Here is a 72,089-nt window from a genome sequence, read left to right as displayed (position 1 = left end):
GGCATGTGACAGCTGCTCATTTACATTTATTAAATGAAGGATGAGAATGTCTCACCTTCTCATACTCTCAGTTTACTATATCAGTAAAATATTCATACTAGTAATATCAGATAGGTTGCTGAATGGGTCAAATATTAGCTGAAAAAAATGTCTGCAAAATGCCCAACCAAATGCCCGGCATTTAATGGAACATACATGTTAATTCCTGTCCTTTTTGGATTACTCTTACTTACAAAGTGTCTTCTATCTAGCAGGAATGCATTAAATGAATGAATCAACAGGTGAATAATTGAATGAAATCAATGTGGAACATCAGTTTCAAATAGGAAAGGGCTATTTTTGTCTTTATTATTGTGTAATGGATGGAAATATCTGGCAGCATTTATGCTTTTGTGACTTCACCATAACTTTAAAGACCCGTCTTGCCTTAGCACAGAGGGAGATGAACTCAAATGCCAGCAGAGGCCAAACTGTTAATGAAAATGATTAAAATACTCAATGTGAAGACAGTCGGGAGTGGTTAGGATTAAGGCGAACTGGAGATCACACACCCACCACACAGGCACACAAATTTAAACATTTTTAGACTTCTGTGTGAGCCAAAGAAAACATGTCTTGGGCTGGGTTTGGCTCATGAGCCTGCAGCATTCAACCTTTGCTTTCGTAGTGGTAAAAAGCCTGGACTCTGGGGCCAACACCAGCCTGATTTGGAATCTGGTTCTGCCACTTCCCAGCTAGTGGCCTTAGGCAAGTTACTTACGCTCTCTGCTGCCATATCTAAGGGGTTGCAGTGACCCCCAGAGGAAGGGGCCCTAGCAGTGATCAAGAGCAAGCCTAGGCATGCATACGATGAACGGTACAACTTCAGATAAATAATAGGGCAAGAGGTAGAAAGGTAGGGACCATTTTACTTGACACTTTGTCTTCTGCATATACTAGGACAGGAGGGTCTCCATGCTATTATTGGAGACACTCTAGTTCAATCACTGATCCTCAAACTTATTTGCCTGTTAGAATCACCTGGAGAATTTAAAAATAGTGATTCCTAGATTCCAAGACCTGTACGTTGACATAATTGATGTGCGGGTAGGTGTGGTCTGGGCATTAGGTGATTCTAATGTGTAGCCAGGGTTAAGAAACACAGTCCTAAAAGACGCAATGAGGAAACAAATTATATGATTTTCGGAGACATTATGTGAATTGCTTTTATGTACCTTTGCAGCATGCTATTTTCTTTAACAAATGAACGCACAAAGGCTATTTCCACTGGACTTCAAATATTTTTAAAAAAAACAACATCCATAAAAAAGCCCAACTCTCTGGTCTCATGCATACTTGCATTTATTCCAACTGCTTTCTGTTTAAAAAATGAATTCTGCCTTCATAGGACATATAGGATAACATGTGATTGTTGCTTTCAAACATGAATATTCCATCAGTCATCTCTCTCTCTATTTGAATTTTGCCTTGCCCTCTATATGTACTCTCAAGAAAAAGCTTAAGTGTCTCACCTAATTTGCCACAAGTCGGCTTACCTATTTAGGTTAGGCTACCAGAGTTGATGAGAAATTCTTTGGGAAGCCAAGCACAAGTTTCTGCTTTCAACTATTTATAGCAATCAGCTGGCTTTTCCAGCCCCTCATTAGATCAATCATGGCCATTGTCTTACAGTTGAGTGGGAAATCGTTACAGGTGGAAGAAGGCACGATGCCTCTAATTCAGCAGAAGCCCCCCTAACAGGAAAGCTGCAAGGAATTACAGTCAAATAGGAAACTCGTCAGGGGTATGGGGTTGCTTCCAAGGCAAGATTTCTGAAGACTTTCTGGATTCTGGGTTGCACATCAAATAAAATGTAGAGAGACACTACAACAAACCCACATATACACAAGGGAAGACCACCCTTTCTTTCCAGCATATTATAAGTCTGCTGTTGGGCTTTCAGCTTTAGCTGAAATGCCACTTGGTAGTGACACACTTAGATTTGGCGAGGGCTTATCTTTTTTACAGGCCATTTATTTGGGAATGTGTTTTACAGGTGGCCCTTGGTGTTGGGTCCAAACCCCGGGCTTATGTAGCGTAGTATGCTACACATCTTTGGGGCTGAATCAAGTGTCACATAATATGGGCTGCTGGGAGCCAATAATTTGCAAAGTTCTCCTTTTTTCCTCTCTTTGCTTTTTCCCTGGCCTGTTGGGCAATGACAGTCAAAAGCCAGCTGGATCCATCACGATGGGTGGGAAAATTGCTGGAGTCCAGATTTCTGCTTGGGCCCATACATAGGGTCTGGGGTGACCCTAGGAGCAGGTGGGTCTTATTTGGCACCCCTTCCATTAAAACCTGCCTCAGAAATCAGTTTATTTGAAGGAGTTAACGAATGTGCTAGATATTTTCTACCCACTGGCAGAGGGAAAAGTAGTGCACACGTCTGAATAAATAACTGAAAATGGCTTCTCACTGTTCAGGAAGTACAATCAATTTGAAATTAGGATTATGGAAACATCTGCGAAAATTCAAGTGTCATCTCAATTTGGGCTCATTCAGATCCTGTATTTTTCAACTTCCCAAGCAGTGCATTTAAAATCTAATCCTAATTAACACACATAGTTTAATTATAGCCAACAAAATATTCTACAAAAATTGTGTGTGCTGGTTGGGGGATGGGTGGGGAGGGAGGAGGCGAGGGGGAAACCAGACAAATGTTCCCTGATTGTAAAAATTCTTGTTTGGTTAATAATATAAATCCTCAAGATTTTATACACACACTGAAGTTTGCTTACCAGGAATTGAAGTAACAGAGAGCATGGAGTCTCCTTTTGACCAAGTCCTACTTTTTTTTCTGTCTTCCTATTTCTCCTTAACTTGGAAAGAACAAAGACCTTGTTAATTTGGCTCATACACTCTCTTTTGTGAAGACCTTTGTTGCTTTGTTTATTTTCTTTCTCTGATCAGAAGATAAACCTTTATGGTTGTGTTTGAGTACAAATAAAGAAATAAATCTACTTGCATAAAGCAAACTTTATGGTCTGTTGTTTTAGTGATGAGAAACACCTCTAAGGATTTCAAGCTTTAACTGAGAGGCACACCAACACGTTTGGAGGCTTTATTGGAACCTCATCCTAACCAACCAAAACACTGCAATCAGCCATCTTGCAGAACTATCGGTGCTTTCCCCTCCCAAACCTGGCATAAGTGGAATTTGCAAAGGGAACATAAATGTAAAGAAAACGAAACAAAAATGAAGCAAACAAGGGGAAACATTCCATCCTGAAGCTCAAACATAATTTTAACTAAAATTAACTCTGGGTGACAGCTTAAAAATTCAAGCTGACTTAGTCTTGGTCATTTTGTATCGTTATTTTGGTCAATAATAAATCTTAGGGAAAAAAGTAAGATTTTTCTTATTCTCTTACTTAAGTACTCTCTTCTATTTGTTATTCATGTTAAAATACAGAGGACTAACTTCTACTCTAGATTCTGTGAGCAGAATTTAATTGTATTTCTATTGTTGAAAAAAGAAAAACATCCAAATACTTTGCGTTGTTCTGAAATTTTTACTGTGGTATTTGTTGTACTAAAATTGGAACCTCTGTTAGTATTAAACTAGTCTAGGTTTTTGAGGAAAAAGTGGTGATATTTTTTATTAGATTAGTACCACTGTAATTTCCCACATCTAAACCCGATCTTGAAGACAAATTCATTTTCTTTGGCACTTAAAAGTCCAAATACCTGCTTTGTTTATAAATCAATTCCATTCCTTTGTCCACCATGATTTTAAAGGATTTATAACAATGGGGCAGTTTCAATTGGTTAACAGTAATAAACGAATTAAAGAAGGTGTGCTACGACATTTTGTTGAAAAGAATCTTATATTTCTCTGCAGAACCCAGTGGCTCAGAAAAGCCTATATAGTAAAAACATAAGGTGTTTCTTTACTTATAGGATACAATTTATAGACTAGAATCAGCCTTCAAAATCATCTGCAGAGTAAATTTTGATTACATTTTATTGAACAGTAAAACTAACAATTTGTAATTTTATTTTATTTTACCAATTCTAGTTCTGTCTCATTTTCCTTCTTTCTTTTTCTTCTTCTCCTCTCTTTTCTAGTGTCATGCCCTGCTGACTCCACAAAGGAAGAGACTGTTTGTTCATTCCTATCATTGTTATAGAGCCTAGCACAGGACCTGGCACACATAAGAAAGCAATAAATATGGATTGAATGAAAGAATGAATTCTACTTACTCATTGATTTTAGGGTGAAATTAGAGAGAGGATTTTGGATGGATGTAGGAAAGTGGCTATAGAATCATGCATAAGAATCTCATGCTGAAAAAGGTAGCAAACAATTACTTGTCATTTTTCAAAACTGACATTCTGTAATGGTAATGGTAAATAAAGAAAATGCTAATGGTCAAAGCAAAGCAAAAATAAAAATCTGCAAAGGATTTGGAACTCAGGGATTAGGGTAAAACATGGATTCACATCTCTTGTCTCCTTCTTATCAGCTGTGTAGCATAGCAAGTTGTTTAACCTCTATCAACCTTGATTTCTTCATCTATAACATGGACCTAGGTTTTCAGTAAAAACAAAATGAGATAATGCTTACAAACTACTCAGCAAAGTGCCTGAAGATTAAGATCAGATCATAAACTGAAGTAATTGTTATTGCTAAGTAATATTTTCCTTTTTGGCATAATAACTTAAAGGTCTAAAGGAAAAGTACACCAACAGCTGAACTGTACAGAATAAATGGATTGAAATGTCCCCAGACTCTCAAAATCCTTCCAGTTCTGTGTCAAAGAGCTCTATGCTCTCTTTAGAGTCCAGGCCCTGTTTCCTAGTATAATGTCGAAGCTCTTGGCTTATACAAAGAAACAGGTTATTCTGTGTTGATGAGTGGAAGTACAGAGGGACAGAAATGCAACTACAAATTAAGGAAAAGGGAAAAGAGGCAATTAAAACAGAGTTTCCAACCTTCCATGGTTCCCATTGATCTAAATGCTGTCCCAAAGACTCTGATTCCCAGTGTGATGGAAACAGAAAACACACTTCACACAGAAAGGATGTGCATCTTTTAAACAGGCATTCCGTTAGTGTGAGAATCAGAAATCAGTGCTCAGTTCCTAAAAATTATTATAGGAATAAGGTTGAGAATACATTTGTAAAACAAAAACTAATAATAACAATGATTTCATGTTGTATGAAAATATATTGTCATAACACTAAGATTATAGTTTTAGCCATAGAAATTGTACAACACAGAGATGCATACAAAATGGGAGCCTTCGGAATGAATTTTATTGCTATGGCTAAGCCACAAGCAAGCAAGCTTGATAATTTTGCTAACATGTTTATATATGTGATACAGATGAGGTGAGCAAGGCTGATCAAAGATATGGGTATCGCAGATCATGTGATCAAAAGATTAAAGACGAGTGGTAAGAGACAGTGTGTGGAGGATACAGGCAGGGGTGGAAGGTTGAATATGGGAGGGTAGAAAAATTTGGAACTTTTGACACACCTTTGTGTGTTTGGGGGCATATAACAGAGGATTTGAAGAAAAACTAAATGTCTAATGTTCTTATATTCAAGGCAAAATGTCACAACAGGGCAATATATAGTGGGTAGAGTCAGCTGGAAACAGAACATGGTATGGGAATTTGACATTCCACTTAGGGTAGATCCACTGATGTGGCTGCCTGCTGTCTGGTTCCATTCCATCGATGGTTGTAACATTGCCACCCGTTTTGTTCCTGGCCAGAGCTGATTAATATAGGGTAGAAATGCTTGATGTCGCTGGACAAAAGAGACTCTCTTTCCAGAGGATTTGAAACATGAGCAGGAGGTGGTTTCAAACTGTTATTTCATTATCCACGTCCTCAAGTTCTTGTTGCATAGGTCCTTTTTCATACCAAGGCCTTGTTCAGCTCTTCCTTAGTTCTAGGAGCTGTCTAATATTTTTGTAATCAACATTACCTCTCCCCTTTGCGTTAGTTCACCAGCATTTGCTTGCCACCAACAGGACCTTACATGATGTATCACCTATGCCTTTCTATTCTCCAAAGATGGTGACTGAACAATCATACAAGGTCAAGAGGATCAGAGAGCTAAGTACAAAAAGTTGGTCTTACTGAGCCAGTTTCATAATTTGTTAAAAACAAAAAACACAACTCTTTGTAATAGCTCCTTTCAGTTTCCAAACTTAGGGAAAATAAAGCAATGGGCAGTGATTAACTGGGCAGGCTGTGGAGTTTGAAACTCAGTTCTAAAATTTACTATGTGACCTTAAACTACTTAAACTCTATGTGTTTGTTTTCCTTATCTGACAAAAATGAAGATAACATAGGGCTGTTAATGAAGATTGAATGTGGACATACACATAAAACACAACCTTATTTGGTACTTTTAAAGAGGTCAATAACTGTTGGCAATTTTTTTTTCTTTTGGTTGACTTACATTATTATGAGATATCTCATCCCAGAAAACAGGCAGGATCAACATTACTTTTCCCATTGTACATTTTTAAAAAACTGAGGCTCTAAAAAGAAGAAATGACTTGTCCAAGGTCGTGCAATTGTAGAGATAGGGCCATAATTCCAATTTTTAAAATGTCACTTACTAATATTTATTGAGTGGTCACAATGTACCAGATCTTGGAGATACAGTCCTTGTCTTCATAAAACTGTTACAGTCTTACGCAGGGGTCAGCTAACTACCACCTGTGGGACAAATCTAGCATCTTGTCTGCTTTTGTAAATAAAGTTTAGTTGGAACACAGCGATGCTCCTTTGCTAAGTGTACTGTCTGTTTTTTTTCCTGCTACAATGGGAGAACTGAGTAGTTGTTATAGAGTCCGCATGGCCCTTCAAGCCTAAAATATTTAGTATCTGACTCTTTACAGAAAAAGTTTGCTAAACCCCAGGTTAGTAGATTTATGACATTGGTCTAGAAATGTTTTCTTTAATTTTAAAAGGCTAATTAAAGCAAGAAACAGAATTCCTTAAGCGTGCGAACAAGGTTTAGTCTTTATAGCTTTCACTATATCCAATGCAGTCCCCACCCTCCGCCCCAATACACACACTTCCTAAGAGAAGGATTCTCTGTTTGCAACTACTGAAAGTTGGAAAATGGTTTCTGGTGGACCCACATTTCCTCTGCACTGTTCTCAACATTTAATCCCAGATTATCCTTCAGATCTATGGCCTCTTATGTCGTCCTTGCTTTTCTACTAGAGAGGAAACGAAGTGTTATGTTACTCAACTTGTTTAAGTTACAAAACTTCTTGAGAAACACACCCTTTAGCCATGCAGCCTAGAAACTGCTTCTGCATCCATTCCTTAATAATAATAAGTCACACACCCACAATTCTTTGAAATATTAAATAACTAAATCATTTCACCTTTCAAGTTTCAGATTTGGAGTGTGTTTGTACATACTCGCATATTTTAACATAATCTGATTGACTGCTTTAACTTTTCTCATCTAAAATGTCCACGGTGAGAGATGTGACAGAATTGTCTGTAAAAGAAGTAGAAATTCTTCCACAAAGGATGGTTGAGCACAGCAAAGCCATTGTCTGATAAAGTCTCCAAGACTGGCTGGTGGGGGGCAACGAGTGGCCCTTGTAGCACAAAATCCTGACCCAAGCACCTGGCTTCCTGACTAAACTCTATGGCATGTGCTCTGGAATAGCTTTGCTTAAGGAAGGGATGCAGAGCAAAAATCATTGCAGACGGGCTGTCTTGTTGGGATGCATGGAGCATTGGCATCTGATTTTGAAGGTCCAAATGATGAGTAGTGGCTTGGGCAAATGTTGTGGGGGAGGGTTCTAAACCTTGCTGCTGAGGAAGAGACAGGCTGGAATAACCACAGAAATTACCACAAGCAGGAAATTCTGAAGGCTGTGGAGTGCACAGCACACATCTTTGAAACCTCATCCCTGTTAGGTTCCCACTGACTGGCTCATGTAAGCTACTTGGAAGAGGAGGCACACACCATCTGACAAAAATCAGAGGAATAATTTAGAAAATAGATGTTCAGGCTTCTCACTGCGTTGTAGGAAAGGACAAATCTGAATATCGGGCTGCTGCAAAAGTAGCATTCAGGGATACTGAGTATTGATATCGCAGGAGGAGAAACTTGGCTCTGTCCATTACGTGTGAACCAAGCCTAGCTTGTCAGCAGAAAAGGGGGTTTAAATGCTCCTACATGTGTGAATTACCACCAGAAACATCCAATTTAACGTGCTATCATGACTTGACTAGGTTTATAGAAAGAAAAAAAAGATGAAAAGTAGAAAAAGATGTAGTGATTTAAGAAATTCTACAGCAACTGGAATTAAAACATAAATCAGAACTTGTATGCCACATTGTGGGGTGTCAGGCCAATTAGAAGATTGTTACACAGACTCCTTAGCATTTTAAAAACTTTTAATTTTGAAATCTCCTTAGCATTTCAATCTTGAAAAGTGATTTTATTTCCTTAGTTTTCCCCAGGCTTGTTCCCCACTGGTCTTGCTACTGATCGTAAAAGCATTTTATCAGAGAGGAGGAACTGGCCCAGGGTTTATTGAGTACCAGCCTTGAAGTGCACAGCTTTGGGAGATGAAAAGGGATCTGGGTCCACACTGGACACCACAAAGCACAAGAAAGAAGGCTGGGGCCACACAGATGGGAAGGGAAGCCAGTTGTGACTGATCCAATAGGAAGAAATTAGGAGCCACGTTGAGCGATTTATCTCACATGATATTTCTGTGTCCATCGCATGGTGTACTTTAAATATCCTATTTAGACTTCTGGTTCACCTTTTACCTAAATGTTCAACTAGATTAATTTAGGCTCTAACCTGCTTTGAGTAGAGGATTTTAATCATTTCTCCAATGTATCTGAGGACTCCTAGGTGGGGGCAGATGCTTACAGAGGTAGTTGCTTTCTATTACCTCTTACTTCTGATCCTGACTGCAGACTCCCTTTTGGTCCCCTCTGTCTTCCCAACAACACCTTCCAAAGGAGCTCCAGCTTTGTGTGTTGTGCTTTGCTCTTTAAATGTGGACCTGGCCTTTATTTCATTCACCAAGGAAGCATGCTCCAAGGCTGGGACTTCTCTCTACTATTTATTGCCCTTCACTAAAAGACCTTGGGAATGGGGGATGGGTGCAGAGAGATGAGGGCGTCACAGAGGGTCACTGCAGCACAAAACCGGAGGCCATTTCAAATTAGGACGCAGCATCCCTTCCCAAGAGTCCATCACAGGTAGTTCTCTCCTGGTGGTTTCTCTCCCTGGAGCCTATTCTTCAGATACATTGCTGGGGTCCCACAGTCTTCTCCCACTTTCTCCTTCCTCTGTCTCAAGTCCCACCTCCAATTCAATCATTCAGCTTCTCAGAAGAAATCTAAAAATCCCTTAAAGTGCACACACAGACTTCAATGGTCTGGATAGATGATCTTTTGCCTTATTAAGCTGAATATGTTTAGCCCCTCCTTGTCTCCATTTTCCCTACCCCAGACCAGTGTGGTAGGTACCCTATGAATAAGAAAATCCTATGTAATTCTATGCATAAAAGAACCCATAGTAACATTATGAATTAAAAAAAAAAAAGGAAAAAGTTTTCTGTTTAAGATGGATCCTAGAGCTATCTCTTAGATCAACCCTCAATCAATTGCCAGTTTATAAAAGAGGAAATTTGATCTTCTTCCATTAGTTAGTAGATTGGAAAGAAAATGTTGGTTTGAAGGCTATGGAGCCAGGGTTCTTGTCCTGACTCTGCCTCTAATAATTGTTGTGACCATGGGAAGGCCCCCTTTCCTCTCTGATACTCAGGCTGCTCATCTGTAAATAGAATAGGTAGACCAGCATTTGCCAAACTACGTTCTTCGTATACTTCGTATAATAGGTGGACCAGCATTTTACAAACTGTGTTCTTCATATGCTAGTTTGGCAAGACGTTCATGGATGTCCCAGGGAACATGTGCTCTGAGCTTGATGACTACACACCACAACAAGATTGGAAAGGTTCCTTTGCTGCAGGACTTCTCAGACAGATCTCTTAGTAAGGGGCTGTGCATGGTGACAGTGCAGGAGCGAGATGCGATACATAGCATTTCCCAAATACATTGGAAAGAGCTCCCCAACCCCTCTTTTAAGTAAGAAACCCATGAATTTCATGCAGAAATGCTGCTTATTGAACACTGTCATTCTAGAGAATAACTAAGATGCATCATTTCATCCTCTTCATGTTCACCTTCCGTCATGATTGTTTCTACCTGCTCAGCCCAAGTAAAGAAATACCAAGTCATCATAGAGGGAGGATTGGCTATTTCCTAATGGCTTTCTCTCTCTCTTTTCGGTCAGTTAAAAAAAAAAAAAATGCTGAAGATCTTCTCACCTTCTGAAAACTTGCAAAGCAGAACTCTGGGAAGGTTGATAATTGCAGAGCTGTTTATTCAGATGGTTCTGTGTTCTAATATGGCCTGCTATACGTCTGCGTCTACCTTGTTGAGCTGCTCTTGCTACCTAATACCTGAAGCTCAGGGTTTCCATTTGAGGTATGACTTTAATTAAGAGATTAAAGAGTGAAAGAGCTAGAAAGTTGGTTACTCCCCCTGGCTCGGTGCCATTTTCCCACCGGTTAATTCAAAGTATACAATTTTATTTTTCAAAATGATTCAACACTGTTATTCATGTTAAAATGAAAACAGTTTCTTTCTAGATTTCCTGATTGTAAAATTCTGAGTAAGTTGATCAAAATGGACTTTTTGGAGGGTGGGTGGATGAGGGGTGCATAGTTTCTCCTGTGGGGCTGGTCCTCTAAGCACATACTTGTTTTCCTAGTTGGGTAATTTGGTAGTAATTAAGTGGATTCTGGAAACATCTTGAAGCTGTAGAGAAGCAGGTGCACTGCATAGCTTTGACTTAATACCCATGGCCAGCAAATGTTCTCTTTCCAACTCTCTCCATACCAAGTTGCTTTTCTCATCCTCTTATCAGCACACTCATACTTAATCTTCTTTTGCCACTAGGTCTCTCCAGGTTCAAGAAGACATCAGATGTTCTCAGTCAGTCTAAGGTGTGAGGGACTTTGGTGGATACTGTGATGTACCACCTGGATTTCCCTTCAAGAATGAGAATGTGTGCCCCATCTGCTGGAAGTACTGCTAGCGGACACCTCCCAAATGTCAGCCTACTAAGGGAACTGCTTTAGCTGAAGAGCGCTGTCTTGCCTAAGGTCAACTGCATTGGATGACTGGTGGAGGAGGGGATAAAGGCCTCTGTACTGCAACTTAGAATAGCTCTGAAGGGCTATTAGAACTTCAGAACCTGGTGGCATCGGCTGAGGCTTCCTTTGAGACTGCATCACAGCTCAGCTTCTCCCTGTCCCAATCCTGCTTCCTTCCCTTCCCCTACAATTGCTGATCCTAAGAGCCCTCCTTAATAAAATTCCTGCATGTTAAGCTTCGTCTTAGAGTCTGTGTTCTAGAAAACCCAACATATAGCAGGGACTTAATACATTACCTATCCCTGGAGGACCTTGTGTTTTAAAGGGATTCCACAACGTTAGGGTTATGCTTAACGCAAAGGAAGAGTCACTAATTGTTCAATTGCTTGGCAGTGTGACACCTGGAAAGGAGTGGAAGGGTGATTTAAGCATATAGAGGGAAAAGGTCTTTTTTTTTAAAAAAATCATTAGTGTTTTTGTGTCTTGTTTAAAACATTGTTTCCTAACTTAGAGTCATAGAGATATTGCTCTATATTTTCTTCTAAATATTTAAATATGCTGACATTGGCAATTCCATTTGGAATTGATTTTCCATTTTTATGAAGTACAAAAAGTCAGGTAAAATTAAATATATGTTGTTTAGGGTTATAAGCATTTGTGACAAAACTGTACAAAAGAAAGGGAATGATAAATACAAAATTCAGGTTTAATATTGCCTGGTTAGTGCAGGCAGGAGTGGAATAATATACAAATCACTTCAATGAAATTGATAAGGTTCTAACAGTTGAATTGGAACACTCTTGGGTGTCCATGTTTATCATTAAGCTTTATAATCTATGCATACATTTCATATATTCTTTAGTGTATCAATATTATGTGTTTTATTTTTAAGAGAGAAAATGAGAAAAGAGGAAGTGGAGACAACAAAAACCAACATCTCAATGTTTTGCTGTAAAGGGTACTAGAGAAATGGGCAGTAAGTGGAATGGAATGTGGACGTCTCACAAGGTTATTTTTAAAGACATGAAATATTACAGTAAGTTTCTATGTGGATAAGAAGATCCAGCAGAACATGAAAAATTGTAAATGCAGGAGAGAGAAGGGGCATTTGGAAGAACGATACTCTGCATTCTTTTGCAAGGTATTTTTCCTGGGTTATAATTTTCACCTCTATTATAGCATCAGTTCCTCTGAATTGCATGTCTCACCCATTTATTCATTTTTGCTTAATCACAAATATTATCCAGCCCCTCCTAGGTGCCAGGAGCTCATGGATGGATATAGTTAGTAGTGAGATTTGTTTTAGCTACTTGTGTTCATGAGCTTGTTGTGGTGGTGTCTTGCTGTGTTCTCCCTAAATTACAGAACAACCAATTGCCTGGGAGCCCAGCTCTGGCTCCACCCACCTCCCCAGTTTCTCAAGGTATTGGCCCTTATACTGACTGAGGTCCAGTCACACCCACGTTCTTTTTGGTTCCTTGACTTCTCAAAGAACTTGCTGGCTCAGGTCCATTGCACATGCTGTTGCTTATGCCTGGGGTTCTCTTTCTCCTGATTAACTCAGATTCTTCCTTTTCAAGTCTCAGCTTGCATGTCATTCTTTCTAAGAGGCCATCTCTCCAGCTTCGCTCCCCTAACCCCACCTCCACCATCTAAATTCTATTATCCATTTATTCTTGTTCATGTGGCGCTTATTCACTATACATCACAATACTTATTGCAATTTCAATTGCTATTTTATATTTATTTTTTGATCTCCTCAGTTAAATAAGCAAACTCCATGAGGGGAGGGCCATGACCGTTTTGTTTCCCCTTGTGTGAGTATCTGAGCTTTTATATTGAAAGTGCTCAGCAGACATGTTGTCTCTGTCCTTCATCCACTGCTGCCATTCTACATTGAAGAAAAGAAACCAAAATCTGCAAGAGAAGAAAGTTGGACGTAGAAGAGGAACTAATTCTTAATCCAGTTTTGTTTCTATTGCAGTTTGGTTTAGTGGCTCCTTAGTAGTTCTAAGAAAAAAAAAATGAACTAATTGTCAGATCAGGGCATGTTAAATCTGGAAGGGACCCAGGAAGGCCTCATGGAAATATCTCTAGGGTAGAGAATGACAGACAAGGGGCAAAGGAACAAACAGTGAAAGCTAAAAAACAACTATTTACTAAGTGCTTAATATGCATTAGCCTTGTGGTAAGAGCTTTACCTACAGGACCTAATTTAATCCCTTTAAATTTCCTGAGAAAAGGATCTATTAGTTTTATTTCACTGAAACTCTAATAAGAGTTATGTACTAAAATATACATACTAAAATCATACACCTTGTCAATGGTGGTGCAAAGACTGAAACCCAGGGCTGCTCGACCCTGAAATAGTGCTTCCCCAACCTTAATGTGGGTGCAGATCACTTAGGGATTTATTAAGATGGAAATTCCGGTTCAGCAGAACTGAGATTCTGCATTTATAACAAGTTACTGGTGACACTGGTGTTGCTGGTCCTCGGGAGACACTTGGAAAACCATTGCTCTATTTTGCCATTTTTCCACCACATACAAATCATCTGGGGATCTTGTCAAAAAAAAAGAAAAAGAAGAAAGAAAAAAAAGATTCTGATCTACTAGAGTTGGGATGGAACTCGGGATTCTCTATTTTTTGCAAGCTCCCAGTTGAGACCTCTTCTGCTCATGCATGGACCATTCTTTGAGCAGCTAAGCTCTTAGTACCCCAAATTCAAATTGCTTATTGGAGATAGAGGCTGGCACAGGTCTCAGCTTCCTTTTGACTGTTGACAGCTTCCAACTGCTGACATTCACTGACAATGGTTATGCTACCATGTGGTATCTGAAGCTGCCTTTAAAAATAACAAAAAATCCACTCTTTGGTTGCTAACACCTCTGAAGGGAAAGAAGGGCAAGAATGGCCTAGACAGCTAATGAAGCCTGAGTTTTGTGTGATGTCAGTGGGGAGGTCTGCAAGACATGCCAAGTTCACGTGTCCATGCAGCATAGATGCCAACCCCCCTCCCTTCCCAACGTTTCAAAGCAATGTGATGTCACCAGCTCTAAAAAACCCGAGGTTCATAATGAAACTTGTAATCAGGTGAGTCTTGTTTTGTTTTGAGTCCATTCACACTGTTTCTCACAGTCCCTCACTCGGTGACTTCAGGGGCACACTCTGGGGGTGAATTCTGGGAACTCTAACTGATCTTTCAGGTTTACATAAAGTGGGTTTACTCCCCTCAGAGAACATCACTTGCTTTCTTGTAAATCTTGTCCCTTGCTCAGAGGGGGGAGCCTGGCTTTCGTTACTTATTAATACGTTTGGTGACTGCAGGTGTTACACATGCTAGTATCTCATCTCAGGCTCTCATCTAATGTGAACATAGGGAAGATGCTGCTGAGGCAGTTGCCATGGCAGATGACTGGGAGGCTGGTCTTGCTCTTGAACTTCATATTCAGTGTCCTGGGCCTACTGTCCACAAAACTGAATTAGAGCAATGAGCTGTTGGGTGGCTGTCCAATTGAACCCAGCCTAGCTTTTTGCAGTTTACTTTTTGAGTAAGAAGGATTCTCTCTGCTGCACATGAGGCAGACAAGATGAAGGGCATCTTGCCTGTTTAGAAGACACCAGATGAGGAGTGCATGTAAGATTGAGGTGGAAGGAAGTGTTTTCCCCTGATTTCCACCACTGTGTGGAAATAAAGGAAGTGGGAGGGTCTGAACTTTACTGGCTCTATCACTTACTAGGTTATTTTACCTCCCAAGATTTGGTTTTCCCATCTGTCAATAGGGATAATACACCTAGCATCATACTGTGAGGATGAGGATTAGATCCCACAGTATATGCAAAGCCCTTTGTGCCTGGAGCATAGGGTGCGCTCCATAAATAGGAACCTTTCTCCTCTCTTCTTCCTTACTCTTCCCTTTCTAGATTCCAAGTGCAAGAAACATTTATCAGGCTCTGCAAGATGGGTTTCAAAATGTTTTGTGTCCAGGTCCACTTAGATTCCAAAATACTCCTATTCCACTGCTTAGTGCTGTGTTCTTGCCCTCTGACGTGCTTCTTTGATTACACACCGCTGTCACTCAGAGCGCCGGCAGACACCGACCGATTCTATTATAACAGCTGATTGTATAGGCCTGCCTCAGCATTGGATCAACGGAGATTCCTCTCAGACCCTAAAGGAACCACTCTCCTGGCCAACTTTATTTTAAGATAGTGGTTGCTTTATTTACAAACCCTTCCAAAAGGTTTCCCAGCAGAAACTAAATTGGTGTTTTTTGTGCAAAAGAATTAGAAACGAGGTTCCAACTGTTTTGTTAATGGAGGTCTGCCACATTTGCAACATAGACAACGCAGGCCCTTAATGTTTTATTAGATTGGAATCATTTCTGGCATTTAAACGTTTTGATGAAATTTGTTCAATTTTCTGGGTGTGTTTTATATGAAAAAATTAAATGTTTTTTGGCAGGTCTATTAAAAAGACACCGGCAACATCTCTGGATAGTTTAGTACTCAGAAATCAATGATACAACATTTTATTTAAACCACCAGTCGAGAGCTGTATTGTAGTGATTTTCTTTTCTTCTGGGCCGCACAAGTGCATCATGACTGTACCTGAAGAGTAAACCTGAAGCAGGGATTTTGTTGTTGTTGTTGTTGTTGTTTTAGCTAAGAAAACAAGACTACGCTAAAGTACACTGTCTTTGTGTGAATTTGTAAAAGATGTCACATCCGGGCAGATATGGCCCACTGGCTCTCTGTTTGGCAAGTGGAGGGAGCTGAATTCTGGCACCCATTCACGTTTGGCCAGTCATTTGTGCAGTGCATGGACTGAGCAACAGTACACAGTGTTCCTTAGGCAAGCCCGGGGTTCACGCGCCTCATCCAAATAAGAAAGGTGCCTCTGCTTTGGGCGTCCTGTTCTTTCTTTCTTAAACCGTTAGCCTCTGAATTCATGGTGTTTTCCCCACAAATTGGCCATGCACACCTTGCTCCTAAGAACAAGATGTTTCTTCCTTTGCCCCTCAGTGCCTTAATTCATAAGTATTTCTTGAGCATCTCATGTATGCCAGCACATAGAAGATCTTTGGTAAATGTTTGTTGAATGATTAGATGTGTGTTTATCTTGCTCAGATGGATCATAGGAAAAATGAATCCACTCCACTCTCGGTTCTAGAGATGGTATTTGTCATGCTGTGGGCTGACGAAAGAGACCCTTTCTTTTCTCCATCCTTTTCACATTTCCCTTGTATCTGGGACGGTAGACATTTGTTTCACAATGTACGACCATAGGGTAACAATTCTCTGTTGCAGGTAAAGATGCGATTGGCATACACAGAAGAGGAGGAGGAGGAATTTTCTGCAAATGTATTGTAGGGCTATTAATAGAGTGTATGGAATTGAAAAGTCCTCAAAGGCCACTTTTGTCCCTCGGGGTCTCTCCCTTTCCACCCATGAATTCCTTTATTAGCCATGACTTTGGAATGCTCTAATGCTGCCTTGACCCTGAAAAGGGTTTGTCCTTATGTTTTCACACTCATCCTTTTTAATTGGAAAAAGAAGAAAAGGGAAAATCAGACATCAAGGTAGACAAAGAAAAGGAGGGAAAGAATGTAGAAACATGTGCAATTTCTGAAAGCTTGCGTAAGAAGAATTTCAGATAGAGACATATCTAACCCCAAATGGCCAAGGACTGAGTGAACTATCCTTCTTCATTTTCATTTGGGAAGATGTACCAAAGGTCAGAGGAACTGAAGAAAGCAGAAGACAGGACTTTACCATAATGTGACACCTGAAAAGTACTTATGAAAAATTAATACTTGATTCTCCTCTTTGGAATGGGACGGTGGAAAAAAAAACCCTGTTGCATTTTTGAGTAGCTAAGAGAAGAGGCTGTTAGTTGAACATCGTCTTCCAGTGGTTCCTAGTCACATTCTATGAATTCTAGAACCACCAACCTTGCCCTTCTTGTCCTATCCTATTCTGTTTCCCACTCACTCCCAGCTGCTTGTCTTCACCTTCCTCTCCACCCTCCTTCTTGCCCCATCTACTTTTCATGAGTCATATCTGTGGGAGGAGGAACTAGGGGACCAAAGAACACAAGAGACTCTTTCATCACAGGATCACAATATGCTTTTAAACAAGAATTAATCCTCACAGCTTCCCTGTGAGGATAGGAAGCTTATTAACGCCTTTGACATCCTATAGGATGCAGAGGTTAAGTGCCTTTCTGTCAGGCATCCTGGCAGGGCCAGAGAATGGGGTTTCCTAGCGTTTCTTACCATCAGGAGCCTCTTCCTGGTTTTCCTTTTTTCCCTCTTTCCTCCAACAGAGCTCCTTTGAGGAGAGAATCTGACCCTTTGTCTTCAGGGGCTGGAACTCGATAGGATCACAAGGGAGAATAAAACAACCCCAAGCTTCCTATTTTTCCCACTGGCAAAAGCCCTGATTTGCAAGCAGAGATCCTGCCACTGTCCTTTATTATGACAAAGTACTTCTGCTCTCTGAGCCTCATTTTCCTCATTTGTAAAATGGAAATGATAGATCCAGTTGTCATACACACAAGAGGAAGAATTTTCAACAGATTTAGTGAAGGGCTATCTATAGATACAATGTGTGTATTTGAAAAACTCTTAAAAGGCCACACTTGTCCCCAAGTGTCTTTCCAAGGTTCACTTCCTTGGATTGTTCTGAGAATTGAAAGAAACACTATACATATAAAGGCCAAGCAGAGGCTTAGTACACAGTAGATGCTCAATTAAAAGTCGTTGAAAAAAAAAATGAAGCATGAACAAAATCTCAGAAGTGAGACCAGGGAAACCTTTTTTTGTACACACACGGTAGAAAATTACTTACGAATAACATTTTTATATAAGGGAACACCCTTGTAATACCCAAATATCTCCTCTCTTCCTTGTGATTAAAATCCTTTTAACCTGTGACAAAGCTTACCCTCCCTCTACCCCCCAATTTTAAGGAAGTATCACAAGAGCAATGAATCGTAACAAAAGCACTGCGAAGGGGAGAGAGGAAAGATACAAAGAATTAGATATGGATAGGAACGCAGAGAAACCGAACACAGAGAAGGGAAGTGAAGGGAGGGACTGGGCAATCTAATAAAATCTACTCACTCCTCACAGTACTGTCTAGGGCTGGTCCCAAGGAGAAGAGTGCAGTGGGTAAGTCCTGCTATTACAATTGGCCTTGACGCTAGTTTGGTAGAAACAAAGATATTCATTATGTGGTAAAACTTTCTAATGGGATCTAGTTATGTGCATTAGGTTTAGTGAGTGTGGCTCCAAGCATAGACAAACAGGCAAAGAGTAGTTTATATGAGTAGGTGCTTTATTTGACCCATGCGGCAGAAAGCCATAGGTTGGTAGTCCAAGACTAGTGCAATGGTTCAAGGAAGTTTTCCCAGCCCCTTTCCAACTTCCTGCTGTGCCAACCTTGATGAATGGTATTTGCTCTTAAGATGGTTGCTGTGTGCGCAGGTATCATGTACATACCCCGGGCGGAAGAAAAACAAAAGGGTCAAATAGGAAATTGGATTCCATACAGGAAAGGAAAGAAACGTGTTCAGTAACCCGCAGCTCTCCTCTTATTGGCCACAACTGTGGCCACCCCTACCTGCAAAGGAGTCTGGGGAAGAGAGTTTTGTGGTACGTGCAATGCAAACTTCTCCATCTACGTTAACATATCTTTGGTAAAATCTACATTGTTCTCTATAGAGCTACACTGCCCAGTATGGCGGTCAATAGGCATACGTGGCTATTTAAATTTAAATTGATTAAAATTAAATAAATAGGCATACGTGGCTATTTAAATTTAAATTGATTAAAATTAAATAAAATAAAACATTTTTTTTTCCTCAATTGCACTGCTGGCAACCATATTGGACAGTGCAGATATAGAACATTTCCACTATGTCAGAAAGTTCTACTTCAGGATTTTAGATGCATGTGGAAAACTGTAGAATGTTGTATAAGAGTTGGCAGAAGTGGAAAACAGCATAAAAGACAACTGATGTTCTTTGTGATGACCAAGACTCTGACTGTTAATGGTGGAGGGAGGAGGGAGGCTGAGGTGACTGGACAGGGACAGGATTCCAGAATATGTGTGATCAGTTGGCGGCAGAAGCATAGCTACTATAATAACACCTGTATACAATAATTCTGGGGTCTCTAGCCTGCCTCAAAAATATCTGAGGTTACCTATAGTTACGTTTTGTCCCTTTTCTCACATATGGATGGACAGGGAGCATCTCCCTTCTTTGAAATGATTGTGATGAACAAATTTTGGATTTAATTTGCCCCACAAGTAGCTCAGTCCAGTCTTTAGACGCTCCTGAATGCAGAAGGGTGGAGATGTGGTTTAATTCCCGAGAATTTAGGAGCATTATTTGTCTAAGCATTAGAGGGAATTATTCAGCTAAGTCCTGATGACTTGAATGCAAGTTTACCTCTGAGAGTGTATTTCCCTTTCCTTAAGCACTCAGCCTCATTACTTGTACTATATCTTGGGTTGAATCGTACAAGATGCCCATCTGTCCAAAGGCTTATTCTGTGGGCTCATTCTGAATGGCTTGAATTTTAACTTTGCTTTGAACTTGTTGGCTTAGTTCCTCCTGCTTTTCCTGGGCCATGCACACCATTTTAAATCTCATGTTTATTTCTCTCACAGATATTCTAAAGTGAAAAAGCCATGTTATGTTTATATTCCTCTCCTCGTTTGTTTTGAAATGGCCGCCTATTTTACATGGGTGAATCAGTGGGTCTGGTTCTGCTAGGTGAGAAGCTCTCCTGATAAATGCTGTGTAGGGTACTACAGCTGAAAGTTTCCCTCTTCCAGCTCTGGTTGAAATTAATTATACTTATCGCTTCCCTTCTCATTTGTCTTTCTGTCTGGAAAAGTGATAGAAAGTTCTGATCTTCCTTTTGTGGTTCCATGGCAGTTACAGTTACCGGTAATTACAGACGCAGAGCCCATTGTAGCCAGGCAATCAGAACTGGATGGTGAACCCACTGAACAGGGACCGTCTGCTTCCGCATGATGCTTTCGTAACTCCCTTTCTACAGCGGGGACTCAGTTGGCACCCAATAAGTAATAAATAATAATGATAAGTAGTCTCAGCTTGTGCTTTCCAGAATGGTGCCTTGCTTTTTCTAATTTTGTAAAATGGCTTTCTGATGAAGTGAAGTGTCCATGTCACCGTCACAGAAAATATGGATTGGTTTTCAATGAAATATTAATGATTATCAACTCACTGGGCTTTTCCTTTGTGAGGACTGAAACAAAAAGTGGCTGAATTTCTTGATAATGGCTTAAAATATGATCGCTTCAGTATTAACTGTGTCTGATCCAAGCTTTTTAAAGAGCTTGTTTAAAAAAAAAATTAACCTCATCCCATCTGTCTTCTGACTACCCTTATTTTGGGTATTATCATTCTTCAGTAGAAGCTTCAGACAAATAAGGACATGGTTTAGATGGGTGGGGTTTGTGGTGCTAAAATGAAGCAGAAATAAGTCTTACCTCCATCACATGCCAGTTTTCTTTTATTAACTCTGAAAGAGCTACCTATCTGTAAAGTGTACATATCTGTAAAATGAGAGTAATACTACTAATAATACCTACTTCATAGATTCATGGTGAGCACTAATGAAAAAGTGGGTGTAGAATGCCTTAGCATAGTGTCTGGCACACAGTAAGACCTCAAGAAACATTAATTTTTATTATTTAGTTGGAAAGGGGCAGCCAGAAAGGAGGTAAAAATCCAAATCTACCATTTGGCTCACGTTGGCCACTTGGGTGGGAAAGGTGGCAGAGGACTTTGTCATAAGGAGCGGCTGTCATGAGATTTGGGGATTATCTGTGGGTTTCTGCTTCCTGCCCTCTTCTGTTTCCTGATACCATTTGAGAGTTTGCTCTGCTGACTCTGGACATGCTCTGCAGCTTTCTCCTCTACCTTTGCTAACTGTTAGGATTAGCAAGAAAGCAAGTCATTCAGTCCTGAATGGTGGAATCCAGGCAGGAAGGACTCTCTAGAAGAGAAGGTGCCTCTGAGTTCTGGAAGGAATGGGCGTTGGTTCTGGAAGGGGTTCAGACTCTGGGAATTCAATGCACTGTGCTTTTCTCCCCGGGGCAACTGCCACCTGCAGCCACCAGCACTGCTCCGCCCCGCACCGCCCTCACCCGCCCAGCCCCCACCCTTAGATTGTCTATAACCTTATCTGGAAACTCACAGAGGGCTGAGGTGAGATGGAGAGATAAGCAGGAAGTGCAGTGGAATTTCATTCCTGGAAAAAAAAAAAAAAGGACCTTGGCATGAGTTACAGAATAGAGGGTTCGGGATGTTAATCACTGCTCCTTTTATCAGACAGCTTTATTAAGATCAATGTTTTTTGTTGCCAAATTAGAGTGGACCTAGAGCGAACTTCCCAGCAGTTATTAACACAAGTCCACATTTGCTGGAAGGATTGGGTACCTCCACGTGCTCAGCCATAGCTGGAAGTTACACAATATCTATATCATTTTTCACAGCTTTGTCATTAGCTGGTAATGATTTGATTATTTTGCAGATGAATCACAGTATAAATCTCTTTCACAAACACTACCTCCAAGTATTAATCAAAACCATTAAGGCAAAGCAGTCGGTGCAAATTAAAAAATTTGCATGTCTAAATTAAAAATTACAGTAATACATCATAAATAAATCTTTGAAATTCTCTATGGCCTCTGTGCACATCCTTTCTTTGGTGTGTGTATTCTATAATGAGACCACAAATACCAAGCTTTTCTCTTTCAAAAAAAAATATATATATGTATTTTTTATATATATATATTTATTGTGTGTATGAACATTATCTAATTTTAAAATTGGAGTTCAGGTCCTTACATGGAACCTGATATTAGAACAGGGAAGGGAAGGGGGAGGTGTTTTTTCTTTTTCCCATTCATTTCCTTTTTCCCAACAGAAGATTCAAAGATGGCACAAAAAAAGGAGAATGGAAGCTACTGTAGATAATTTGCAGCATCTTCCGTTGTGGCAAAGTAAATATTTGTGAAAGGTGATGCTTCATTTTCAAATAACTTTGAACTGTGAGGAAAATTACCAAGTTGTGTTTTAGGTAATATTTCATTTTGGAACTATTAACACATTACTTGCAATATGGGAGGAAATTAGAGGGCTTTGAGTGATGAAAGCCACCTTTGGCATTAAAAAACTATTATTATTCCCTTGAAACGCTGAAGCAAATTAAAACAGGAAAATGAAACTTTCAAGTGCCCTGGATTTGAAAAGGCATTTTTTTTCTCCTTTCATTTGTCAAAAAAAAAAAAAAATTCTTTTTTTAAATGACTTGTTTCACTGGAAACCTGAAAGAAATCATTTATAAGGCAGAGAGTATGTTTTTCAAAATGCCTTTGCCAAAGAGTTTAGGGGAATGACAGTGCCCTGTGTGTATGTCCCCACCATGCACCTTGTTTAAATATGCCTCTGAGAAGAACAGAGAGTAGTGTATGCTAAAGATCCATCTCAGCTCCAGGTAATGCCATGGCAGCAGCAATTAGAAAGCACTTTCAGTCTGCCCAGGATTTAACCTAATTAACCTATCTGTAACCTATTAACCTAATTAAACAGAAGAGGTTCTCTGTGAGGGAAGTATACAGGACTCTCTCCATTCGGGGGTACAGGTTGGGAAGGAAGTCATAGGGTAGGGAATATTGTAATTTGGAGTCAGATTTTTTTTTTAATAACAGAATTGGGACATCAAAACAATTCCAAGGTGCATGGTGTTTCCCTAACAGGAGGCCGTGGAATTAACTAGCAGATTAGCTTTATACTTACTTATGTCCCTGCCTTGTGGGAATTTTACCTTATTTCTTACTGATATAGAGAGATTTAGTAAGAGTCAAGGAGAGCCCATTCTGCCTAATACTGTTTACCACTTGTTCCTTACCTCATGTAGACTTCACAAAGAGTACAAAGAAAATCATTTTCCCCTAGTTTAACTCAATTCTGTGCAGTTGTTTTAACACCATGACTAGGCTTAACGTTCATTAAAAGGTGGGATTTATATCTGGTTTCTTACTAGACTGTGTGACCTTAGAGAAATGCTTAATGTCTCTGGGTCACACTTTACTCATCTGTGGAAAATAAATGAATTTGATTAGAGAGTCTCAAAGGTTTTTCCAACTCTAAGCATTTTGTGATTTCATATCATTACTTCTCCCTCTATTTCCTCTCCTTTTGATTCCATTTACCAATAGATGTTTCTTGGATGACTTTGGCTAGAACTGCGGTATCCAATATGGTAACCTCGTGTCTGTTTAAATTTAAATGAACTAAAGTAGATAAAATTAAAAATTCAGGTCCTCCATCACAGTAGCCACATACCAAGTGATCAGTAGTAGCTAATGGCTGCATGTCGGGACAACACTGGATGTAAAAGGTTTCATCAGTGCAGAAAGTTTTAAGTGCCGAATGAAACTTCAGCTGAGTCCTTTTCATAGATTTTCACATTCACTTGACTGTGTAGAAACCAGTGCTTTCTTTAGAATGATAATAAGAGAATAAGGAAGGATGATGATGAATACACAAACTCTTCTGGAAAATTCATTTTTATTATGTTTAACTCTGGTGACATTCTACAGCATCCATTCTACAGCATCCATTTCACTAGGCTTGACCTGACTGAGAACAGAATATAATAAGGTCTGCTGGTGACCTATACTAGCTTCTGGGAGGACACTGTTCTTCCTATAGGTTTCTAGAAGATCCTCACTGGGTAGGTGGAGAAGGTCTCTACTTCTAGATCTAACTTCAACCTACCCCAGCCATGCATCTTTTCTGAAGGATGCAGCAAGTCAAAGCACTGATATTTTGGTCTCATGTAAAACTAGCTTTCATGCTACAAGAGAATGATATCAGGGAATGAAATCAGAGAATGATCTCCTTAGGAAGAGTGGCCTCTCCTATTTCCCAAGAGCCAGGAATGAAAATGGGATTCTTTTTTAAATATGTTGACATCCATGGTAGACATATTCTCTGCTCCCACAACCCCTTGTATATATTTCTTTCACTCTTACTTGAGGGCCAGGAAAGACGTCCTTTGTAACTTCAATATTGTAATAAGCATTTGGATGAATGGAGGGCTCAAATGCTAAATATTTTGCAAAGGAAGACATTCATGTTTGAAATTCTTTCATAGTTAATAGAGGTGGTATGATTTTGCAAGTTTGGAATATCTCTTAACTAGGGCTTCCTGTTTTGTTTTCCCCACACATTTATAATATTTATTTTGATAACGCAACCACACAGATAACCTCTGTCGGCATTTTAAACATGCATAATGGGAGCACGTGAACATATTTAGAAAATTAAAATAAGGCAGAAAGATACAAAATAGAGAGTAAAAGACACGCCTACCCCCACTTCTTCACCCAGTCCCTCTAATAAACACAACAATTTGTCATGGTCTCTGGTGTGATCCTAAAAAACCCACACATACATAACACCTATAAGTAACCTTTTAACAACGAACGGAATAAAAGCCATATTATATAGTGTTCTGACCCTGTTTTTTTTTGTTGTTTGCCTTAACGACCTGCCTTTGAGATTTTTCTTAATTAGAACATACAAAACTACTACTTTTATTTGATTGGCTGCACAGCCTTCTATCATCTAGGTATCCTAATCCATAAATCTATTTAATCCCATCCTAAATGATAGACATTTAGGTTGTTTCCATTTTTCTTCTTGCTATGACAGACTGTGGTTCATGTTACTTATATATATGCTAGCTTTTGTAAACATCAAGTCAATTTTTACCTGTGTAATTGTCAGTTCAAAGACAATATGTGCTTTCATTTTAATAGCTATTGTCTACAACGTTTTAACTTGTTAATATGTTTATCATCAGTGTTAAGTATGACTGCTTTCCTGTAGGCTAACTAATATAAGGAATCCTCAGGCTAACATTTGCTTCCTTGTTTTATTTTATTTTATCTTTTTTTGGTTTTGATTTATATTCTTCTGATTGTGAATGAAAGCATTATTTTGTATTTTTCTTGATGATTGCCATTTATATATTACCCCCTATAAGCTGCCTATGCAGCTATTCTTTGCTCATTGTGGGGAGGTTCATCTTTTCCTCATTGTTTTGTTCAAGCACTTTCTAAATTGACCAAATTAGCCCACTGTCTGTGTTTTGCAAATATATTTTTGTCCAGTTTAGTGTTTGGCTCTGGACTTCCGTTAGAGTATCTTTTCCCCCCATGTCCCATATTGGAGTTTCCATTTTATGTAGCCAGTTCCCAATCATCTTCTTTACTGCTTCTGGGCAATTTGAACTTGTGATGTTAAAGCAGAAAGAAATGATCTGTAAAATACATTGCCCCATTGCAATTATTAGTAGTGTCTCCTTTCATTCCTAAGAATGTCCCAGTTTGCTCGATAAATTGTGTGGTCACTCTCAGCTTTAGTCCTTCCCCATATCCACTTTAATCAGACCAGCTCCTCTTGAACTTATTTAAAATATTGAGGTGCAGCATAAGATGTAATTTAAACAATGCTTCTTGAGGCCAAAAAAAAAAAAAAAGATGGAAACTCACTGATATAGGGTCTTCTTTCTTTTATTTGTTTGGCAGGATGTATTGAAATACACCAACTCAAAATCTTCTAGGCAATAAATATGAACAATTCAAAGACGAGCTTATAATCTGTTAAGAAAGGCATGACAAACACTACAGTAAAAAGGAAAGTGTATTTAACTGAAATAAGATTCTCAGCTCAATGGCACTTTGTGAGAATATAAATGCAAATTTTCCTTTTATATGGATAAGCTTTAACTAATGAGAGGGTGTCTTCCAGTACAAGTCAGTCCATGAAGTAAAGGACTTGTTTAACAAAATAGTTATGGAAGATCTTTTTTATCCAAGAGGCTAACATAAATTGGCAATCACCTTTTTTCAACGGAGAACAGGCAGACGAATATGAGGGGCAATTCTAGTTGGTGGTTCTTAAATGTAGCCAGATATAAAAGCTATTTGAGTGATAAAGAGCTGGTTGAGTAATAATAAATACTGAGTCTTGTGTGTACCTGTTTATGAAAAAGAAGCCTTCTTCAGTGTTGTACATTGTGTTATGTGTCAGTGCTCTCATGGTCAGCTTCAGATATTTCCTGTCCCCTGATCACCAAGGGAAATCCCAATCTTTGTAGAAAAAGTAGAAAGAAGTACAGAAAAGTGTGATGAGTAAAAACAAATTTCTTTTGTTCTTAAAACTTCTTATGAACAATTATTGATGGCTACAGAATATTCCTTTTCTGTGGATGCACCGTAATCAATTTAACCACCCACTTCTTGTTGAATATGTTGCTGTGTTCTTTTATTTTACATTCACTTTTTCTCTGAGTTATAAATAAAACTGGGATGAACATCTTTGCACTTAAATCTTACTTTGTATTGCCAAACAGTCCATTAGAAGAGATTCCTAGAAGAGCAATTATGGAGTGAAAGAGTATGAACTTTTCCAAGGCTCTTACATTCAGAAGCCAATTCTGGGTAGAAAGTTGCCAATTCTTGCTGCTGGAGCCACAATGCTGCCTTTTGCTGCAGTCCCATTGTCCAAAGATCCTAGCACCAAAGAGGAGGGAACATAGGCAAACCAATTCAGTGGCTTTTAAAAAGCAAAATGATGCTTCTGTGACAAGGAAAGGAACGGCTTTCAGTTCTTTGTTCCAAATTTAAAAGTACTTGTCCACGTGAAGGAATTTCAATTTTGTCATCCAGATTGTAAATCTTCATCGTGTCATAAAAACCAGAAAATTTTAAACTATGCTTTTTGACCTATTATTTGCACATTGCTTGTTTGGATAATGCCTGCTTTCCTGGTGTAGGTTCCGGTGAACAAGGATAAAAAGTCATTCAACTATACCCTTAAAATTAAGCTGGAGAATCCCTATATGCTGTCTCAGTGGTTTGCCCTCCATTTACTTTCTACTTTTCCCAACTCTGGAGGAAAATCTGGCCACTTTCTTTGTAGTATTTAGAGAAATGAGAAGAATCCATTACAGTTCACCACTTTATGCATTGTGGCACGTTAAGCACATGTGGAGTTTTTAAGAGTGAGCTAGGACTTACAGAGGTAAGTAAGATTTGTATTTAAACAGGAAGAAATGACTGAGTCACTTGGGATGAAAACCTGTTTGGCAATCCTCATGAAGGGGCAGATTACTTCTGACAGGTCTAAACAGCCCAGGCAGATAGGATCATTTAACTATATTTAACTAACACTGACAAAGGAATGCTTGATTAATGTCTCCCACCCAAATATCCAGGGACTGGCAGGTCACCTTCTCAAACCAATAGGCAGTTGAAGCTACTTCAGAATTCTCCTTCATTATGCATGATTACCACATACTTTAAAAGGTCTGATGAGGACACGCTCCACCAAGGTCTCAGGTTTCCCTTGGCTTTTCTGGAGTGGGGTGGGATGCTTTCTTCAATTTTGGGGAGGTATTTGGAGGATCTGTTTAGTAGAACACATACCTGTGCTACACCAGTATTACTTTTATGATTTGAAAATAAAACAAATAAGTACAAATCAAAACAAATTCTCCCCTCCAAATTATTAGAAACTGCATTGAATTTTTTTGCTACAAAATAGGTTTTAATTTTTGCGTAGTATGTAATGGTTTATGCGGAACCATTTTGTTTGGTGCCACTTGTTTTTGGTATCTATGAGCTTCTCATTTTTCAGATCTAAAATAAAATCTATTCTTAAGTCTTATCACTAGGATTTGAGGAGAGACCTACTCTATTCTTAAGTCCAGAGGTCCAATGTGTGTCTAGAATTGGATATTCCTAGAGCAAGAGTTGTGACTCTATCTCTTGCTGCCGTTAACATTGCTCCAATATTGTAACAAGGAACAGGAGATAGCCAAGTCAATTGATTCTTTTGACCATATAGACAGGAGTTTAAAATGCTTTTATGGGGTCTCTCTTGGACCAAGCTTCTTGTTTCTTAGCACTTTTTAAGATGACATCAATTTGTTAGTGTCTGCTTTTCAAAACAATTATGATCAAATAGAGTCAATCTGTTGCATAAAGATGAGCCACTGTTATACTCTTCCAATAAGAACATTGACTCTTTTGTTTGCTGCTACATACTCAGCACCTAGAAAGGTCCCTGGCGCATAGTAGGTGCTCAATAAGTACTTGTTGAAAGACTGCACTATGGATGCATGGTGGCAAGAGGTCCTACTCTGAGCTACCTGGACTCATGGAGCCTGTCAGAAATGGAACCGTCTGGACCAGCTGTCTCAGGAAAATACAGCATCTACCAGAGGAAGCCATAGGCACAAGTGCCAGGTGGAGGGGTATGACGTGAGGAGAAAGGGGCAGAAATTATTGGGCCAGGCACTCTAACTCCAACTTCCCTGTCGAGTCTCAGTTAAACTACTCAAAAAGGCTTTCTCTGATCCCCCTCTCCCCTTATTAACTTTAGGACTGTGTTAGTTTTCTATGGCTGCTGTAACAAATTACCACAAACTGAGTGTCTTAAAAATAACAGACAGTAATTTATTATCTTACAGTTCTGTAGGTCAAAAGTCTGACGCAAATCTCGCTGAGCTAAAATCCAGGTGTCAGTAGTCTTCTTTCATTTCCGCAGGCTCTAAGCGTGTTTTCTCGCCTGTTTTAGCTTCCAGAAGCTACCCTGATTTCTTAGCTCATGGCCCTCCCCCACGTCTTCAAAGCCAGTGATGGCAAGTTGAGTCATTCTTATATCACTCCAGCCACCTCTTCTGCAGTCAAACATCCCTCTGTTCTTTCATTTTTAAGGCTTTTGTGATTACATTGGGCCCACCTAGATAATCCAGGATAACCTGTCCATCTCAAGATCCTTAACTTCATCATATGTGCAAAGGCCTTTTGGCCATGTACAGTAACACAGTCACAGGTTCTGGGGATGAAGACATGGACATCTTTGGGAGGGGGGCATTATTCAGCCTTCCTCAGGGTGCTTTCATTATATACTCCTATAGCTCTCTGCACTTTATAGCACGCTTTATAACATTTGACAAATGTTAATTGCTTAGCTCATTCTATGACTAGTCATTTAATGTCTATTTGCCCCACTACACATAAAGACCTATGAGAGTATGGGTAGAGTTTGTTTTGTTTACTCTTCTATCCCCAGTGCCTGGCACAGTACTTGGTTTGTAGTAAGTGTCTGATAAATTTTTGTTAAATGAATAAACACTATACCAACCTTATTTTGTTTATGTTCCAATCCCCTTCTAAGACAGGGGTACCATTCCCATTTAATAGAAGAAGATACAACTTCCTAATTTCTTCCTAGTCAGTATCCCTACTTCGTATCTAAATTATTTCATATTCTGGTATGTTGTAGGTGTTACTAGCTGCCACACCCATGAAGTACGTCAGTAGATAGAAAGAAAGCTTCCAAGAAGGGCAGCGGAGATATCATCAAGTGCTGATGTCACTGCCAGGGTCAGCTTGACTCTTTTGACTGGAAATGTTGAGTGTTTGTGATTTGGCAAGCGTGAGCATTCACTACCAAACAGGATTTCTTAGTTAGGCAGGTTTGGTGTCAGCTGCTCTGAATAAAGGGCAAATTATCTGTGCAGTTCACAGAGTTTTAATCACATACTGGTGCTTGGCTGCTGTTTCTACACATAAAAATACAAACAAAACCAAAAAAAACCAAAAACAAAACAAAACAAAAAACAACTCAGTGATTAAAAAGAAAATGTATCTTTTTCAAAATCTTCAAAACCCTGTCTGGTTCATCCCCATATTGGGCTCCTTAGCCATTGTGTAGCTAGTGTGTTTGGCCATTAGGTCCATCTACTCAAGAATCTTTCATAAAACTCAGCACCAGTGGTTGGCCCATGGTAGGTGCTCGACGAATATCTGGGGCATTATTTGAATGGACATTGATTGTAACTGACGTTGGTTGGTGACTATTCAGAAGTTAGGATTGTGGGAAGATAATGGAAATGTTCATTTATTTATGTTGTTGATCTCCACCTCATTCCAGAAAGTATTTGACATGACTGTGGATGTGATGGTAAATTTATGAACCCTAAAAACAAAACTAAATTCTAAACCAAGTACTTTTCATGATAATGTGTCAGTGGCTTCAAGAGCGACCAATCCTACGAGCTTACTAAAGTTAGAGGAAGGAGGCAACACAGTGTGATGAAACGAGATCAGACCATGGAGGAAGGGAGATTTGAGTTTGTGTTCCTGGATTCACCACTTACTGGCAGAGAGAACTTGATCAAAATACTTAACATATCTAAGCCTAAACTTTCATCTAGAAATAGGTATGTGCTTTCAGGTTTAAAATACATACTTTATGTGGAAAGTACATAACACAATATCTGGCTTTTAAAATGTTACTGCTCTTTCTTCCATCTTTCAAAGGGTTTAAAAGGATTAACCTTTTTGCCTTGCAAACATTTCTTCAAAGAGCACCATTAGCTTAAACTGCCCCAGGTCAACATAATAAAAAGCAGTAGGCCACTAATAAATGATCAGTTCAGTGTTACACTAAGTTATTAACCACATGGACAAGGAAATGACTGAGAACTCCCAATAACCCTGGTGCAATATGCCTTACAAAGTAGAATGGATGTGGTCACCAGGGCTGAGAGCTTGGCCACAAGCGCGCAAGTGCTCCAGTCCAAAAGGTGTTAGAAAGAGAGCTGTATATTCCAAATCAGAGTCAGTCAGGAAAGACACGTTCAGTTTTATTTAGTGACTGTCACTATCCAGCAGGATTTTGATGTGTTTATTGATGTGGTTACCTGTATAAATCAGGATTTGATAAGGTTTTAGGGCCTCTGAATGAGCTCTTTGTCTACATTCCTGAATAGGTGAACACATGCTTGTGGCACCAAATGAGTTCCTGAGGAAGTAATTACTCACATGGTGAGGTGCATGACAATGAGGAGAGCAGAATCTACTCTGAGCTGGTGTGAATAAAAAAGCCAAAAAAAAAAAAAATATGTATACCGTCAACTCCTCTGAATTGAACTTGAAGACTGCAGAGAGATGCCCTTGAAAATTAAGAAAGAAAAGCAATGGATGAGAACAAATCTTGACCTAAAGAAAGAGAATAAATGGGAGACTAGGCTTGCAAAACTTGACCACAGCCTTACTGAATAGATTCAGATTTCCAATGAAAGAAAGTATCGTAAGAAGGAAGGCTGGCAAAAGAGTAAAAGGAAGATTAGAGAGCAAACACTATCAGCGCCTGTCCTATCCATGCCCTGTGAAGGAGCCCCTGAGCGCTGAAATTCTCGCTTCATTAACGAGGCTACCCCTGTATAAGGCTACCCCTGTTTAAGTTCTCTCCATCTGCTGCCATTATAATTCCCTTCAGCTCCTCCCTCTGATTCTGTTTATCAAGCAACATTCTGATCATCAATTGGATTATGATTGTCTCTGTAGGGATGGAATGGAGATGGGATGGTCGTGTGGCCAGTGGTCTGATAAATGTGACATAATTGGCATACACATCAACTTCATCATCTTGAGTCAATTTCCAGTCCAGCCTTGGGGGATCTGGTCTCAAGAGGTAGACTAGATAGGGACGCTGTGTCCATAAAGGTAGACTAAGTAAGTAACTAACTGATTGTCCTTCTGGAAAGTTTCTTAGGAGATTGTCAGCCTATTTTCCCAGGTAAGTGCATACCCTCTGTACACCTTTCTTGCATTTTCTATATCTGTGCTGGATTACTCTGTAGATGAAGAGCTGAGAAACTTTTTCTATATACGTAAGTCCAGATGGTGAATATTTTAGGCTTTGCAGGCCATCAGTCTCTGGTGCATCTACTCAGCTCTGCCACTGTGGTCAGAAGGCAGTCATAGATGATGCACAAATGAACACGTGTGGCTGTGTGCCAATAAAACTGTATGCATCCTGGTGTAGCTAGACCAAGAATGAATTTAGTGAACTAGCACAACAGGAACACTTCCCAAAAATGGCTTTTGTAATTCAAGAAAAACAGTAAAGGGATTCTCATGGGGAAACAATCAGAACTGTACTGGATTTCTTTTAATTTTTTAAAAAAATTAAGTACCATTTAAAAAAAAATTATAAATGGTAGTGATGAAGGGCACCACACATAATCTCCTTGGGGATTAGGGCCTTTAACGATCTTAACCTGGCCCTGATTTGGGGCTATCCATCTTCCGTCTGTAGGCATCATTGCTTCTTAGGATTCCAGAGAACTTTATTATGGCTCATCTATAGGCATTCTCGTCAACTCCCTCTCTTCCACATGAATGAGACCTCACAATTTCTCTCTTGTGTTACAGTTATTTTCATACTTCTCTTACTTATGTGATAGGAGCACCACATTTCTGATCGTTCTTAAATTTAGTTTCTCATGAATAAACTGGGACCAGAATACATCCTTCAAATCTCTTGAGGGCATAGGCTATATACCACGGCTCCCATGACACAAAGTATAGACGTGTGTGTGTGTGTGTGTGTGTGTGTGTGTGTGTGTGTGTGTGTTGTGTTTGACGGAATGAATGAATTTGATTTAAGGTCTCTGGTCTCTTTAGTTTTGCACTTTGGCTTTTCCCTTTCTTCAAGTGAAGAGCACTTTATATTTTCTGTTTGGATCCTGGAGTTCTCAGCTTATGCACTAGACTCACTTGCCCCAGATTTTTTTGAGTACCTGCCTACCTGTCTCTGAAACCTAAAGAAAATTTAGGAATTCTGCCAAAGCCCTGGGGTTATTTGAATATATGATACAAGAACAGCCTGCCTGGGATTCCCCATTCTTAAAGTTTCATTTTGAGTAGAAAATAGTGCTAGATAGATAATTTACAGAAATCGTACTTAAAAAGAGAGAAATGAGGACTGTTACTTACAAAAGAGGAGTGATGCTGATATTGAAAAAATGTGCAACTCTTTGTAAATCATTTTAACTCCATGTGAGTCCTTAAGCAATATAGTAATAGAACAATATAAGTCTGTATTTATCAAGTGTATGTAAGTATGTAATCAAAATGGACTGTCTCACCAGCTGGGGGTACACACTTAGTCATATATTTTGCTTTTATCCAAATAATCATTCAAGCATTCATCTGCCCGGGTTTATCAGTCAAGGTTCTCTTGAGAAACAAAACAAAACAAAACAAAACAAAACAAACAAACAAAAAAATAGATATATATAGAGAGAGATTGGTATGATTATGGGGACTGGCATTTCTGAAGTTCACAGGGTAGGCCAGCTGCTGGAAACTCAGGCAGGATTTTTGTATTACAGTCCTGAGGCAGAAGCACTTCTCCAGCAAACCTCAGTTTTTGCTCTTAAGGTCTTCAACTAATACCTGAGGCCCACTCGTGTTGTGGGGTAATCTCCTTTATTTAAAGTCAACTGACTGTAAATGTTTATCACATCTACAAAATACCTTCATAGCAACAGTCAGACTCATGTTTGAGCAAACAGCTGAGCACCACAGCCTAGACAACTAACATGTAAAATTAACTCTCACAGGAGGTTAGAAGAAAATCTAGCTATGGTTCTCCAGGCTAACTGCACTCCCAAATTGTCAAGATTTCCTGGGACTTAAACTCTTGAAAGAGTTCATCTCGCTTCCAAACCAAACCTTGGAGAGCACTGGAGGAGACTTTTGGACCTCTATCTGGTCCCTTTTTTACCAGATATTTTACTTATGCTGCAGCCACGTTGTCTGCTCCTTGAAACCTTCTCACTCGCTTGCCTCCCACTGCAATGCAATACTGTCCCGTGCTTTCATATTAGGGTTACAGCTCATTAGTTCACACTCGCATACTGGATCACAGCCCCGAAACCACTTCCATACCTAAGGAATCTCTAGCTGTGGAAAGATGCTACAGGAAACCGTATGAGTTACCTAGTTCCAGACGTTGTGTCTGCCCTCAATCCATCTTCCCATACCCATCACTTTTGTTTTTACAGACCTCAGTGGCTAAGCTAATTATTTGTAGAGGTTCTTATAATATTTAACCTTTAAAATAAACTATTTTCTTCCGGAAAGCTTCATGCTCTTTAAGCCAGTGTACCAGCCTCCTTTCCAGTTCTGAGCTTAGTGTTCTGTGTTGTACTGGGGAGGAAGCTATAAAAGCTGGGGTGACTCCCAGCTTTATGTTTGAATAAGTAACCACAGCCACTTTTGTATTTAGGGAAGAGTCAAGATCTGCTTCCAATTAATTTCTGGGTATAAAACTTGTCCGGTCACTTCTTCTGCAAAGGTTTAAATTTCTTCTCAACAGGAACTTTACTACACTCAGAACTATTGTGTGTGTGTGTGTGTGTGTGTGTGTGTGTGTGTGTGTGTGTGTGTAGTAAGTGTTGTTGATCTATTTTTTGTATTTTGTATTCTCTAATAGCATGGATCCTGTGCTGTAGTCTCAGCATATAGCACCCCTGGTAGAAAGGGTGGTGTTTTGATGCCATCTCATTATAAGACATTTTACTATTCCAAGTTTCAATGTGGAACTATGTATATAAATAATATATACAAGGATTTCCTGCTTCTAAATTCCACCAACATAATCTATAAATTTGATTCACCTCAGTTAATGGAGTCTCTTTCCTAGCCAGATTGTTCTTTGTGTGACATTATTCTGAAGTTTGCTGAAATCCTTGTGGCTCATGAAAGAGCCATGACATTTATAAGTTAGGTGGTTCGTCCTATTGTCCTTGGCTAAATTTTCTTTGTAGCCTAGTTAAACCTGGACACCTGGGAGCTTAAATTATCCCTGTAGGATATTAGTATATTAGCTACCTATAAAAATGAAATTTATATGAGGCATCTGTTTACATTGAGCATCCCATAAAACTGTGGCAGGGAATTCAAAGGAAAAGACTTTCAAATGAAGGTTTCATAGCCAAGAGCAAAAGGCTCTTGAGAGTAGCATCTTGATAACTAATTTCCATTTTATATATTAAAAAGAATTTTTTAATAGACAAAGGATCTTTATTTTCTGCCAAATGCCTGTCTAGAATATACAAAAGATTTTAAGAATCTTTCTATGTTCGTTTTAAGTGTCTCAGTGCTATTTATTTTATAATTATTGTTGGTTCCAAGAAAAAATAAGGGAACAGAGTTTTAAGCATGAATGTGTTGACATGTCATTGAGGACTTGGTGAGCAGGAGGAGAAGCTCCTGATTATTCACAAATAATTTCAATTGTGATCCAACAGTGAGAGATTATATCAAGTCAAGTCAGTGCGTAAAAGGAGTAGAAGGATCTAAAGATTGCATACAAGGGTAGATCCCAACCTACTAATAGGTGTATTAAAGGAAGTCATTTTGAAAGTCTACAGTAGCAATTAGGTTTCCAGAATACTCTCTTTCTAGCCTTCTTCAGTCGTAAATACAGGGCAAGCAGTTGTGCTTAAGTTAATTCAAAAAGAAAAAAAAAAAGGAAGAAAGGAGAATTGATTTTTAAGATATATGATAACTCACAGATATAAAGGAAGAGTTAAAAAACCGTACTTTGGAATAGACAGGGACCAGGAAAACCTAGAAGTTATACTCAAAACCCTTCACAACAGGTGCAACATGGATACAGGCCAAATGGAACTGGTAACTGTGAACAATGGGTACAGTCATAGTAGAGCATACTATCTGAAGATGAGGCCTGAGTCTGGGAAGCAGAACCCAACAGACTATCTCTCAAGGGAATTTGTATGGCAAGCAGACGATAGCAGCCCTTTCCCGTCCTGGTGCCACTTCCTTCAAGAGGAAGAGTTGATTAGTCCACGCTGGTTTCTTTGCCTACAGATTGCCAAAAGGGAGCACAACAACTAAATTTAGATTCCATCAAGCCTGTGGGCAATAGTGGAGCATTAGTTCCCAAGAGAAAAATCAAGGTGCACCTCCCAGAAAATGGAGATTCGACACTGGGTAGACAAAAGTAACATGCTTTTTACATCTACCATATCCCATATAAACTTCAATAATTGCAATGGAGTTAACATATTCCTTTCCATTCAGGTGGATCGCCTACTGTCACTCATATAGAACTCTTCTTACTTAGTCCAATTCCTTTCTCTCTAGTTCTAGGATTTCTTCTAGTCTCTCTCCTTTTCTCCTTTCCATAATATTCCAACTGTAGTGTCAGTTAAATAGATTTGAAGATTGTGGGAAGTCCTAAGCTAAGGATATATGCGTAAGCATCACCATGACGTTGTTTCTCCGGGAAAAGGTGTTTGTGTTGTATCAAGGAGAGAGTGAGGCATTTCAGGGAGAGTATGTGTCTCTTGGTGCAGGTACAATGGCTCCAAAGTGGTTAGAGGGGAACATTGGTAACTCTCTTTAGTATTTTTTCTTGAAATATGTGGCTGTCTTGAATGTAGTAAAAAAGCTGGTTCCCCCAAATTTCTAATTGAGCTCCCCCATCTCTCTCAGACATAGGCCAACTTTGTTACTTATATTCACAGGCACTTATATGTTGGGAAGTATCAGTACATAAATACTTTTTGACAGTCAAGATTTCCCAGTGTAAGAATGGGTTCATAGGGAACACAGATAATACTAGTTACCAAGTGACAAGCAGTGTTCCAGGCGTTTGACACATATAATATCAACACTCAATCATACTCTACTTTCTTCTACATCAAAAACCCTTCATGGAACTCCACTTCTCAGAGCAGCTACCACTTCATTTCTTTTCTTTCCTTTATAGCAAGACTTCCTGAAAAAACATCTATTCTTACTTTTTCAAAGTTTTCTCCTATTATTTCTTAAACTCAGCACAGTTAGGCTTCTTCCACTACCCCACCCAAACAGCTCTTGTCAAGTTGGCAATAATCTTTATATTGCCAAATCACTTCTCAATCCTCATCTTGCGTGACCTATTGGCAATGTTTGTAATCATCGATCACTCCCTTCTTTTAGATATACTTTCTTGTCCTGGCTTCCAGATGTGTTCCATTGGTTTTCCCCTTACATCACTGGTCACTGGTCTGTTTTCCTGGTCCTTAGTTCTCGGCCCATCTCCAGCTTCAGTCACTTGCCTATTGATCTCATCCAGTCTCATGGCTTTAGATAGCTAGCTGATGCGTCTGAATTGAAATACCCAACCCAGACCTTTTCTCTGAGCTCTACATTTATAGTAAATCCACCTGCCCAATGGACGTCTTTACTTGTATGGTTAATAGGCATCTGAAGCTCATTTTACAGTCTAAACTGAATTCCTGATCATTCTGCCCCCAAAGTTGCTCAATTTATAATCCTTCTCATCTCAGCTGATGGCAGTTTTACTATCTCAGTTGCCCAGCTCTAAAATCAGGAGCTCTTCTTCAGCTCCTCTCTATCTCTCATATTTAACATCCAATTCATCAGGAAATCTTGTGGGTTTTCCTTTAACTTAGATCCACACTTATAAATCACCATTCCATTGTTAACACTGCTTTATTCCTTTCTCATATGCTGCCGCATAACTGGTTGTCATGCCATTACCCTGGGTCTCCAGAGCTGAGAAATCTTAACACAGCAGCCAGAAGATCCTTTTAAAACATTAATTGGATCATGTCACTGCCTTGATCAAAATCCTGCAAAAAGGAGCCATTTCTTTCAGAGTAAGAGACAAAGTCTTCACAATGTCCTGTAAGGTCCTATGTGACCTCATTGTCCCTCTTGCCTCTCCCCTTCTAATGTCACCATTGCTTACTTCTTTCCAACCACACTAGCCTCCTTGTGGTTAGCGCCTATGCCTCAGATGTTCTCGCTGCCTGGAATGCTCTCCCCGGTCACGTTACCACTTATTGACACTCTTCAAGTTTTTGCTCAAATTCCACCTTTTCATGTGCCATGATCAGCATATTTAACGTTGCAACATGCCTTTCCCTCCCTTTACCCCATAAAAGTTCCTGCCATACGCCCAATCCCCTTTACTTCTTCATTTTCCTGTAGCGTTTATAACCTGCAGCATACCATATACATCACTTACTATTTTTATTATTTAATGTCTATCTTCTCCCACCACAACTAAAACCTCCGCGGAACAGAGATTTTTGTTTTGTTCACTGATGTATTTCCAAGTGTCCAGAACAGCACCTGGAATAGTAGTGGTTCAAAAAGAATCTTGTTGCATGAGTGAAACAATATATTATGAATAAATGATTTACCTAATAACTCAAAAAAAAAAAAATCCCAGTGGATGTGAATTACTGTCTTCTTTTTTCAGAAGAAGAGACGGAGGCTCAAAGAGATTGAGGATCAAAGTTCACAGAGGTCGTAAGTGTGGAGCTGGCATTCTAAACAGGTTTATTTACCTCCTAAGTCCTTGCTTTTATTTAAACGTATAATGAATGTGTGTCTTTTATCTTTATGTTTTTCTTCTTAAAACTCAGAATAATTTTACTCCATGGCTTTTATAGTTCTTCACGTGGATGTGTTAAGGGGTAGTCAGTAGGGGTAAAGAGAACTGATATTTAGCCTAAAATCTTTTCTGAAATTTAATTGTAACATCTCAGTTAGTTCCCAAAATGACCCTTAAAATTACAAGTCTATCCCTATTTGCAGGTGAGGGAGGGATCTGAAGTTCAAAGAACTTAAAAAGTTAAGTGACTTACATAATGCCACTATTAATGGCAGAGGGTTTGAGTTCAGGGTTTTGATTCCAGCACTCCATAAAAGGGGACTGAAATCACCTTTTAGATCATTCCAGCCTTACGAATCTGTAAAACCTAATTGTGGGACAGGGTATCTGAATGTGAGGAGTAAAAATGTAATGCCTTCCTCTTGAGAGTTCCTCTCATGAGCCCTGGTTTGAAAGTGGGCACGTGTTTAATCTATACAAAAGTCAGAAAAGTTATGTTGGAATGCATTGTTTGAGGACCAAAATACAACATTGCAGGCAAAGCAGTCTGGAATAAGGAATTTTCATTAAAATTGTACTGCAACAGAGTTTTCTGCAGGAAAGAAGAATCCATGAATTTTGGAGGTTTTTATCCCTTTCCACTATTGCTTTATCTCTAGTGAGAGCATTAAAGGACGTGGGAGAAAAAAGATCAGATCTCATTCAGAACTCAAGTAGTAAAGTGGATGGCTGAGAATTTGCTTCACATTTGCATTCTCTCTGTCTCTGTCTCTCTCTGTCTCTGTCTCTCTCTCTCTCTCTCTGGGATTCTCAGCTGTAGGTAACATTGTGGTGACTACACTGCAAATCTTCACCTGCTCGGTCATCTCTGAATTTAGGTTGCACTTTTTGGTATCAGCCCCAGTAATCTTCTCTCTTTCTCTTTCTTGCTTTTGCACCTCTTTGCTCACTCACTTCCTGACAAAATAAAACTAATTTTCATTCTGAAACTGTATTTAACCCTCTTCACTATTGCCAGTAATTCAAAACCAATAATTCCCCAGACTGCTTATATTCTAGGAACTTTATTAAATTTCCAGGTTACTATAATGATTTTCTTTGAGAAAGCTAAAAGAAACTTTCTCACCGTGTTTCTGCATATGGAACTGGCACTTGAGAGGATCTTCCACCATCTTTGCCAGCTCTTAATCTCTCCATAGATCTATGGCAATCACTACACTCAGTGTATTTCCTGGCAGTGAACTTGATAACCAAAAACTCCCTTCATTGTGAAGTCCCAGAGAACCTTAAAAAATAGTCACTACTGAATGAAAAGATTTAAGTTTTGGACAGATTGGGTGGAAGGTTATATTTGAAAATTTGCTCTCTCTTTAAATTATTGCCATCACAGTTATAGTAGTGGTGACTGAGTGAGAGTTTAGTTATATAAAGACATTTCCATATTGTACATTTAAATCAAACCACCAGTTGTTTGCTGTACACTGTAGCTATCTACCGATATGCTACCTGAACCAGTGGAAATATTTCTTCACATTTTATGTTAATACTGCTTCTGGATTAGCTACACATGTTTTGCGTTTTTAAGAATTTAACTATATATATATATATATATATATATATATATATATATATATATGCAGAACTGAACAAAGCAAACTCCAAAAGTACACAAACATTTTAAAATTAATAGTAAATCCCACTTGGAAATAAGTATAGAATTTCAATACTGCTTAGAGTACAGAAGCACTTAAAACAAAATAAGTAGGGAAATAATTAGTATAAATTAGTTGTATCATGCTCTTCACTTTTTAAAATGGTTTTACGTAATTATTTTACATTATTTTTACAATAACTTTGGGAAGTACACTTGACTGATTTTGCTAGTTTACTCATTTTACAAGTGTGGTAATTAAGGCTAAATGATATAAATGACAAGCCTAAGGTCACACAGCAAAGATGGACACAAATATATATGTTCTTAAATCAAACTTCAGTGCTCTCACTGCTACATAAAATTGGCGTTTCTAGGAACCAAAATAAAACTGGACATTAAATACACAATAGTATTAATAATTTACAATAAATAAGAATGATTATTATAATAAATATCATTACTCCAAGGCCAGAAAATTGAAACATGAACATTAATCTTTTGAAAAGACTGATTTCAAAATGGACTTGAACCATTTTAATCCTATGGATTAAGCATGAAACTTTACAAAATAGTAAAGAATGATCACAGCCTTTTTATTTTTTTATAGATTGGAGAAAAGACGCAATCATATTCCTTTGACCTTTGGAGGAAGGAGAGAAAAAAATGTGTTTTTCCCATGGCTAGCAAAACTGCTGAAAATGGATGAGTCGCCAATTTTGATAAGATCCACGACTGGTATCATAATTTGCAGTGATTCATCTGTGATTTTTTTTTTTTCCCTTTCCAAAATAGGGTCTGAATAAAAACCAAAGTCTTAGGAAGAAGATAACAACTGGCATTTTTATCTCGTGTGTGTGTGTGTGTGTGTGTGTGTGTGAGTGTGAGTGTGTGTGTGTGTGTGTGTGTGTGTGAGAGAGAGAGAGAGAGAGAGAGAGAGAGAGATTGAGAAATGGGACTTAGATTTAGAATGCATATGATTCTAACACAGTAAGTGATCTTAAAGATAATCTGGTCCACCCCCTCACTGCTCTTCCTCCAGATTCTAGGATTGAAGAAAATGAGGACTCAAGGAGCATCCTTCAATTAGTTCATGGTAACTCTAGGACCAAAATCCAATTCCTGTTCTGCTACATTAATTGTCCTTGTGATACAATATTCCTTCTTCCTGGTTTATTTTTAAAAATAAGAAACAGTAGAAGCTGTTTCCATTGTGTGATGGGTCTTTCTTATTGCTAAATAAATGTTAGACATACTTCTAACTGGTAGGTAATTTGACATTATGGTTTATAGATAAATGTATCATTCCCAGACACTATAAATTGTTCCATATCATGATGCTTTATTCTCTTTTTATCTTGTGCCCGCGTTTCTTAGTAAAGCTAAAATTAACATCCTTATGTGAACCTAGAATCATCAAGCATTTAATTCTATAGCACATAAATTTAAAGCTATATTTTAAAGGGCTCCCTCTTTATCAAAATAACAACTAAAAATAAGTTCTGAATTCTTGCGAATTTAAAAGAATAAATCCCAAAGATTAGAATGAGAAAAACAATAGTAGTATGTTGTTTTTCTTGATACTTTTTGGAAACAATTTAGCCAGAGATCTAGAGGAATCTCACCACTGGTAATCTTTGCTATAGCAAAATTTCTCAAATAAACTTTTCTGTTGAGATTTCAAGTTACCTGCTTCAATTGCATTTTTGAGCAGAATATTATGTTTTCATCATGTTTGGGGATTTTGTTTTACATAGTGGTAAATTTTAATCAATGCTGAGGAATTATAGACATTCCAGATCTGTGTGTGCTCATGTCACTTATTTGCTCTCTGCCTACCACCTCTGGTCTTCATAATAAGAAAAGATAAACGGAAATAAGAAAATTAACAGTGAAAATATTATTTTTTCCCTTTTCATTTGGTTTGTGATTTTTTGGAATGAAAGTTTTTTTGTCATCATCTATCTTGCCTTTCTAGAAATTTCTTTCAACACCAAGAACCCTTTTGATGTCCAAACGCCAACAATGGCAGTAATACTACTAATTACTTCTACGTAACTTTGCAACAAAGCAATTCCCAAACTCCAGATTTCTAAAGTTTTGGACCCATGTTTGGAGCTATTAATATTTATTGACTCACTCAATTTTATTGACTCATTCAAGTTCTAAAATTCTTTCTATTCTGGCTCATGTGGAGAAGAATAGGAAACTTCTCGTCAGTGTTTATTCATAACTACCATATGTGGTGCTAAATTATAAGAAATTGAGCTGAGTAAGGGCAGTATATATTAATTTTCTGCTTAAAATCTCTTCATTTTTGGATATCAGTGTTACCTTTACTTTTGGTGAGGGGCTGACAAGGTGATGAAAGCAGAGAAAATGGAGATTGGGCAGTGGAATGCTTTTTGGGCACCAAACACCGTAAGAGAAAGTTGCAATCATGAAATATAGGTTCATAAATGAAATTCAGGAGGTTTGTGGTGATTTGCTCACAGTCATGATCTGTAGCCAGCCATGGTCTTCAGCACTTCTAGAAATATATCTTTCTAAAATGATAACATGAAAAGTATATCATTTGTACTACAAAGCCCAGGGAGCAGGTGGGAGGAAGACATTGTATAACGGATGATGATAGTAAAACACCTGTATTGGACTTCCTGGCCTGCCCAGAATTGGACCAAAGGTAAGTCCTCAATCTCTGAGTGATGGAAATAGCAGTGTTTGAGTCAGGGTCTGGCAAGAAAGAAATAGAACACCCAATGAGGGTAATTGAGAAGCGTTTAATACAGGAGCTCTTTACTGCAGTAAGGGCAAGGTTAAAAGAAACCAATGAGGGGTACACTGCCCAAAGGCAAGCAGTACTAGGGAGCCACCCTTAGACCTTAAGGGACAAGTGGATGAAGTGGTTAGTGAAACCCAGGGAGAACAACGGTAGCTGTGGAAGAGGTCTACATGAGAGGAACTGTGGCTTTTCAAAGAGGATGCAACAAAATTGTGGTGACTCAACAAGGATGGAGCCAAGGGACTCCAACCTCCTCTTCTCCTGTCTCCTAATGATGTCTCCTGTTGGTCAAACTCAACTGGAAGCCAGAGGACAAGGGCACCAGTTGATGCGGTCTGCACAGGCCAGCCCTCTAGGACACAGAATAGGATCTGTGGTTCTGAGGGGAGCGAGAGTATGTCCAGACTAGCTCAAGACTGCTCTGAAGGAGGTGATGAGTTCCAGGCAGGCAAAGTGCTTTAACACCTCAGATCCTTCGAAGCTCCAAGCAATGGCCAGGCAGTAGGCTTGCATTTCTTGTAATGTAACTGAAAGGAATGGATCAATTCATCTTTAAAGCCTTCAGTGACTCCTTTGCAGGTAAGATTTATGTAGGCTAAGGATAGTATTGGGTGGACAGAGTTGCTTTATAGGAGAGTAGTCCTCAAATTTTAGAATTACATATTTTATGTATTTCTCTCCTACAGATCCTGGATCTTATATGACAAAGACAAAAAAAAAGCTCATTTGTGCAAGAACATTTTCATATTCACCAATATGCTGCTTATGCTGCTTTATATTGATCATGAATGGATGGTAAATATTAAATAAAAAAGCATACAGCACTGTTAAGTCCATTTTACTAGTGTGCCTTAAAAACACAAACAAAATTAATAAATTAATAGTTACAAATTGTTATAATGCTGCTGAGTAATTTTTACTGCTCTGATACTAAAACTTAAAGATGTTAATTAAACATATAAGTTGTATTATTGGCAATGGATTTTTTTTGCTGGACTAAAATTTAACAAACAAAAATAGTAACTACATGATACACAGACTATAGTCATTAAGGTGGACTTCATATGAAAAAAAGTGATGTAATGACTTCTAAAAATACCCTTATTCCAATATTAAAATACTTTTGATAGATTCACCCAACATTTATAGTAATAATTACCTGTTATTCATAACAATGAAATGAAATTTAAATTATTAGATTTCTTGGTTAACATTAATATTTACTCCCAGATGCCCAAGTGAATTTGTTGCTGCTGGAAGATAGAAGTCACATGTCCCTAAGTTAATGAGAAATGTATGTCTGTTTTATCAACTAAAATATGTACTAGAGGACCCAGTTCGGAACAATCATTAATACATGGATGATTAAATCAGTGCTGTGATAATACCTCAAATAATCTTATATATACTAAGACTAGAATGTTGTACCTCTTATCTTTTAGGCTATATTGTATAATTTTTTGAGGAGTCATTTGAGATTCTGTAAGATGTTAAAGTTTGTCATTTGCAAAGAGTAACCACATTCCTGCCTCTGGTTTTAGAAACTTCCAGCCCTGTTTAAGGAGAAAGCAAGGTAAGCTTAAGTTTGGGATACTGCAAAGAGTTTCCATTTTTATCTGAGCTTATCATAGGTCAAGTAACTAAGCCTGATTAAAGATGGCCAGTGAAATAACGATTATGGCTGTGCTGGTGGAAGATAGGACGTCGGTGACACTAGAAGGGAGGGCGAATGGTAGAGGAGCAGAAACTCAAAGGATTGTCTCGGGCAAGTAGAGGAAGGGCCATTTCAAAGATGCACATGGGTTGGAAAGAAAGGCAGTCATTGGGAAAGATACTGAGTGTCTATTTTCTGCTGGTCTGCTAATTCTTTGCAGTGAGGCTCAGAAGATTTTTAGGTTATCATAGAAACTGAGGAAGAGGAATTTTTCATGATTCTTCTTAAAAACAAACAACAAACAAAACCAAAACTATGTTATACTGACGCCATTTCCCTAAATTAAAGCCCTATTCCTGTCCCACAGGCTGGGGAGAGAAAGTAGAAGTTGCCCTTTGCCTAATTCTCATTTTCTCCTTCCATTTGCTTAATGAATTCCTACTTATTCTTATCTCTCTCCTCAAACTTTTTTTTTTTTTCTGCTTTCCTTGATTCCTGAAGAGGCCACTACCTGTAATACATTCTCTTAGTATCTCACTCTATTTAGCACCCATCTTAAGCAATTATTTATTTCCTTCTTTCTTATCATTTTACTTGGTATCTGGAAGGAGCAGAGAGATAAACACTGTGATGGTTAATTTTAACTGTCAACTTGGCTAGGCCATGGTACCCAGATAGTTTGTCAAACTTGTCTGGATGTTTCTGTGAAGGTATTTTTAGGTGGGATTAACATTTAAATCAGTAGACTTTAAGTAAAAAAGATTACCTTCCACAATGTGTGTGGGTCTCATCCAATCAGTTGAAGGCCTTAAGAAAACAGACAGACCTCTCCCAAAGAACAAGGAATTCTATCAGCAAACTGCCTTTGGACTTAGTGACAACATTGATTTTTCCCTGCATCTCTGGTCTGCCAGCCTGCAGATTCTCTCTCTATATATCTATACCTATATCACCTATATTTATATCTATCTAGCTATCTACCGATCATCTATCTACTTTTGATTCTGTTTCTCTAGAGAACTCTAATACAAACATACATGTTCATTCTTCCAGGTTTAACAGAAATTCAGTTTCCTTTAGCATGATAAAGACATCAATTCTCCCTCTCTTTATTATATTTTCATATAGTCATATATCCTTTATTTTTACATAAAAGGTCTCATATTTAATGTTTTGTGCTTTTTTTAACCTAAAAATATACCTCAGCATAGAGTGATTTTTCTTTCTTTTTTGTGACTGCCTTGTACTCTATTGTATGGATATCTCCTAATGATGGAAATTTGGGCTTTTTATAATCTTTTGTTATTATAAAAATTTCTGCAAGGAATGACATTATACATAAATAAGTTAATTTTCTGCCAGCTTAACTTAAGAATAGATTTTAGAAGTGTAATACAGGTTTGGAAAAGATAATGCATATGTAATTTTTCTTGTTATTAACAAAATTCCCTCCATTGATTGGCCTTTTACCATTTTATATTTCCTTCAGTAAGGTAAGAAACTGCCTGTTTCCACAAAGTTTTGTCAGCAGAGTAATTGTCAAACTTTGTTTTTTGTGTCTGGGAGGTAAAAATTAGAACCTCATGTACTTTTATTTTTATTTCTTTGCTTAGGTGTAAAGTTGAGTATCTTTTCACATGTTGAAGAAAGTATTTTTATGTCTTAATCTGTGAGTTGTCTGTTCATGACTTCCTCATTTATCTATTAGTTTTTTTATCCTGTCCTCCAGATTTAAGAGTCCTTTGTATATTAGAGATATTCATCCTCTGTGATATAGATTTTTGAGTAGTTTTTGTTTTCCATATTTGCCAGTGTTGCCTTTAATTTATTTTTTATGTAATAGCATTTATCTCTCTTTAATTGCTTTTAGATATTGAGTCATAGGAAGAATTCCCCATGCCCAAATTATAAAGTTCTCTTCCAATTTTGATACAATTTCAATGTTTACTTTAGTACTCTGACCTTAAGGTATGAGGTATACATCTAATTTCATATTTCCTTATTTTCATATTGACTATCCAGTTAACCCAACATTATTTATTAAACATTCCATCTTTCCTATGCTTATTTATGTTGCTATTTTAATAAAATATTTCATTTCCATAATTATTTATGCCCATTTTAACCATAGAAGGTTTTTAAATTTTACTTTTAAGTTTTAATATTTGTTAGGGCTAGTAGCCCTATCTTGCTCCTTTATTGTGTCAAAGAAATACCCATCTTATTTGAGTGAGTGTTTTATCAAGATCGACTGTTGACTTTTGTCTGATGCCTTTTTACATGTATAAAGATGATTATGTAATTTTCCCTTAATTCTATTAGCGTGATACATTATTTTATAGATTTCATACAACAATCCTTGTATTCTTAGATGATTCTGACTTGTTCATAATGTATTTTTATTTTTTAAAAAAACCTTTTATTAGGAAATAACTTCACACTCTTTTTGTATTATTGTAAGAAAAATGTAAAAAAACCATAAAACTATAAAAAAACTTAATTCACTTCTGTGATTATTAAGATTTGGCACATTTATTGTATCATTCTCTCTGTCTCTCTCCCATTCTACATACATGTACACACACATACACACACACACACACACACGACACAAAGTCCTATATATCTACATATACCCAACCACACATACACACATATATAAATTTTTTTCTGAACCATTTTAGGGTGGTACAGCATATTCCTTTACGTTTAAATACTCCGTTGTGTATTTCTCAAGAACATTCTCGTACATAATCTTATTGCTATTATCAAATTCAGAAAAATTACACTAATACAATACTATTGTCAAATATTTCTTCGAACCCTTGGTACTATTTGCCAGTGAAGCAATCTGGCACTATGATATTCTTTGTGGGAAGATTTTTATTTAAATTACTAATTCCATCTCTTTATTTGTTATTGATTTGTTCAGATTTTCGAATCAATATCAGTAGTTTCTGTCTTTTGAGGAATTTGTCATTTCCTCTAGATTATCTAATTTGTTAGCATATAATTGTTTATAGCATATCTTTATGATCCTTTTCATTTCTGTAAGGTAAGTAATGATGCCACTTTTTCATTCCTGCTTTTAGTAATTTTAATCATCTCTCTTTTTCTTTTGGACAGTTTAGCTAAAGGTTTGTTAATTTTGTTGATCTTTTCAAAGAACAAATTGTTTATTTCATTGATTTTATCTATTGCTTTACAAGTATCTATTTCATTAATTTTTGCTCTAATCTTTCATATTTTCTTTCTTCTGCTTGCTTTAGGTTTAGTTTACCTTACGTTTTTCTAGTGTCTTAAAATGGAAGATTATCTTAATGATTTAAATTTTCTTTTTAATATATTGTTTTTAGCAATCCATTTCCCTCTATGTATTGCAAAGCCACATTCCATAAGTTTTGGTATATTGTATCTTAATTTTCATTCGTCTCAAAGTACTTTCTAATTTCTCTTGTGATTTTTCTACTGACTCATTTTTTTTTAGAAGTTTGTGTTTCATTTCCACATATTTATGAATTGCCCAAATTTATTTCTATTATTCAATGCATTTCTGTTATTCATTTCATTGTGGTTGGGGAACATATTTGATGATTTCAATCATTTTAAATTTATCAAGGCTTGTTTTATGGACTAGCATATGGTCTATCCTGGGGAATGTGCACTTGAGAAAAATGTAAATTCTGCTGTTATTGGGTCGAGTATTCTATAGATACCTGTTATGTATTTGGTTTATAGTTGTTGAAGACTTCTATTTTCTTGTTGATTTTCTGCCTATCTGATTTATCCATTATGGAAAGTGGATATTGAAGTCTGCAGCTATTATTAATTGTCTATTTCTCTTTTTAATTCTGTCAGTTTTTGCTTCAAGCATTTTAGGGCTCTGTTTTTAGGTGTCTATATGTTTATAATTGTTATATCTTCCTGATGAATGACTCTTCTATGATTATAAAATGCCCTTCCTTATTTATAACAACTTGTATATTAAAGTTTGTTTTGTCTGTTTATTTGTATAGCCACTTCAGTTTTTTTTTTTCCTGGTTGCTGTTTGCATGACATCCTTTGTCAGTTGACATTCAAAAGTGAGGTTGATCTAAAAATTTTCTTTTATTAGGAAATCCTCATCACTTTTGCTATCAATATTACATTTTCTTTGTATAAAAATAGACTTTTCTTTTTTCATGTTTTGAAAAATATACCAATTTTGAATAAATTTTTAAACAATCATGAAAATTAAATTATGGACTTGAACATTAAATGATTCCAGAGAAATATAATTAATTTTATGTTCTTATGGTAACTTAAGAAAATGTTTTAATTTTTAGTGATGCATATTGCACTATACAGGAAAAGAATGACACAATGTCTGGACTTACCTTAAAATACTTCAGCAAAAAAAAAAAAAAATCTCAAATTTTGATATTTTTAAAAATAAACATCTTAATAAATATTAAGGTGATAGCTACATGGGGGTTTATTGTATTTTTTCTTTCTTTCTTCCTTCCTTTCTTCCTTGCTTCCTTCCTTCCTTCCTTTCTTTCTTTCTTTCATTTTTTTTGTATTTACTTTTTAAAAATAATATAAGATAGAGAGACCTAAGTTCCAACACAGATTTACTTTATTTGAATTTGCAAGTATTAAGCTCTGGGATCTGTGTTTTTTAAAAGCCTCCCAAGAAATTAAGAAAATTGTTTAAACTACCAAGAACAAAGAGAGGGGAGGGAGACATTATCAGTTAAGAATTTTAATAAAAATTCTGGAAATGGGAAGAAGATGGAGGTCTGAAAATTGATAAGGTAGAGTAGGGGAAGGAACAGGCTAGAGTGTTTGCAAAGGAGGGATACAGAAAAGAGGAGAGATGATGTGCACTACAAACTTAGATGCACCAGGATAGTGACAGAGAAGAGTGAATTGTGGGACTAAAAAAAGAAGGAAACTGGATGAAAATCTGTATTTGGAATAGCTGACCTCACCTACCTCCCACTAGAGCAAGCAGAACCCAGGGAGCCAGATGTCTTCCTCCAGCTAGAATATTGAAGCTTTTGTCTCTTTAGAAATTCAATGATCCCAGATAAAAGACATTGGCATTTGAATCATTTGAGTGACTGCTCTGTCTATTCATTCCCAAAAGTGTACAAGTTACTTCAAGAGGAACTTATCTTTAAGAGAGCTCACACTGACTTTCCTGAAACAATAAAGAACTAAAATCTATAGGTATGTCCAACTTACAAAGAGCTGTTAGATTTGCTCTCCCTGTGCTGTCTATCCACACAAATGTCATCTTTTCCGGGAAGTTTACCTAGAACTCTACAATCCCCACCAGCTTTATTGAGATATAATTGACACATAATGTGTAAATTTAGGGTGTATAATGTGTGATTTGCTGCTTGTATATATATCACAAAATGTTTACCACAATAAGGTTAGTTAACATATCCTGTACTTCACATAGTTACTATTTTGTTGTTATTGTTGTTATGGTAAGAACATAAAAGCTGGACTCACATAACAAGTTTCAAATATGAAATAGTGTTGTTAACTGTAGTTGTCATGCTGTCTGTTAGGTTCCCAGAACTTGATCATTTTATAACTGAAAGTTTACACCCTTTCACCAGCATCTCCCCATTTCCTCCATCCTCCCACCCCCTGGCAACCATGATTCCACTCTCTGTTTTTGAGTTTGATGTTGTTAGAATTCACATAGAAGTGAGCTTCCGTGTGCTTTGACCCAACATCCCAATGAACAAGTCTCAGAAGCAGGGCTGCTCCAGTTCCAATCCTGTCTGTACTACACACTAGACTGCTTTACCCAGACTCCTTTGCATTTAAACACGACCAATGCATGAGCTACTCTGAGACCTCCTGTGTGTGGTCTTTCCCCCATTCACCTGGTCGGAATGGAATCAACCACCACCGTGATTTTAGTAGTCTCAAAATGAAGGGCACGTGGGTCCCAGGGTCAGTGCTTAGAAGAATGTAGTCTGTCCATTGGTAATACCTAGCTGAGTCTTTCTTTAGATGAGTGAGAAATAAACTTGTACTGCATGAAGCCAGTGAGATGTGGGAGCTTATCTCTCAGAGAAGCCAACTTCGCTCTAACTAATACATCATTCTTCCCTGCTTTCTTATCTATCTTAGCAAATAGAAACACAAGTCCAGTTGCACCAAAAGAAGTGCAAGGAAAAGCCATGGCTTTGCTTTTACTCTTTGTTCCCTTGTAGATAAGCAACTGACTATTCTACACACTGCAGGGGAAACCAATGGAATGTTTCAAAAGACCACAGAATGCTCATTTCCAATAAGCAATGGATAATAACAATAACAGTAATGCCATTAATGGCAATAATAATAAACATTAATCTCTCTTTAGCAAACCCTGAATGGTGTTCAGTGGCCCACGGGCCATTATGAGTCGGGTGTGACTAGGCCCTGCTGTGGGCCTTTTCTAAGGCAAAGAGGGGGACACAAACCTCTGAGCCGGGCACACAATAGAACATAACCTCCTTCTCTCTGTGGCTTTTTCACAAGAAGCCAGTGGAGATCTGTCAGGGCAAAGCTTTCTACAGAGCCTCCTAGAATGAGAGTGCCTGGTGCAACCGCTTTTACTGAAGAGCACCAAGCAGGCATAATGAAGTCAGTAATTTCTCCTGCCTGCAGCCTTGAATTAGGCCGCATGGTAGAGCTTTTTAGGCTGATGAAAAAAAAAATACCGCAGAACTTTAGAAAAACGGTTACGCCTTATTAAATTATTTGAAATCTCTAGAGTTGCATCTCTTTTATGGTTCCTAAATGGCATACCTGTTAACTTAGAGTGTTCAAATTTCTCTAAAATATTATTGTATTTAAGACGTAGTGCCATCCCCAAACTGCACACGAATTACAGAGTGTCAGGGAAAAAGAGAGAGAGACTCACCATTTCCCGGCTTAAAAACCTTTACCACAATTAGTAGTTAGTAGCTTTCAGAAGCATTTGCTGGATAAGTAGCCACGGTCAAATCACATAATTTTGCCTCCATCCCCTCCTTCACGCTTTCCTTTTATTCCAGGGTTTTGAGTGCTGGTCTAAGAGCTATAATTTCATCTTTAGGCATATTTCTTCAGGCATTCTTAATGAGGCAGTTGATTTGTCCAGTCCTGCCTTCCTGAATTCAGCCTTTTAGGGATTTGGGGTTGGAAGAGTGTGGGAAAAAGGGAGCATGGAATACCACCATGCTGCTCAGAAAATACAGTCTAAAGATTTGGAGAGATTGTGAATTATCTTTCTCCCCTTAGGCAGGGCTATAGCTAAAAGTATTCTAGACAGATGATTTTCCATTCTCAAATATTTATTGCATGCCTATTGTGTGCTGTGCATATTCTAGGCATGAGATAAAAAAATGAACTTATTTTTAAACAGCTTTTAAAATGTAGGAATATTAGTAGTTAGGAACTTCTTTTTATGAACTCGATCTAAGAGTAACTAAATATTCTACTTTTATTACTTAGCAACTTTGGACATGAAAACAAGAAAGAAGGATAAATAGTCTATAAAAAACTGGAGTTTTGCCTATCCTGTTCTGAAAGCCTTAAAGATGTTTTCAATAAATATTTTCCCTGTAACTAAAAGACTTATGGGGAAGAAAGTCATTTGGCTAATTCTCTGATAACTGAAATAAAACAGGTATGCTGAAATAAATGAAATATTTCCAGAAATGTTAAATATTTCCATACCGGGAGAATGAATTTTTGTTTTTATCATTTGATTTTGTATGTGTGGAGTCACCAGTGGGTTACATTGCTAAAGTTTCTTTCTAAGTGCACTGGGAACTCATCATGTCAGAGAAATAACGCTTTAAGTGGTGGGTAGGACCCAATCTATTCCACAAAGTCCTATTATACAGATGAATTAAGTAGAAAAGTTTGACGAAATGGATATATTTTAATAGTGAAATTAGTAAGAAGCAATGTTCTTTTGCTTGGCTGTTACTTGAGAAAAGTAGGTTTAATTAGGAAGTGCATGAGGATATATGTGTAGATAACTTTGGCAGAAATTTGGAGATGTATTTTTTGATTCTGTCACTGGCTTGAATAAGTTAGAAGCTCATATGTTTATTTGTTTCCTGTTTCTTTTTTGTGAAGAATGGGTGGGCAAGAGGTTTAATATTTCAAACATATTCAATTGTCCTTTTCTTAATCCTGGTATATTGGTAGAAGCCCCCTTTCGTTCATCAGGTAATGTTTTGGGTTCACCAGTATAATAAATGACAGGAGAAGGAAGAACACAAGAAGAGACCTTCCAAGGAGAATAGAAAGTGATTGGAATTATTAAGAGATCAAAAATGCAAGAAAGAGACTGTGTGGCGGAAGTAAGAGCAGTGAGTAGTGACAATAGTGAGATGCCAAAGGCTCGGCCTCTGTACACTATTCTGTTGAGGGCAAAAAAGGTGATAAAGAAGAGAAACTACAGGAAGTGACTGCCAGGACCAGTCTAAGTGAGATCTTTAGGGAAGTGTGGTCAGCAGGCCTGAGAACAAGAGGGAAACTGTATTCGTTGGGACAAGATAACCTGTCTGAGAAATGAACGCTTTCTTATTGATTTGGCTATAAGCTCACTGGGGAAGAAGAGAGATATTTTTTTGTTTTGGTTTGTGGCTTGACAGGTATTATCCTGAATGTCAGCTTCTCTTAACACGGGGGAGAAGTTTCAGAAGCCTTTTGTATGTTACGCTAGTGGCTGAGAACTCCATTGCCCCAAAGCTGGAAGTTGAAGGAACAGAGGAGGTGAGGGGTCTAACTTCAGGAAGAATTAAATTTCCTGAAACTGGGAGGTTGTGGACTGGGGTAGGTCTTTTGCTTTGTTCCCAGGGAATTTTGCCAAGGTCCTGGGACCTCTAATGAGGGGGTTATGTGGATGCTGGGACTGGATACTAGTGTTGGTGGCACTGGGAGCTGTGATACAGGTTCTAGAGGCAAGTTTGGCAGAAGCTAATGGGTGCTACAGAGATTCAGCCTTCCTGCTTTCAAGAGCTCTGTGTAGATTCAGACGTAAAGGTGACCCCAGTGACCTGACTGCTAGAGTTTCCCTCCAATGTCCCTAGGTTGCCATGGCAGATTTCTTGTAAGAATTCAAGTGAGGGGGAAAACCACTGTCCAAAATGACTGAGATGTGATTTCTTGGAACCCTTGACGTGTGGAGATTGAGCTACATTTAACGTAAATTAAAATAACAACAAAAAATATATATTGTGCTGTTGATGTGTCATCACATGCTTGTTTTTGTAATTTTACTACATATGGGGCAGTCCATAAAATATATAAAATTGTTTTGAATGTTTTAGATTTTATATAAATGGTATCATATAGTTAATAGGAGTGGAATGAGGCAGTAGAGCTGTATGTGTACTGTGTTATTTATTTTTTAAAAGATCTGAAACAAATATAGTAAAATGTTAACATTTGTTAAATCTGGATGGTGGATATACAGGTGTCTGGAAAGTTTTATTCCTGTACTTTTCTGTATGTTTGAAATATTTAGGGTTTCTTTTTTTTAAAAAAAATAAAAAAACTCACAAAGACAAAAGGCAGCATGATATTTCTGGACTCCAAGTGTCATGAAATGTTTAACGCTGATTTTACTTTAAATGTTTGCAAATTGGTTTGTTGCAACTCTTGAGATATTTTCACAGCTTGTGTGGAAGGTTTGCCGATTTGATGGTATACTGACATTGCAAACTGAATGTCCCAGATAGAACTCTTGAACTTTTACCTCCACATCTGGTTTCTACTTTGTCATTTTAGTAAAAGTTACAACTGTTCATTCGTTTACTCCATCCAAAAACCTAGCAAGTATCCAGGATCCTTCTTTTTTCCTAACTTCCCTTATTCAAGTCATTGATTCTGTCTCCAAATAATATAAATGAGATCCAGACTTTTATCTCCAGCTCTGCTCTCACTACCTTATTTTGGGCCAACTTCTCTCTCCTGGAATACCTCAACAGCCTGTGAGCTGATTTCTCTGACATGACTCTTCCTACACCAATTCCTTCTCTAGATAGCAGCATAAGTGATTTTCTTAAAAAGAAAATCGAAATTAAATCATTTTACACTGCCTAAAAGCTTACAATAATTGCCCCAAATACAAACCTTTAACCACAGCCTACTGAATGATCTGACTCTTGTCCTTATCTCCAACCTCATGTTCTGCCTTCTTCCCCAGCCCTCATTAATGCATCAGCCATTATTAGTTAACAGGAACACACCAAGCTCCTTCCCACCGTTGGGATCTTTCCATTTGTTCTTCCCTTTACCTGTCACCAGTCTTTGCACAGCCAGATCATTCTTTCTTTAGGTCTCAGCTTACGTCCCTTACTGACCACTGTACTTCAAGCAGAGCTCCCCTCTTGCATTCTTTATTAACCCTAATTTTTGTTTCTTACATAGAACCTTCTGTAACTTCAAATTATTTTACAAGTTTGATTGATTGACACTTGTCATTAGTTTTTTTTCTGTCCAGGATCTAAATTCCCTTCAAATATTCGAGAACTTTCACACCTTATGAATCTAAACTTATTGCCAATATAAAAGTTAAAAATGGCCAATACTTTGTTAAAGTCCTTTGCACCTTGGAAACATAACCATTCAGATCACTTGACCCAGACTCTGACTTAGAAGGTAATGAATGATGAAGCAGGAACTGCTCAGGATGTTATTAGTGAGAGTGGCAACAGCAGTGGTTAAAACCACTTTCAGAAATGGCGGGAACCATGGTTCTAGTGGAACTGGTTCTAGTTCCAGAGTGGTGGGCAGTGGAAGCTTGGGTGTGTCTGGCTAACAATGCAACCTGTGATTTTGTCACTAAATCTGTAGCATTATTTGGGGCCTTGTTCCTCACTGTATAGCCTCCAAACCTGTTTTCTCAGTATTCTTTGTGAGTTTATGAATTAACCAAAGCACTCTTTTTGCTTAAATTAACTCTAGTTAGTTTTTGTTTGCTTGCCAATATTGGAACTAGAGTGAAGCCACCCCCATGATTGCACATTTCTGAGAGTGAAGGATTCTTAAATTGTGTGCTCTAGGTGCCCCACATGCCTCACTCTAGTCCCAGCACTGTGCTTGCAATGTAAGAAGTTAAATTCAACTTTCCTTAAGGTCTGGAGTTTCTGCAAATTGGTGATGAAGAGCCATCTCATAAAGCTAAGTGATGGAATATTTCTGCAGGACTTGCTAAGAGTGAGAAGCTTGTTCTTTCAGAATTAACCCATTACTCTCTTTCTGTATAAGAGGAGGCAATTAATAAATTGGAATTTGGAGAGGCTGGTTAGAGAATCTCTTTTCAAGGGATTGTCAATGGACTATAGTTCTCCTTCTCCCCTATCAATTGGGGAGGGGAGGGACAAGTTTCCCTCTCATCTCAAAGTGTACGGAGCTTCAAGAGAATGTCTCGCAGTCCTGTACATCTCCTATAAAAACTGAAAGATACATTTTGGGTCCAGGGCAGAGTAAACTAAGCAGCAGTGGAAATGGCTAGAACTTACTGAGTTGGGTAGGACAATTGATAAGGGAGTATCCCATTGAGAGAGTTAGGCCTTACAAATGGGAGTTGGCCTACATACTCTGCCCAAAAAAACAATGTAGAGGAGCTAAGTGGTCCAAACAGAAACCAGAGACTGGTGGAGAGGACCATACTTGACCAGCTATTGGGGACTTGACTCTCTCAAGGGAAATGCAGATCACAGGAAATGGGAGGTCTCTAAAACCTACGTAGGTGCCTTAGGAGGAAAAGAATCAACAGTTGGCATCTACCACATCCAGAGGATATTTCTATGAGATTCCTACTATCACAGTTGGGCAAAACATTTTCTGTACTCAACCCCTCAATGATATTTCTTCCCTCAACATTGGGCCTTGCCCCAAGAGGATTGAAATATAAGAGAATGCACAACTTCCATGCTACCACAATGGTCCAAGAAACCATCACCTCTCACCTAGATTTTTGCAGTAGTCTCCTCATTGGTCATCCACTCTAATCACAATCGCTAAGTGATCTGGATAAGCCCCATACAAGATCATGTCATTCCCCTGCTCAAAGCCTTCCAGTGGTCCACAGTGATCTGCAAGGCCCCACGTTATCTTGGTCCCTACTTACTCTCCCACTCCCACTACTCTAACCAAACTGTCCTCCTTGCTGTTTTTCAAATAAGCCAGGACATGTCCTACTTCAGAGCTTTTGCATTTATTTATCTTCGACGGAGAAACTCTTCCTCCATTTACCTATTCCTTTACCTTCATTTCTACTTAAATGTCGCCTTCTTTAGATACCCTCACCTAAATAGCACCTCCTTTATAGTTTCTGTCCCTTTTTCCACTATATTATTTATTCTAGAACTTATCACTATCATATTATATATTTAATTGATTTATCTACTAGAATGTCTACTAGAATATAAGCTCCGTGAAGGTATGAAAATTGGTCTTATTTTGTGCATGGCCATATCTCCAGCATCTAGAACAGTGTCTAATAGAATAAGTGCTCAATAACTATTTGTTCAAAGAATGAGTCAGTAATAGGTGGAAGTAGAAATATATCCAGAAAGATAAAAAGACGGTCCTACTCCCATCCCTCACACACACATAGCGCCTGAAGTCTTCCAAACTCAGGGAAGGAATCACTGAATATGCGGTGAGAATTTAAACTAAATGGAACTTGGAATTCTGATATTACACAAGACAGAGACTATTTATTACCGGACAATGATCAGCATAGTTATGGGAAAACCCAAGATATCATGCTGGGGAAATGGAAGTAGAATATATAGGAGGCTATTTATAAGTGCAGTGTATCAGGTAGTTCAATTTTCTGTCTCTGGGCACAAAAAAATTTGCACTTCCCCTCCTTCTTTTGGCATTAAGCGTGGCCATATGACTTTCTTTGACAATGAAATATGGGTGGAAGTGAAAAGTGTCATTTCCAGACAGAAACTTTAAAAGCTAGTGCATAGTTTGCCATATTCTCTTTCTATTGCTATGATGGTCATAAAAACATGTGTTGAGATAATGCCTCAGTTAGGGTCATTAGTTAGGGTCACTGAGTGACCCCAAGTAGAAAAATCCTACTGCCAACTTACAATGGAAATGTAGTAGGAGTAAGAAATAAACCTCTGCTGTGATAAGCCTCTATGATTTTGGGGTTGTTTGGAAGGGCTGGATATTTGGTAAACTACGGTGGTCATTAATTTTGGTCATCAAATATTTCTAGCTTCCTGCCTTCCAGGCATGTGGTAGATTTGAATTTCCTGCCATCAACTTGCTATGATTAAGTTGGTCTGTATGACTAATTCTGGTCTATGAATTGTGAGCAGAAGTGACATGGGAGCATTCAAATGTCGAATGAACCTCCAGAGATCTCATTCTCTCTGCAAATGGGCATAGAAGTTCACTTATGCAACTGACAGTCTCTGGATTCTAGAGACCCAACAGAGATCTTTGAAATATAGTAATTATTTGTAAAACATGGCTTTACTAAATAAGAAGGCTAATTCTAGTTTGTTTTTCCTTTCTTCTTTCCTCCCTGCTTTCTCCTTTGTAGTAGTTATTGTGACTGAACCCTCAAAAGTCATTTCATCCTAAATCATTATTCTTATCCAGTTCAGTAATCCCATTCTCCTTGAGAATGATTGGCTTACAAATAGCATGTGACCAAAATCTGCCAATGAAACATGACTAAAGTCTCATGGAGAACTCTGTGAAAAGTTTTATTCCCCCAAAAGGAAAACACAAGAACATTTTTTTGCTTTATTTTAATGTCATTGCATCTAGTGTGATGCCTAAGATTACTGCACCTATTTTCCTACTGGCCCAAGGATAAAGCCTATACAAAGAAGAACTGAGCCAAGAAAATTGCTACAGAGCAGATACAGAGCTCATCTTACTTTGGGACTTTTATTATGAGAGTTAATGGATACCCCTATCAGTTTGAGTGAGAGTTTACTGCTGGCTGCAGTGTAAGAAATCCTACCTGAAACACCTTTATTCATTTATTTCTCCCTTTCTCTGCTCCAAAAATTAGATTTTCATCCAAACAAAAAATAAGTTAGTAAGAATATAAGCTATATAGTCAGTAGACCCATCCAAAAAAGTGTCTTACTAACAAGCCCAAAGAGAGTACAAAGAAGGAAATAAAAAGATCAGAGCAGAAATACATGAAATAGAGACAAAAAAAAAAAAATACAAAAGATCAATGAAATCAAAAGCTGGTTTTTGGAAAAAATAAACAAAATCAACAAACCCTTAGCCAGAATCACCAAGAAAAAGAGTGAGAAGACCCAAATTAATAAAATCAGAAATGAAAGAGGAGAAGTAACAACAGATACCACAGAAATACAGAAAATTTTAAGAAAATACTACAAGCAGCTATATGCTAACAAATTAGACAATCTAGAAGAAATGGATAAATTTCTAGAAACATACAATCTTCCAAGACTGAATCAAGAAGAAACAGAAACTCTGAACAGATCAATTACTACCAAAGAAATTGAATCAGTAATCAACAAGCTCCCAACAAGCAAAAAGTCCTGGACCAGGTGGCTTCACAGGTAAATTTTATAAAACATTCAAAAAAGAATTAACTCCTATTCTCCTTAAACTATTCCAAAAAATCCAGAAAGAGGGAAGGCTCCCAAGCACATTTTACAAGGCCACTATTATTCTGACTCCAAAACCAGACAAAGACATTACAAAAAAAGAAAACTACAGGCCAATATCCCCAATGAAACATAGATGCAAAAATCCTCAACAAAATGCTAGCAAACTGGATTCAGCAACACATTAAAACAATCATACGCCACGATCAAGTGGGATTCATTCCTGGTATGCAAGATTTGCTCAATATCCACAAATCAATTAATGTGATACAATACACCACATTAACAAGATGAAAAATGAAAGTCATATGACCATATCAATAGATGCAGAAAAAGCATTTGACAAAATCCAGCCGCGATTTATGATAAAACTCTTAGCAAAGTGGGAATAGAAGGATCATATCTCAACATAATAAAGGCCATGTATGATAAACCCACAGCTACATCTTACTCAATGGGGAAAGGCTAAAACCTTTCCCCTTAAGGTCAGGAACAAGACAAGGTTGCCCACTTTCACCACTTTTATTTAACGTAGTTCTAGAAGTTCTAGCCCCAGCAATCAGACAAGAAAAATAAATAAAAGGCATCCAAATTGGAAAGGAGGAAGCAAAATTTTCTTTATATGCAGATGACAAACTATATATAGATAATCCCAAGGATTCCACAAAAAACTATTAGAACTGATAAACCAATTTAGTAAAGTAGCAGGATGCAAAATTAATATTCAGAAATCAGTTGCATTTGTATACACCAATAATAAACAATCAGAAGAAGAAATTAAGAGATTATTCCGTTTACACTTGCTTCAAAAACAATAAAATACTTAGGAATTAATTTAACCAAACAAGTAAAAGACCTGTACTCAGAAAATTATAAGACACTGAAGAGAGAAATCAGAGAAGACACAAATAAATGGAAATACATACCTGTTCATGGATAGGAAGAATTAATATAGTTAAAATGTCAATACTATCTAAGGCAATGTATAGAATCAATGCAATCTTATCAGACTACCAATGACATTTTTTTTCAGAAATAGAACATATAATCCTAAAATTTATATGGAACCATAAAAGACCCTGAATAGCCAGGGCAATCTCAAGAAATAAGAACAAAGTGGGAGGTATCACACTAACTGACATCAAATCATACTATAAGGCTATAGTAATCAAAACAGTATGGTACTGGCATAAAAACAGACACATAGATCAATGGAAAGGAATAGAAAGCCCAGAAATTAATCTATACATATATGGTCATTTAATCTATGACAATGAAAGCAAGAATTTACATTGGGGTAAACACAGCCTATTTAATAAATGGTGCTGGGAAAACTGGACTGACACATGCAAAAAAATGAAACTGGACCACCGCCATATACGAGAACAAATTCTAAATGGATTAAAGATTTAAACGTAAGACCTGAAACCATAAAACTCCTAGGAGAAAATATAGGGAGCAAATTCACAGATATTACCTCGAGTAATATTTTTACTGATATAGCCCCTCAGGCAAGGGAAGTAAAAGAAAAAATAAACATATGGGATTACATCAAACTTAAAAGATTTTCCACAGCAAAGAAAACCATCAATAAAACAAAAAGACACACTACTGAATGGGAGAAGATATTTGTCAATGACACATCTGATGAAGGGTTAATATCCAAAATTTATAAAACTCATTCAGCTGAATACCAAAAAAACAAGCAACCCAATTGGGCAGAGGACATGAAGAGACATTTCTCTAAAGAGGACATACAGATGGCCAACAGACATGAAAAAAAGCTCAACCTGACTAATCATTAGAGAAATGCAAATCAAAACCACATGAGATACCACCTCACTGCAGTTAGAATGACCTCATCAGTAAATCAACAAATAACAAGTGCTGGCAAGGTTGTGGAGAAAAGGGAACCCTGGTGTACTGGTGCACCTGGTGCACTGTTGGTGGGATTGCAGATTGGTGCAGCCACTATGGAAATCAGTATGAAGGTATCTCAAAAAACTGGAACTGGAACTACCTTATGACCCAGCAATTCCACTCTTAAGTGTCTAACCAGAGAAATCCAAAACGCTAATTCAAAAACATGTATGCACTCTTATGTTTATTGCAGCACTATTTACAATAGCCAAAACTTGGAAACAACTGAAATGTCCACTGGTAGACGACTGGATTAAGAAACTGTGGTACATTTATACAATGGAGTATTACTCGGTATAAAGAAGAATGAAATCTTACCATTTGAACATTATGCTAAGTGAAATAAGTCAGTCGGAGAAAGACAAATACCATATAATCTCACTTATATGTAGAATCTAAAGTACTGAATGAATGAGCAAAGTAAACAGGAATAGTCTCAGAGATATAGAGGAAAAACTGATGGTTACTAGATGGGAGGGGGGTGGGGACAAGAGAGAAGGGGAAGGGATTAGACAGCATAAATTGGTAACTATAGTACTGCCACAGGGATATGAAAGACAGTTTGGGGAATATAATCAATAATGTAGTAAGGATTTTGTAGGGTGTCAGATGGGCACATGTTTTATTAAGGAGACCACTTAATGGATGGTGTAGATGCCTGATGACAGCACTGTACATCTGAAGCTGAAGTTGTAGCTGAATAATATTGTATGTCAACTATAATATATATATATATTATATTTTAGTTGACATACATATATATATATATATATATATATATATATATATATATAGTCACGGGATATGGAGTACGCATAGGGAATAGAATCAATGCAATTGTAATAGATATGTACGATGTCAGAGGGGCAATAAATTGGGGGAGGGGGTGTTACCACTTTTTGAGGGGTGAAATGTCTAACTATTGCATTGTTTTGTACACCTGAAACTAAAAAACAAAAACAAACAAACAAAAAAAACCCTGAAAAATAAGAAAAGTGTCTTGCTAAGACCACACGAAGAAGATCACAGATTTGGGAGAACGGATGAAGAGAAATGGAGCCAGAAGTAACCAATAGGTCTGAAAAACAGCAGTATTTTGTAAGAAACAGAATAGAAAAAATAAATTAAGCAAAGCAGAGGTTGATGAAGAGGGTAATTCAAGATTATATCTGTGAATGCTAGTTCTCTATTGGAATGTTTTGTTATGTAAAGCCCTACATATTTTCGGCCAATAGAGCTTTCCGAATTTAAAGGACTCAACAAGATCATACAGAAATGACAAAGCCCTTCATCATTTTCCATCCTGAGTATACTTTTGTAAGTTATCTGACATAAAGTTTATTTCAGAATTATCACAACAAATTTCTGCTTTCAAGGCTTTTGCGTCATGTTATAGCAGAATAGGTGTTTAATAGTCTTACATTTGGAATTTTGTGATATGTGTTAGTTCTAGCAGTTACTTAAAGTTTTCTAAATTAGTTAATGTACTAAACATGCATTGAAAATCTACGATATTCAATGCATTGAGGTTGGTGCTATGAATGTAAGAAGATGGGTATCTATGGTAGGTCTTTAAGGAGCAAACAGTCAAATCAGGTGAGTCCATACCTCATTAACTTTAAACATCCAGGAGAATGGAATGAGTGTGAAATAAGAGTTCTTAAAATGTGCTATAGGAGCCTTTTGAATGATCATTTCATTCCAACTAGGTGAATCAAGAAAGGCTTGATAGAGGAAGGGACACACCTTAGTTGAGTCTTGAATAAACAGATAGGCCTTCAAAAGAGAAATACATTGACGAGTGTGAGATCATGCATAGAATAAGGAAATTTCCAGGAAAACAAGAAATCCAGTTAGACTGGATAGAGTTATACATGAGGAGTTCTACTGGGAGCTAAATTTGGACAAGTCCATTGGCAACTGGCAGTACTCAAACATCATGCAAAGAGACTGGTCCTTATTTTCCAGGCTATCCAAAGAAATTGCTTTCAATCAAGGGAATGAGGTCAGGTCTGCAAAACTTAATCCAGGCAGCAGTATTGTGAACATAGAATCAGAGATGGGAGGAAAGAGAGATAGGAGGCAGGAAGTTCTCTTAAGGGACTACATTGATGCTGCAGGTGAATAATAAAGAGTATTTGAAAAAGGACAGTATCAGTGGGGATGCGATAAAAAGAAAAAGGTTTAGATGTTATTAAAATAGAATCAACAGGTTTGGGTGGTGGGAGGCCTGTGACTGAGATCTGGCCAATGGAATGTAGGTAAAAGTGAGATAAACTATGGAAACACCTGGTCATTCAAACATCCCAGGTGACTTTCCAGTCCTCTCTTCTTTCTGAAACAGCCTTGGAAAGTGTATCTGATGGTATAGCCATGTCATGGAGGAAGCCCAGATACTTTTGACACGAGAAGCTGAGGAAAGCCCTGAGATTTTTTGTTCTGTTTGTTATGGCAACATAGCCTAGCCCACACTAACTTACACACTTGTTTTTGGAGAAGTCCATGAATTTGTTTCCTGATGTGATGAGTTGGTGATAACTACCAGGCAGTTGGAAACCCACATTTGGAGATCAAGAGCATGTTAAGAATAGAGTTGCCAGTTTCTTATTTACACAAATAAAAATTCGTTATGAAGTGATTAGTGTACAGAATTCAAAGGGTCTAAGAATCTTTATTTTTTCACATTGAACCAAAAATTTGCAGTAAAAATTAACTTCAAAATTTGAATTACTTCATTATTTAACTAAATAAATGTTCCCACCACTGCACTCAAGATCAAAACTTGAGAAGGAAAACTTACTCCATCCTTCCACAGTACCCTGGGGCTGTAGGAACCAAGAGCAAGAGAAATCTATTTGTGTAATGTGGAGGTCACCAAGGAGGGCTAAAAGCTTCTAATACCTCTCCATCAGAAGAGATTAAATTGGCATCTGAACAGAACTTTATATCATCAGGCAAATCTCTTCTTTTAGGGATAAAAGCCCATTCAATCAGGTATGTGTTCAGTCTTCTGACTAAGAGTGAAGAGCTTTTGAAAAAGAGATTAAAAGGAGAAGTATAGATTCTTGGAAGCATTAGTTAGTTTTTACACAAAGCTGACCTCTTTACCCCTCCCCTAGTAGGAGCAAGCTTCTTCAATCAGGTCACAGGATCGAGGGCTTTCTCAGGACTCATAATAATCACAATAACTAACATTTGTCATGACCCCAAGCTCTGGCCTTATACTTACTCTCTTACTTAATTCTCATAATAGCTCTCTGGATTAGATTATAATAGTCCCATTTTGCAGATGAAGGGTTAGTGATTTGCTGAAGGTCACAGTATGTAGGATGCCCTAGAATTCAAACCAAGATATTCTGATTTCAGAATTCAAGTTTTTCATTACTGTACTCTATCGATTTGAGAACTTTTTTTTTTTAATTGAAGATACCTGAATTGATTGTATGCTGTATTTTCACTGGAAGTGTTTTTATTTCTTTGTGGTACATAAAATAATAGTATACCTTACGATTGATTGGTCTTAGATTCCATAAATTTAACACAATGCTAATCGGCCTCTACTGACTGTTCAGTCATGTGTAATTATGCGGAAGAGCAGGGGCTGACTTAGTAAAAAGCTATATATTAAGGAAGAGGCTTTCCAACTTTCTCACAGAGCAGAATGCATTATGCAAACAAAATCTGACATAGAACTCCAATATGTAAAGCAGAAAGAAGTGGTGTTTTATTAGTATAACTGTACTTTATGTTCAAATATATAACATGTATCTGTTATAACACATACCTTTGTGGCTGTTATATGGGTTATCAGTGAGACTACTAGTTAGCACACAAGAGAGATCCAGTAGGTTGAATTCCATTTGCAGGTGCAGATTTTTTTAAATTAGTATTTTAAAATTGGTATTTGATGATATAAATAGGGCCATTATATTCAAATCAAAATAGAGGAAATCAGGACATACCTTTGTGGCTCCATAGCTTTAAAACCATTCTGAAAGATGGCTTAAATAACCACATGACAATTGTCTTCATGAGGACAAAAGACCACACCAGTTCTTTTTTTTTTTTTTTGGACTAGACATTATTACATAGAAAGTTGTTTGGAATGAATTAACAATCCATGCATTGGCATTATAAAAATCATAGAGCTTGAGGGAGGCAGAAGAAATACCTTCTTCAAGTTCTCTGATTTCATCATCACTTCTATCATCACCAGGCATTTTTAGCAGTATAACAGTACTTCCCGGGACCAGATTTCCAAATGTGAGTCCCAACTTCATACCTTACTAGCTACATGAGTTTGGACAAGTGTTTTAACCTTTCCTAGCTTTGGATTTCTTCTGTAAGTAGAAATCAAAACACCCATAATCATTTTGCAATATTGTTTTAAGAACGAAATGAGATACTATGAATAAATCACTACCCATAATGTCTGTAGTACACAATTTATAAATTTTAGCTTTTACAGTTGTTACAATGGCTCTACAAAGAGAAAATTATCATGCTAGTGGTTGGGAACAGAAAGATACTCACATGATGGTTTCGGTTTTCTAAGAGGTCTCATCCATTTGAGATGATTCGAACTACACATGAAAGATAAATAGCAATAAAAGTCAACACAAAATAAGAGCCAAATGAATAACAAAGACAAGGGTGCTAAAAATCACATAAGAGCATTTTGTTTTCAAATTGTATTTATTAACCAAGTTTCTAGACTCCATGACGATATAAATATGTATGACAGAAGTTGTAGTCTGGGATCTGTGGGATATATCTGGGGCACTGATATGCTGATATTGGCCTGCAATGTTTAGAAAGGTTTTGAGCCAACTTTTGAATATCAAGATATTTCATACACAAATTTGGACTTCCATGGACCCCCAAGTCTACACACTTCACATCTTTCTGGCAGAAATGTGGGGAGAATTCCAGCCTGAGCATAGGAATTGAAGAAAAAATTAAATCAAACAACTGCACCCTAATCCTCCAGCCATCTCAGGGGGCAGTGACATAGCTCTAGCCTTCCTCTGAAATGGACCACTTATGAAGAATACACCTCCAAAGGAAAGAGGAGACTTGACTGTCCCTCAGTGGGTTGTGCTGAGATCCTTCAGAGGCTGGGGAGGAAATTTCCCCAGGAACACCTTCCCTTTGCTCAGAGCCATTTTGTTAGGTGATACGAACCAGCAACCGTTGGTGGGAGGTCCAGATCTGATTAACACAACTAAGCATAAGATCAGAATATTGTAATAAAAAAATGTGAATGAAGTTTAGATTTAACTTTTGAGGGAGCAGAATAAACTACCACCCCACCATATGTGTGTGACTTCTTCATTTCTGACTGCAATTTCCATTTTTTAAATAGGAATTTTCAACCTTCTGTGCTTGTCTATGTCTGCTCGGAACAGTTTGAGACCTTGTTACTGTTTTAAAATGTATGCATGTTAAGATGACTCTCCAACCCAAGGAAAAAAATAAAACTCAAAAAGTTTTGTTTAAAAATAAAATCTGAATTTCCAGGATTTTTTCTTTTTCTTTTAAGCAAGAGATCTTACACATTGGCCATCCAAGTCTGCATGTTAACAATCACTTGGGACCAAGCAGTGGCGGCCACTCTTAGGAAAGTGACTGGGCTCTCTGATTGGCCAGAGACCTCACCACTCCCTATTGTTTTCCAGTGCCCTGGTTAATTACATATCTCTATTAGTATTGCCCTGTGCTTTTGTTTTTTTCTACCTCTTCTTTGTGGAAGTAAAGAGTATTACTACTACATGTTTACCATGCAAATGTCTCTTATACCTGGTTTGCTTTACTTATTTACCATCTCTGTCGGTCTTCTGGAGGCATATGAATCTCTATCCTGAATGACTTCCAGAGTTAGATTCAAAATGACATTTGAAGAATGCTTACTTTGGGAGAAAATGTGCAAGGGAAGTAATTGATATAGGAGCACAAAAACAAATGCTACAGTTATCACAAGAGGGGGTTGGTATTATCTGTAAGACTTCATAGGGGATGTGGGTCTTGAAGAAAACAAGAGTTCTTGGACAGGAAGATGATGTTCTAAGCCATACAAAATAAATAGTTGTCTAGAGACCCTTGACATATTGTATTCTGTCCCCAAGTGTAATCACATCACTCCCCTTTAATAGCTTTCAACAGCTTCCCATCGTCTTCAAGATAAAATCCAAAGTCTTTAAGCCTAATTGATATAGGAAGCGTTTTACCATGTGGTGCCTGGCTACCTCCTAGGTTTGATCTGGGCAGCACAATGCTCCTACTTTAGCCCAGGTGAGCTCGCCATACTGAACGGTTTGCTGTTCCCTTAAAGTACCAATTGAATATTTTGAACACACTGTTTGTTCAGATTTACTCCCTGCCCCACCCCACCCCACCTTCGCCTCTTCTGAGAAACCTCTGAAGCTGTCTTCCTCCGAGGCTGTGTTTGGGCTCCTTCTCTGGGTTCACTTCGCACAGTGAGAACCGCACCTTCGCATTTATATGTTTTGAGTTGTCATAGTCTCTTCATTTATTTGTCTTCCACAACGGACTCGTAACTCTTTGACCAAGGGGGACAGAGTGCAGCCCTGTGGGGAAAACATAACAGGGCTTATCACCCCTGAGGGATTCGCTTTATGAGCTAGTAGAGCTTTGTAGGAATGTTCTTTCTTGAGCAACTAAGCTGACAGGCAGAGCTTCCCTGTCCTTCAGGGATTTAAGCCAGCTCTTCATGAATTCTGAAAGTCCAAAGCCCTCTCCATGAGTTTTGCAAATTCTTGACAACGTACTTCCTCATGCATCTGTTTATTAACATGCTGGCTCTGACATGTGAGTCCATGTTTCCATCCCACATTGTCCTGGAGGCATCACTCAGTCCCTCCACCAGTTTTCATAAAAGATCCTTTAGGAATTAGCTTTGTGCTTGTTTAATTATTTTATTGAAAGTTTGAGTGGACAAAGGAGAGGTCAACACACAGATGAATATTCTGTCCACATCTAATTCTCTATAATGATCATCTTCTTCCTTAAGTACTTGTCAGGATACATCCCTAAGCAAGTATCATTCCTTTTCTAAGAGCAAAAAGAGGGCCAGCTGTTGATACCATGACATTTGACATCATAAACTCGTATTGACCCTAAGTCTCTCTCTTTATATATTTCTATGCATTTTCTATAGTTCTACTGTATGGAATGATCCTAAATGAGTTAATCTTCTATAAGAATGATTTTCAAATCTTTTCATGTCATCCTGATCTTTTTATAGGTCAGGTCAAACATCTTCATTGTCTTTATCTAGGATTGGGAGCTCTGAGGAGTAATTCTGTTTTTCAATGAGAAAAATATTCACAGCTTTTCATAGTCATATTTTTTGAGAGTTTTTATGTACAAACCGTATCTCAAGGTTATACTAAATTAATCCTGGGAAATCTAGGTGCTTTTGTTTGTTTGTTTGTTTTTTTCTTGACTTCAGATGAACAAAAACTTTGGGGACAAGTAAAATGAATTATTTCACCTGACTTATTTACACAAAGTAAAAAACAGGTCACAGCCTTTTTATTTAAGCTGATCAACTTAATTATAACTCTTTGGATGCAAGCATTTGCAATGTTTTCTGTGGTTTGGGTGTAATTTCCTGCCAGAGGGTGATGTGGAGGCGGAGGGGAGAACAGGGGCTGCTGAGTTTTGGCATCACATTCTTCAGTCCAGCTGCTCTCTGTTAAGTGTCAATGACCTTGCTCAATAGCACCCAGACAGTCAAGGTCCCTATAATGAGAAAACCAAATTACAGGTATGTAATTTTCACAGTTTTCTGCCAGGATCTCCAAGCTGGTGACAAATTGATATACTACTGTCTGTATGGAAGGCTGGCTTTCAGAAAACAGGCCACTCTCAGTTGAAATACTATACCTGAAGGATTGCACAATTTCAAACCTCTGAGATATAAAAAACATCCTTCACCTAAGTCTCCTGTAGAATGTTGAACTGTGGAGCATATTTGTTTACATTTGGAAAGCACTGCCAGAAAAACAAAGTGTGAGAAAAATCTTCAAGCACTAGGGACTAGGAGATCATGGAAAAGCAACTAACAATGGGATGATAATAGGTCTTTGGATAAAGTCTCAAATTGTGAATTTTGTTATCCATTCTCCTGCCTAACTTTTAGGTGTTGACAGTTAGGCAATAACTCCCTTATGACTACATAATTTCTTAAAGCAAAAATTAAAAATAGTAATTATACAAGTAATAGAAATAACTAACATTTTTTAAGGTTTCCCTAGGTGTTAAGTTCGGTTCTAAACATTTCCCAAGCATTCATTCATCTGATCCTCACAATCATTTCATAAAATAAGGAGTATTATTATCCCCATTTTGCAGGTGAGGATACGAAGGCACAGAGAGGGTATAATTTGTCTGAGGTTGTATAGCCAGGGAATGGCAGAACAAATAGTCAACCCAGGCAAACTGTCTGCACAGCTCTTGTGCTCAGTCCCAAACTGAATCTTTGTAAAGCACAGTGTCTTTTCCCATAGGAGCAAAGACATCATTGCATGGTATATTCCTGCCCAAGAGCTTAGCCTTGAATAAAAATAAATGATAAAATCAATGGACAAAAATTAAAGATATAACTAAATGCATCTCCTCTCAGTAGAAATAGTAAATAGTGAAGCTGACATATTAGTCAGCAGTTCCCAATAGCTAGACTGCAGAAATGGGCCATAACTCGGGAGTTATTCATTGAGTCTGAGTTCAAGTATGAGAAACTATAGTTCTAACATTTTTCCAAGTGATTCTAATGCAGATAGATACATATTAGGAGATCACTGATCTAAGTTTCATTTTCACATACTTATTGAGTATCTGCTATTTTCCGGTTAAAACGAAGTTTTGAAAAATCAGCCATGACTTGAAGGTGCTCAAAAATCTAGGTTTGTATGGAGCGAGGAGTGCTAGGCAAGTAAACAATTATAATACAGTACAACAAAAATCTCTGATAGAGTAAAGGGGGTGAGAACAATTCCAAGAAAATTAAAGGAGCAAAAGAATCAGAAAATGCTTGCTGAGGAAGTGAACTTCAGGCTGAGTTATGTGAAAAGACGAGGATGAATTTACTCAAATCAAGCAAGAGAGGTTGGAGGAAGAAGGGCAGAGAGGACATTTCCTGGACACAAGGACATATATTCATTCAACAACAACAAGAAGAAAAGCAGCAAAAACTATTTATTGCACATTTGCCATGTGCTCGGTATCATTTAATGTGATGGACAAAGAAAGTGCACAAAAGAATATAGAGGTGAGAGTACGTGACCTGTTCAAGGAACTGAGAGCCATCAATGTTGTTTAGATGGGCCACAAGGTAAAAGGGTGGCATGGTGAGAGAGGTCGGGGTGTGTTTCCCAAGAAGCAGACTCTAAGATGGAGATTAGCGAGCAGGTTGTTCATTCGGGAATGCCTCTGAGATGAAAACATGTGGAAAACGAGGGGAGGAAAGTAAGATTGTGCAGAGGCAGAAACTGAGCTGCGATGAAGTCTCTACTACAGCCTTAGCCAACTGCCAAGAACCTCTGGATTGGAAGCAGCCAGAAACTTAAAAGTCATTATGTTTAGGACAGAAAATGGAATCTTTGTAAAAATGGCAACCAGTTCATTTGTAAGTGGACAAAACGATGGGCAGGATTCCAATCTGTTGCCATAATGAGAAGACTGGAATAAGATTTAGAATTCTGTTTCAGATGCTTGTGACTCTCTGATTATTTCACCACACCTCTTGAAAAGATTCCCCTCTCCTACCCTTTAAGCCCTTCTAATAAATAACCCAAGTTCATGCACTGAGAGAGATGGAGCTCCATCTTCTGCAACCCTACCATGTTGCTTATGAGCGGAAAGCAGAGCCACACAGAGTCCTCTTACTCCCATGTCAAAAAATAGAGCATTTGTCCTATGGTTGTGAAGTCAACCAAAGTGCCATTTTGTTTCTGTTACAGTAACAATCTGATGCTTAGAATTATGTAGAATAATAAGAAGAATTACCCCAAATGAGTTTTCTGTTCACAACAAAACATTGATTTTATTGCTGATATTAATAAAAATGCTATAGAACGTTGCTTGCAAAAGCACTTTAATCCTAATGGGTTCATTATGCCTTTAATATATAGTCTTAAGAGCCAGGTGGCAAAAAAATTAGTTCTGTTTTTTTAAAAAAAATTAGTTCCGTTTTGCAGAGGGATAGATGGAGGCAAAGCAAGGTTGAGTGTGTCACTTGGCCTAATTTCTTCTGGTTGAGGGATGGCCTTCCCCCTCAGGACACTTGAAGTTAGTTAGTTCTTCCTTGTAGTCATGGATGGCGTTCATGTGTGTGTCCGTGCGTCATTCTGCACCATTAGACGGTGAATCATTTGAGAGCAGGAGCATCGTGCCTCGGGCACTTCTACATTCAATACATTTCCCGCAGTTCTTGCACGTCTCCAGTGCACATTTGGCAAGCTGACAGGGTGGAGGAAATGAGTGAATTTTACAAAATACCTTTTGAATTCAGCAGTAGAGGTAGGTATATGCCTGGGTTGTCTGCCTCCCAGATGAGTACTGAAATCCTTGTGACTCGAAAGTGTGATCTATGGGCCAGCAGCAATGCAAAGACTCGGGCCCACCCAAGACCTACTAAGTGAGAAGCTACATTTTCACAAGATCCCCAGGTAATTCCCATGCACATTAACACTTGAGAAGCATGGCTCTAGACTATACGTCTTCAGTTTCAGAAGCACCAAGTGTTTCCCATGGAGCAATATATACCCACTGGCCTTCTTTCTCTTTGGCTAACCTTCGTGGTTCAACCATAACCCAAAGGCAAGAGACCAGGCACATACATAATAGCACTTAAGGGAACTGATGTGA

Source organism: Rhinolophus ferrumequinum, chromosome 17, assembly GCF_004115265.2.
Source record: "Rhinolophus ferrumequinum isolate MPI-CBG mRhiFer1 chromosome 17, mRhiFer1_v1.p, whole genome shotgun sequence".
In the NCBI taxonomy this organism is placed as follows: domain Eukaryota; kingdom Metazoa; phylum Chordata; class Mammalia; order Chiroptera; family Rhinolophidae; genus Rhinolophus; species Rhinolophus ferrumequinum.
This window is presented reverse-complemented; position numbering follows the sequence as displayed.